Genomic DNA, 70,689 nt, shown 5'->3' with positions numbered 1-70,689 from the left:
GTTTGTGCCTGGATCCTCTAGTATGATGTGGATGTAGCCATTAAGCTTATCATTTGGAGTGAAAACTGAAGGTTTTAGCATCATTCTTCTTTTAAGAACTGGACTAAGAGTGGATTGTCCCCTCAATAATATTTTTGTTATATTGCAGAGAGACCTTTTATTTCCCTCCAGATAGGAGCAAAATATTGTATACTCAGTGATGAATGGATGCTGAGTCCCAAACTAATGCATGGAGTGAGCTGTTTGTACAATGGAGACATGTCCTCAAAAAAGCCCACAAGTCGTAGCTGGCTCTTGAACAGTTCCCACAGAGCTGTCAGAAGCATCAGAAGCTCTCCCCACTCTACAATCAGCAAGGAATCAATTAAATTGATTTTAGGCCATTATGATGTGAAAGTGAGTGTTCTGGGTCTTGCTTTTAAACTTTATAGCTACATCTCCAAAGATACTGCTATATGATGATTTCAAGAAGAAGTAGGAGGTTTGGCCGTCTCAGTCTCAGTTTCTTTCAAGTACAATAGAAACAAGGGTACTTTCACTACCTTCCATAGCTACTGAAATGCTAAATATGTGATAATGAAGAATTCAAATGCCATACTTCTGCAAACATAAGCAATTTACAACATATAAGCACTGCTTGGTTTTGAAACCACCAACTTTCAAAGTTTTTTTTTTGTTGTTGTTGTTGTTGTTGTTTTGCCTTTTTTTTTTTTTTTCTGGAGGTAGACAATATTTTTTCTCAAATGAGGCAAGAATGAGTATTTTCTGTTCACATACAATCTTCTAAAACCTTTTTGCTGCTTATCTTGTCCATTGCATGTTCTGCTTCCTGTACATGTTTAATATTCATGTTGTGATTGCAGTCTTTCAACTTCACCAGGCTTTTTCAACTTCACCGGATCTTTAGCTGGTAGTCAACCCTTTGTACGTCCTTTATTTAATAAGAAAACAAATGATCTCCTGGTATTTCTTAAAACATAATAATACAAATGCATTAGCAAACATTTTCAAAAAGACAAACTTCACACAGACAACTGCAGAGAGATGAAAATTACATTTACTCACTCTGTATGCCAGATCAGCCAAAACAGATTTGATTCAGATGCTGTTGCTTAAGCTCAGCAGGTTTTCTAAGTGTTGGCATGAACCCCTGATAGTAAGGTTACCAAAATCTTCAGCTGTGTCTGGCTAGTACTTATAGCTGAGCGGAAAATATGAGCCACAATCACTACTTGTTCTGTAACTCTTTCTTATTACTTCTGTCACTGAGTCACTGCTGATGAGGCAATAGAACCATCCATGTTTTGAAATTTTAACTGATAATTCCGTGACCATTCAGAATGAGCAAGCAAATCTCCGAGTACTTGCAACTGTTATTTTTGTTTGTTTGTTTGTTTTTCAGGGAAGTCCGGGAAATGTTCCTGATTTTTTATGATTCCTGCAATTCATTAAAGTTCTGGGCAGAAGAAAGCAATATGGTCATTTACACTTTCCAATTAAGGGTAGTTGAAAGCATAAGTCTCAAAGGTGGTACAAAGGTCCTGTAGTTTTCAATTAATTTATCCTAATTAGGAATCTAAAAGTTAGTGGTGTGATTTGGCTCTGTGATTAAGACTTCTAATTTTAGATGTCCGCATGTGAGATAAATGCCCAGGTTCCCATTACAGAGAGTAGAGGTCTAGTCAATACAATTAGTGGTTTAGAAAGAGATGAGGCAAATGTCTATATCTGGTCAACCAATTGCTCTCCAAGCTTGGACACCTAGATCATATGTAAACACCTAAATTTAGATGTGTACTGGCTTGAGTCAGTTCCCTGAAAATAGAAGTCTGACAACATTTTAACTGTCCTTGCATTTTGGTGACATTCATACAGAGCTGGCCTGTACAGTGCAGAATTTCAGGGAAGTGCCTTCCTTTCTGCATAGCCACTGGAAGTCCAAAGCCATGCCCTACTAAATGTTACTAATTGCCTCTCTGTGTTCTACTGAAGTCCCACAGATGTTAAGCTTAACTTAGTTAAGCCCTAGGACTCTCAGCTGCAAGTACACAAGTGTCTAGTGCCATTTGAGAAGTTCTAGACTACCTTGGACAGCTAAAAGGACTGGCAGATATGACACAGGATCAAAGGGATGTTGCACCCAGAAGCTAGAGGTCAGCCAGAATAGCCCAGGGCCTATATGTTTAAGCAATTGAATTGAGCTCTAACTGTTGAGCTAATCGCCTGAGGTTTGTTTTTATAGCCAGTGGAGGGAAATGCAGAGAGCAGTTTATCCCATTCTCAGATAAAGGTCAAAGGCAGGTCAGATGAATTGCCCTCTGGGTTTTTCTCCACTGACAATAAGAGAGCCCAGTATGGCTAGTCCCTGATATTTTCAGTTTGGGAGACAGAGATGGTAAAAATGCAGGTTGCATGGGAGCTCTTGTTGCATTCTAAGCAGCCAGGACCCATCAGCCTTGTAACAAAATACTCAGATATACCATATGCATTTTTACTGTCACTATATGCCTTTCAAACTCTATTACCGACGGCTGACTGAAGAGACTGACACACAATGTGTATTATGAACATCCATACTGGGATGGAATCCCTGGCAACAGTGCCCATTAGTATAGAACAAACCACCACATCTTGCTGTCCTGAATAAGATCCACTGCATAGATTGCATAAGACAAATTGCAGACAGCTTGTTTATGGCCATTTTTTTTTTTTTCTTGTGTTTGCTTTACAAGTTAATGTGGTTATACTGCATGAAGGTTTTCTTCCATTTTCTTCCAGAATGATCCCAAAGTACTTTATAAATCATAAAGATACTAAATAGGGAATAGTAGGAGAAGTTTCAACTTTGCTGAGAAAATGAACCTTTTCTTCAGGGTTAGGTGTCTGGCAGTTGTAATTGGTAAAAGACATTGGTAATAGATAACATCTGTGAACAACACCACAGAGCTTAGCTCTTCTCTAAAACAATGTGGATTTTTAGTAATATGATGTGGCACACACTTGAAGGGTAGGGCCAGAGGCACTTTCTGGGTTTGAGTTTGATCCCCCTTAAGAACAGGGATGGATTCTCACTGCATCTTTGAGACATTTGGGCCAGTGGAGGAAAAGGGAAGAAATGTCCAGCAAACCTTTTCTCACATGCTGCAAAAGCTGTCTGCAGAGGGAACCATACACTGTATGCAGTTGGCCAGAGATAGGAGTGTGTTATCATTTTTATTCAGTGTGTAATGCAATGTCATTTATCTTTCCCTAAACTGATTTCTATATTTGGTATGTAAATTCCTATGTAAATCCATCTCCACAATCCTGTCAAAGACAGCTAAACACATCAGTTCATGTCATATATGGTTCCCTAAATTTTACTTGCCTTGTTCCTGCTTCTTACAGGTAGCAAGTCTAAGAAATGCTTAGAATCAGAATATTCCCTCTTTCTCTGAGGTTTAACCGGTCTGTACATTGGTAGTACTATATCACAGGCTCTTATAGCTGCTCTTAGATCAGAGATAATCACTGAGTTCATTAAGGCCAGGCACTGTGTCAGACATGGTCTTTCAAATGAAGCAAGAAGATCTCTTTTTTTGCAATAAAAGTAACATAGGATTAGATATCTGAAGTCCCAAGAGGCAGCTGCATCACAAGAAAAAAGGGGAAGCAGACAGGTCCAGGGGTATCCTCTGCTGTAAACCCAGTACAGAAGGGTTTGCAGCCACTATGGGTAGAATCTGAGAAAAATGAAACTGGATACTGAGCAAAACCAAACCCACAGCTTTCTTGGTTAGAGAGCTCACAGGCAGGGCTTTTAGGTAACATAATGCTGCAGTTATGCTCACTGCCTGCAGGATAAAAAGGTTTCCTGCTCCTCCTTTATTTATTTATTTATTTATTTTTCTCCTGTATGTGTGCAAGATTTCCTGTACAGTGTACTTGGTTTCTGCCACTGTGTTCTCATGCTAGCATGCAAAACCATCTGAGACCACCTAAACCAGAAGACAGAGGGATGATAAGTTCTTGCAAGTCCACTCTCTTTTGATTGACAGTACTGAGGTAACTGCTGCAGAAACATAACTCATCTGGGGAAAACAAACAAACAAACAAACAAACAAAAAACCCTCCACTGCTTCCAGAGAAGCATGTGCATGGCCTAAATTAAAATAAATAGCTCCTAAAAGGGGTGTTGATGTCAAAGCAGCACAATAGCCTTATTTCAGAAGTCAAGCCCAGGGGCTGCAGTTCTGCTAACTGGAAGTCTGCCTCCTCCAGAGGTAGCTCTGGTCATCCCCCTGGCAGCTTCTGCTTTGCCCAGATGACAGACAGTTCTGTCTGCTTACAACTTCCCACCAAGCACACCCTTTACAAAGATACCAGCTCTTCTTTCTGCTCTGCTGCTGCTCGGTGCCCTGTGCTGCAGCAGGAAATGTTATTGCACTGGTGACATTTCCATGTGCAGCTTGACATTTCCCTTTGGAAGAAGCTACTCACTTTACAGTCCTTTTTATTTATTGTTACTTTGGCTTGTGGGCCACCATGGAGGTTATTTTAACATAGCTGTAATTAAGGATCTATGATGATAAGGTCCTTTAAGCAGATATCTGCTATTTTTATTCAACTGTAAAAATTATGTACACCCACAGGGACTATGCAAACAATAAATACAAACATGGTCATGATCCAGAGCTCAGCAACAGTGGTGTAAATTGGCACAAAATCACTATATTTAGAAGAGTCTTACTGGAATAAATTAAAGTAACTGAATATAGTATTAAACATGATCCATCTATACATTTTGAAGGATCGTACTGGGAAATTTATGTATTTATTTATTTTTCAAGGATGGATACAGATGCTCTAAGGTCATAGTCCAAGTCAGCCTGGTGAAGAAATTAAACTTTGTGAAATCTAGGTAAAAGCGTAGTATTTTGGATCAATGCAATCAGCAGCTGATTAGTAAAATAGCAAGATTACCAAGAATACCTATTAATCTTTTATTTAATTTCACTTTACCTGAAGGTTTAAATGGAAAAGTACAGAGACGGAAAGCAGGAAAAAATGTCAGGATGAAACTGTTTACATTATTTTTATTTATTTTCATACACATATACATACAGAAAATGGAAAGAAGATCTTCAAACTGAAGATTGAAGAAAATCAAATAAAAAAGTTGAACTTTTTCTTTCATTTGAAGACACAGCAGGAAGGAGAGGATTATTCTTTTGAGGAAATTACAGAAAATGGTATTCTGGAAATGGAAAGCCATAATGTTTCATTCTCAAATATGTCAAAATGTAGTATCATAATAAAATTGACACTAAAACTTTATTTTTATTCAGACTACAAATTATTTTTTCATAAAAATAAAAGAAAATAAAACAAAGACATGTAAAAAGTTTTTTTCACTGGTCTTAGAAATTCCTTGTAAATCCAGCTTAGTTATTGTTTAGGAAAAAAAAAGAAAAAGCTTTTTATAAAGAAACATAAGAGATGGAAAATTGAGTTGAAAGGGCTTAGGGGCTTTATTTTGGAGTTATGTAACATTTCAGGTCGTCACTTAGTTGACCTTGATTAATAGATTTAGTTTAAAACAAGAAGTGGTGCATTGCATATCACAATTTTTTAGCTAGGTACAGAATTATAAAAACCTTGTTTGGAAGATATCTTTTGAGGTCTGCAGGGCAGCTGCCTATTTGCAGTAGGACAGTTGCCAGCACTGTATCAAGTCAGGCATTTCTTTATCTACCTGGTCTTGAAAACATCCAAGGATGGAGATTCCTCCAGTTTCCTGAGGAATCTATTCCAGGGCTATAAAATCCCTAGGAGAGGACATTTTCCCACTGTCCAGCCAGAACAGCCCAAGATGTATCTTGCAGCTGTTTTGTTTGTTATACCAACTGTTGCTGTTAAGAAAAGTTCAGCTTTGTAAAAGAAACTGACAAGTTATTTTAACTCATTCACTTTGTTAATATCTCCTAATAGTTTTAGAATCAATTTTAAGGTTAGTAGAAATATTTCCACAGCCTCCTGTACAGACTATGCTTGCTGCTCATGTTCTATACATTCAATATTGTATTAAAATAAAAATTAAAAAATGAAAATAATAATAATAATACTGTCATAAATAACATTTTCTCCTAGTTGATTGGAAAGAATGATCAATTGAGTATTCAAGGCAAATTTTCACTGTTATGTGAATGCTTTCAACACTTTCTTTTTAAGGCAATTCAAAGGGTTTTACATCAGATTAGTGTAAAGCAGTTAGGAAGAAGTTCTCAGACTTAAGCCTGTTGTGCATTTTGGGGGAGTACAGTGACTTAATCATTGGAAAATTTACCACTGAGTACTTGTAAAGTGAAAATGACTAGAAACAAGGAAAAACTGTTTCAATAGCTACTGAAAATCCTTAGACATTATTAATAATAATAATGTTGATAACATTTATCACCTTTTTAATTATTATTATTATTATTATTAATTCTCTTCAGTCTAAACTTTAGTTCTTTGAAAATATGTTCTTGGGGTTCTATGTGACACAAAGATTTTATTTTCAAACGAGCAAAGCCTGTAACTGAAAATTCTTATTGAAATCTTGATCCAAACCCTTTTACATCAAAGATTTGCTCTGTAGAATTTGTCAGCCTTTGGATAAGGTCTAACTTTTCAGTGCCACCATTGCATTATGTGTATGGTCTTGGTATAGGAGTCTGAGGCCAAACTGGGGACTCCAGATGTAATCATATTCCCATCATGATCTGATGTTTACCATTTCTGTTATAATCTTGACATTGATTGTTTCAAATGGCTTACCATGAATACCAGGAATAAAAAGGGGAAAATGTATTGTTTCTGTTAGAAAAGCCATTGTGCAAAACCGATTCCTTCTAATACAGTGAAAAGGGAAAAAAGAGTTCAGATTAATTTACACTTTGCTTGTCTGCAAAACTGAAATGCAATAAATACTATAATTCATTAAAATGGCAACCATAAACAAAAAACATTTTTAAAAAATTAAATAAACAGATGGACTAGATCACAAATACACTAAATGAATGTATAAGCAACATTTGGAGTGCATTTCTTCTTCAAATATGCACAAAGAAAAGCATGTAAACTTGAAATAAATATTTGTTAATTTCTACCTCTTCGTATTCTCCTTATAAATATATTTATATAGAGAGATCTGCCTGAAAATGCAGTATAATGATCTATTCTGAAAACACCAACTCCAGATAGTGAGAGGGGCTGTGCTTAAAAAATCCCTACATACTACCAGTAAATACATTTTGAAATTGCAGAAATAAAAGCCAAGCACATCTTCCCACCTTTGATTACATTAATCAAAACAATCCTGGTGGTTCCTTTTGCTCATTTCACTCTTTTGCTGCCACAAACTATTATTTTCTACTATCAGTTACAGGATCTCCACAAAAAGGGAGTTTTCCAAAAAAAAAAAAAAAAAAAAAAAAAGTGCTGTGCTTCATATAAGTGGACTGTGGTTCTTGTTTGGCATGACATATATCATCATATCCATCACTGTTTAAAGAAAAAATAACAACTGCCTGGAAATGTGGGAAGGAAGAAACACTATATGGCAACTGGAAAAACCTCAGAAGATAGAGTCCATCTAGACCACTAGTTTTAAAGCACTTGGAAAGAACTGCAGCTTCAATTTTTTTATTGACAAAGAACAGCTACAACTGGTAAGTTCATTATGTCCTCTATGTTGAACTGAAGTTCTCCTCAACCCTTAGTGAACACTGCATGTGGCAAAGTCTTTGAGGATTTTTCATTTCTGATGGCTTCCTGTCTTGTATCTAAGTACATGTCTCATCTTCTATGAAAGGTCTGCTTTTAAGGAAAAATATACATACCTAGTACCATATAAAAAACTATTGCATGTTGTCCATGAGATTACATGGGGTTCTTACAAAATAACTGGTTGAGAAAATGGCCAGACTTGTTTTATTCAGGACATCTAAATGGTGCCGTGTTTCACATATCCAAAATTCTAGCAACATAGCTAACATTTTTGTTCATCTGGTCAAGGTCAGATTTTCATAAAGGACATAGTTTTGTCTTGTATGGTCTTTGATGCATTTTACAAAACATTTATCTCAAACACCTTCATTTTGTAATTTTTCATTTGTGTTTTGTTATCCATTTACCTCTGAATTTCATTAAAAAAATATGAAAAAATGAACCTACATATCAATTACCTAATATTACATAAGTGAATGTATGTAAATTATATCATGCATATAAGATGATATTTTCCTTAGAATTGGCAGGCTGAGGTCTGTGATCCGTAAACCCTGAAACATAATTCTTGACACTGGATCAGAAAACAGTTATGCTAATGTTGTGTCTCTTTAGAGGTATAAAACATCTCATTTACAAGAAAGGGTATTTCTATAGGGTGCTTCACAGAAAGAGACAAGCTGCATTTCCTTGTGCCCACTGGAAAGCACAAAAACAAGACTATTGAGACTGAAACAGTAATAAAGGGGCTGGATTCATTAGCTGAGAGTCATCATTGTACCAACTGTGTTCAAGTGAACACAGTTCACCTGTGTCACCTCAGAGGGAACTCCCATCCACTTGGACCACCTCTACCATACATGAACTGAACCTGTGATGAATGGCTTTTCTTTAGAAAATAAAACTTTCCCCAAAACACATCTGAAAAGTATTTTCTGAAGTTGAAGATATCAAGTGATTGAGAATAGACTGTTTCCCTCAGTAGTTTGTGCTGCTGGTTAATCATCTCCTCCATTGTGCCTAATTTCTAATTCGAATTTGTCTGGCTTCAGCTCCCAGCCATTAGTTCTTGATGTGCCTTTCCCCGCTAGATTAAAGAGCCCATTAATACCCAGCATTTTTCCCCTGTGAAGGTACTGATACGCCGTACTGCAGTCACCTCTCAGTCTTCATTTTAATAGGCTAAACAGATTGAGCTCTTTAAGTCTCTCTCTGTGAAGCATTTTCTCTGGACCAGAAATCATTTCCACGGCTCTTTTCTGCACCTCGCTCATTTTTTTAATAAACTCCTTATTTTTATTCATGCAGATGCCACAATTATATTCTGCTATCAGTCCTGTGAATGCTGAATGCTGAAATAAAACATTTTCTTCACTCCTTCTCACTTTTTCCTTACTTAAGCAGTCCAGGTTTGCATGAGCTTCTCTTGTAACTGTGCCACTCTTAAAGCCAACTTTAAGCTTATTTCCACAATGTTACCTAAATCCTTTTCAAAGTATTCAGTTTCCAGCATCCTGTGCTTCGTTTTTTAGGGGGGGTGCATGCTTTTTTTTTTTTTTTTTTTTTCTTTTTTTTTTTTTTTCCCTGTTTTGTTTTGTTTTGTTTTTCCCATATGTATAATTGCATTTAGAGAACCAAACACAGCAAAACAAAATATCATGGGGGCAGAGACCAGTTTACCAAGCAATCTAGATGCTTTTCTATGACTTTTTGAATAGCATCAATATTTATCCCTCCTCCAGCTAATGGAAAGATAAATATTGTGTCATCTGCAAATTTTATCAGTAATGATTTTATATTTCCTTCCAGGTCCCTGTTTAAAATGTTGATGAGCGATAAGCCTTTCTCTAAACCCCTCATATTCACTGGTGATTCCCTATTGATAACATTTTTATTTTATTTTATTTTCACAGCTGTCAGTTAACTAGCTCTCAGGCTAGTAGAGAGAACTGTGTGTGCTTTATTGGTACTGTGAAGTGCACATTTTTAATCAAAAATGGTGTGCTGAAGTAAAGAATACTATAACAGATAGCATAGTAGTAGAATTACTTTTACCAAACAACTTGTAAGCACCTCTAAAAATGAAACTGGGTTTGCTTTATGGACCGATTTTCCACAAGATCTTTTTTATTATTATTTTATGTATTTATTTATTATTGGTTTTGATTATATTCTCACACTTTAATTTTCAACTTGAAGAGTGTCCTGTCAAACCGTCAAACTTTCCATCATTGTCTTACCCACCACTAACACCCACCAACAGTTTTTTTTTTTTTTTGATTTATTTATTATTTTTATTTTTTTGGTAATAGAACAACAGTGCTGTCTTTCTAGATTTTTTTTTTTTTTTCTTCCCAAAACAATTACAAATTCATATCAACAGAAAGATGGTTGCTTAAGGCCCACCCTCAGGATCTTTAGATGAAAATTTCAGACCCTATTGATTTGTAAACAGCTATGCCTGGAAATAATATTTCTCTATCTTCCTTAGTTACTACTAGACTGAAAAATACCTCATCTGATACAAGTGTTTTATAATGCCTCTTTCAAATATGAAAGCTAATTTTTCATAGAAAGTGTCTCTTTTTGTGCAAACTTATTATTATTTTGTCTGTTACCATTTAGTAATAGGATTATTCCTCTCTTACTACACTTGAGAAATTCTCTTTTTTACTGTTCTGAGTGCTGCAAACTATGGAATTTTTCCTTCAGACCGTTATGAATTTTCTGTGCTTTTTTCCTTTTATTCCAGATAAACCAGTATACTGATAATTGGGATACTCAGTTAATATGGTTTTAGTGTCTTCTGTACCTGATTCTGTTGAAGTTTAGTGTCCTGCAAGCACGAGGGATGTCCCTAGGATTGATACATTCTGGATGTACTGCTTTCAAGCTTTTCACTGGCTAATTATTTACTTTGAATAAATATTGTAACATGTAGGAGTAGGAGTTTTGACTGTGATCCTTCTATAATGCAAAACATGATCTAAAATGAATTACAATTAAAAATGTCTGGATTATTTATAGCTAGCGATCCTCTTTTTATTTCTATTTTTGACCAAAATTTAATCTCACACCTAAAAAATTTTTCCTACTCAAAATGATAAAGACAAAAGATTTGTGAATTAATATTTTTTGATGGGGCACAGTGAGTGTGTGTTACTGGAAACAGCCATCTGTAAGGCTCTCTGGAAACCTAAAACTGACATTTTGACATTTTGCAAAAAACAGCGTCAGTCTCCGGCTCAGATGTCAACTTGGTTTGGTAAACAGGAAACATCTCCGGATCCCTACATGACTCTCATTCCTTATCATCCTTTCTTCCCCTAAGGATTACATATAAATAGTAATAATAATTAAAAAATACTAAAAATATTGGCATTAGTTGGCAGTCCAAAAGCAGAAACAGTTCTGTATGGTATAACGAACATAGTATTGATAAACATGTTGAAAATATGGCAATTTACACAATAATTTGACCCCTCGTATTATTATTATCACAATATATTTCCCTAATATCGCAGTTCAGCAAATCAAAGCCTGTCCTGCAATATCAGTTCTTGGGCCTGGGTATTTAGGATGTTTGGGATGCCTTTAATTTGCTGTGGTAATTTCTTACACTTTTGTCTTTGCCTCAACAAAACAATCATCTTTTTGACAAAGGTGGGAGGAGGTAAAATAATTTTTTTTTTTTTAAAGTGCTGAGAAATCCTATCTGTAATTCTCAAACATGCACAAAAACACATAAATAGTAGTCTGAGTAGGCATTAATTAAAGCTATTTAAAATGCTTTCATGGCACTTATTTCCCTATGTGCATACATGTGCATATTTATTTGTATCTGGATGCATTTGTATACATATACACAAAAATATGTACATGAATAGAAATACAGATGAAATAGAAATACAGGTGTGCATCGATCTGATCACTCTCTCTCCTTATCTCTCTCTTTCTGTACCTGCATACACTATTGGGAATTCTATATTTTATCTTTTCTTGCTTAAAGTGACCCATATATATATTTATTACTTAAATGTATATTCAGATATAAGTAGTTTTACATCTGTTTACCAGCTTTTTTTTTTTTTTTTTAATCAATTATGCTTTTTATATTTCCTAGTGAAGATTATAAAACCTAGCTGTCTTCCATACTGTCCTGATCCATATGAAGGCCTGTCTGAAGGACTGCAAGAATGTGGTTCACATTGGTAAAATATCAAGTGAAAGGATTTGAAATGGTCAGTGGGGGAACAGGGGAAGGAGGTATCTGTCATTTTACCTCTCAGAATCTCTCCTAATATTTTTCCTCTTTACGCTCTCAACCTTAACATGGCTTGAACTTTTGTGGAAAACCTATGCAAAGGGGGATCTTGCAGCGCAAATCATGTGATAAATGGTATGCCTCTCAGGAACATAAATCTGTGCTGGTGCATCTTGATGTAGAATTGGTGCTGATGCTAACGTGTCATTTTCCCAAATGCTTCAGAGTCCTTTGGGCTTGCCATGAAGGTAAGGATTTATCTTCTAATCTCAGAACCACTTTCCTCTGTCTGGATTAGCCATGAGCAGGCAAGTCATTAACATTTATGAACTGGGGATTAATAACACTCCAGAGCATATTATGTGGTCTGTTTATCCTGTGCCCAGCCCCTTAACCTATGCCTGAGATAGAAAATAAATTGGTAGCATAAACCCCTACTCACTTGGAAGCTTCACAGAATCACAGCATTTCTGAGGTTGGGAGGGAGCTCTGGCGACTGCCAAGTCCAACCCACCTGCTCATATTAGGGTCACCCACAGATAATTTCTCAGAGCTGTGTCCAGTCATGGATTATGTCCGTGGATGGAAACGCCATGATATCGCTGGGCTACTTGTTGCAGGTTACCATTAAACATTCTTCTCTCTCTCTCTCTATCTCTCTCTTTTTTTTTTTTTTTTTTTTTTTTTTTTTTTTTTTTTTTTTAATGGAGTTTCCTGTATTTCCCCTAAGATATTGATACACATTATTTAGATCCCCTTAAGCCTTCTCTTCTCCAGGCTGACCGAATCCAGTTCTCTCAGCATCTCTTGGTATAACAGATGCTTCAGTCCCTTCATCTCTGTGGCTATTTGCAGGACTTGGTCTGCAAAAACATATCTTTCTTGTTCAGGGGAGCCCAGAACTGGACCCATCACCCTAGAAGATCAGTTTTGAGTAGATAGGATCATATCCCCCAGCCTGCTTGTGATATTTTTCCTAATGCAGTCCTGCATGCTTTTGGTGTTTGTTGAAAGGCACATTCAACAAACTCAATATATATTCAACAAACTCAATATATATTCAACTCAATATTCAACTCAAATTCAATTCAACTGGTCAACTCAATATATACTAGGACCCCCAAATCCTTCTCTGAAAAGCTGCTTTGCAACCAACTGACCCTCAGCCTGTAGCGAGTGAGGGTTCCTCCCCAGGTGCAGGAATTTGGTCTTCACCTTTCTGAACTTCATAAGGTTGCTGTCAGCCTATTTCTCCAGCCAGTTAAAGTCCTGCTGAATGGCATGACACCTATCTGTTGTATCAGCCACTCCTCCCAGTTTTCTATCATGGTTAAACTTGCTGAAGCTGCACTGTCCCATCATTCAATTAAATGAGATTTTAAGCAGTATTGACCCCATTATTGATGGGTATAGTGGTACAGTCCACTACCAACTGGCCTCCATGGACTTCACTGATCACAAATACTTTATGAGCAGTAATTTAGCCAGTTTTCAGAAACTTTATCGTCTCTTTAAGCAGCTTAAACTTCTTCAGTTTATCAATTAGGATATTATGTGAGACAGTGTGAAAAGTATTGCTAAAGTCAAGATAAACAACATCCACAGCTCTGCCCTCATCCATGAAGCTATCTATCTATCTATCTATCTATCTATCTATCTATCTATCTATCTATTTATTTATTTATTTATTTTAAATCACAGAATTTTATCCTGCTTTTTGGGTGTGATTTCTCCTTTGTAAAACCATGCTGATTACTTCCAGTGATCTTCTTGTCTTTCACGTGACTGGTTTTCAGGATAATTTGCTTCACCGCCTCCACAATAACAGACGTGAGGCTGACCAGCCTGCAGCTCCCTGAATCCTCCTGGTAACTCTCCCTGAAGATAGGAGTGATGTTTGCTTCCTCAGGAACCACCCCCAGACACCTTGACCCTTCAGATAATCAGAGTGGTTTCACACTGACACATACTCTTCATACTCCTCACAGGCTGCCTGACCATGCATGCACAAGTTGTACACCTGCTTTCCATATCTGAGTTTTGTCAGAAGCCTCTGATATCCATGCAGGTGTCCTTCCTTTGTTTGATTTCTTGCTAGCTTGGATGGACCATGCTAGATCTTGGAAGGGGTGACCCTTGAAAATCAACCAGGTCTCCTGGACCCACCTTCAGTCCAGTGCTGTACCCTAAGAGATTCTTCCTAGTAGGTCCTTGAACAGATCAAAGTTTGCCTACCTCAAGCCTAAGCTTGTGATCCTTCTGTTTGTTCCTTGTTACTTCCTCTCAGGGTCCTAAACTCCACCGTCCCATGGTCACTACAGATGATATACTCCCAGTTTTCACTGGTTTATGCATGGTGCTATTCCTCTGCTAGTGTCTGCCTGTCTGAGCCGTCAATCTTACAAACAACAAATGGTAAGTACTGAATTCTCTCCTAAATCTGAGATACTGTTGAGGAACTAGAATGAATCTGATCCAAAGGATATGGAGGTAAACACAATTTCCAGACTTCATGCTCTACAGTGTTGTGGCTTAACCCTGGCATACAACTGAGCACCACATGGCTGCTTTCTCACTCTCCCCAGGTGGGATGGGGGAGACAATCAGAAAGGTAAAGAACTTTCTGGCTAAATCTAAAGACATTTTAATAGATAAAGTGAAAGCTGTGCATGCAAGCAAAGCAAAACAAGGAATTTGTTTGCTTTTTTTTGCATTGGAAGGCAGATGTTCATCCACTACCAGGAGAGCAGGGCTCACCATGCCTAACAGTATTTGGAAGACATACAGTATTACTCTGAATGCCCCCTCCTTCCTCCTCGTTTACCTCACCTTTTATTGCTGAGCATGACTTCATGTGGTATGGAATATCCCTTGATCATCAAAAATCATATGAACACAGCATCATATGAGTCTTAATGAATAAAATGAACACCAGTCCAGCAAAGCCCTGACAAGTTTTATGCTCATCTGATGAAGTGTTTTGAAACAAAAAGTAGAAAACATCAAATTAAACCAGTATAGACAAATTAAAGTCTAATAAATGAAGGGTATTTTGACTGTAAGCACTAAAAACCGCTGAGCTGTGGAACTCCATGCTGCAGAATCATTTGGAGTTGAAATGTCTGTACAGGTTCAGAAAAGGCCCTTCATGAAAGAATAAGCCATCAAAGCTAATAGACAAAAAGACAACCCCTTATATTATAAATCTCTGCACTGCAAGTTGCAGTTAGTATGGGAAACTAGAGGAGTGTACTGACAAAATGCCACTATATGTTTACCTTGTCACCCACAAATTGTCAGTATTAGAGAGAGGATACTGGACTCCAGCATGCCAAAATATTGTCATGCAAAGCTATGAAGTAAGCTTTGAAGGCGTTTCGAGCAAAACATCTGAAATGACCTGAAGAGGTTTTGACAGAATAGGTATACACCTCTCACTAATTCTTTTTAAGAAATCTCTCATACTTTGATGTTATGAGTAAAAGACCAGGCTGCCCAGGGAAGTGGTGCAATTGCCATCCCTGAAGGTATTTAAGAGATGCGTGGATGTGGCACATAGCAACATGATTTAGTGGTGGTTTCGTAGTGTTAGGTTGATGCTTGGACTTGATGATCTTAAGGGTCTTTTCTAACCAAACTGATTTGATGATTGTGTGATCTTGTAGACAGATCAATTTATTATGGCACTGCACACCAAATTTAAAAAGTGCTTCATATTTGTTAGAAGTATCAGACTTCTTAAAAAGTCTTTTCTTCAGGTGTTTTTAGGACACCTCACCCATCATTACAATCTGTTCTCAGCAGAATGGAAAAGTAAAAATTGCTACTACCTACAACAAATGTCAAGGGTAAATATGATGGGAGAAATTTAATCTTGGCATTTATGTAGGTGTAAAAGAAAGAAACTATTGCATCCTGAAGTGGCTTGTTGGTTTTCCTGTTAGTGTTTCTTTTATGTAATTTTGTAGGTCCAGATTAATTTCTGGTGCAGGGCTATGAAAAGCTCTGCATCAACAGAAGGGATAGATTTGTTGGGTAATCTTTTTTTTCATTCCAGTCAATGATAAGCCCAGCACTTTACTCACTGTTTCTCTTTGTGAGTTAATACACAGTATTGGATTTCCTCTTTGTATTTTCATTCTTCTATTGTGTAGGCATTTGTTTTCTTTTTTTTTTTTTTTTTTTTTTTTTTTTTTTTTTTTGGTGGTGGTGGTGGTGGTGGTTTTGTTGGTTTCCTCAGGGGATGAGGCAAAAGTCTCATTACTAAGATAGCCTTCTAAAAACAACTTTTCAAAAAATCCTTAAAAGAATGTGTATTCCCCATTGTGTTGAGTAACATTTTGTGACTAATAATTTTTGTTGTATTGTTACACAGGTTACTGGAATGATTAGTTGCTGTGAGACAACATGTAATTGCCATGATGTAAATCAGAACTAGACTGAGAAAGAAGAAGAGAAGAGAGAAAGTACAGAAAAGAGAAGCAGAAAAGGACAGTGGCAACAATAGCAATGGAGAATATTTTCCATTGTTGTGAATCACACATATTCTTCTATTAACAAATATGCTTTTATGTGCTATTATGTAAATCCAAAATTATCACAGGACAGATCTGAATTATTATAACTGAGTTCAGAATCAGGATCATGCTACAGGAGGAGGGAAGAACACGTCGTCTTCTACACAGAGACTTGTTCTGCTTGCTCTGTTGGCTGAGGATAAGAGTGACATTTTCATTTTTGTTTAATATGTACTAACTGGTAAAACTAAATCTGGCTGAGGCTTCTGAAACTGACACTGTTGCCTGGCAATTCATGCAGTTATCTGGTATTGTAACCTTTAAGCGACAGGGTAACAACAGTCTGATTTCTGTTATAAGGTACCAAGAAGAGTGTGGGTTTTGGTCCAGTGCTACAGCACTGGGTATTCAGGAATAAAGCAATGTAAAGACTATTAAGTTATGAGAAGTATAATGAAAAAAAGAACCAAAGTAAAATATCCAGAACCTTTCCTGTCTTACATGCTGAATAAAACTAAATCTTTCCGAATTTTATTCTTTCTTTGTAAGAAAGTGAATGTTAGTAGACTGTCTAACACTAAATCTGATATTCCTCTCACCAGAACATCATTGTAGTCTAAGACACATGAGCTGAATCTTCTGGTGGCACCTATTTTCTCCACTGATCACAGATCTCAATATTTTCTCAGAGATAAACATGCAAATTTGAATTCTAAAAGTAGATGATATGTACCCTACTCCAAGTACCTACAAAATTGTCCACTCACATTTTGACCAATCTAGCCTTAAAAGTAGAGCATGGCTGGAAATGGGCTTTCTGTTTCACAGAAAATTACATTCTCTCAATAGTTTTCACTCTTTTTAACTGAATAATAATAATAGAACAAATGTGAAATTTGCTTGGGAATGAGAGTCCAAAATAAAATAATAATGATTTTATTTGAAACTTACTCTTTCAAAGACAATGAAATGATTCATTGCAATGTTCGTGTTTGATTTTTTACATTATAAGCAGTTTTAGAATGATACAAAAAAAGGTTATACTGAAATGTACATCTCAACATTCTGTTCCATTACAAGCTCATCAGAACAATCTTCTGAGATTTCTTTATAATGAAATTTTATTAGAATTGATAGATTTTCACACAAGCATGCAGTTTTGACAAGCATTTTATGAAAAATATATAAATAAATAAAAATACTGGTAGAGGACATCCTGGTAGATTTATTTAAACATCTCTATACCAGAGTAAAATTAAAACAGCAACTGCACCAAAAAAATACTTAATCGGTTCACATGAGGTCTCTTTATGGACTTATCTACCCTGATTATTCCACAGAACAATATAATTTCTTTGTACCTAAAGATATATTCTCAAAACAGTTCCAAATGATAGTGTAACATAGCTGTTCTTATTTCCCATTCATACACTAAGTTATAAAAATTTTAAATAATTTGCTACAATGAATCTTGAGTTTTATGCAGAATCCTGATTCAGGCATTCTCACATTAAACACCATTAGGCATTTATCCTTCTCTTTAAATAAATTAAATTAAATTAATCTTTTGTGAATAAGTGCTACAGCTCAGCCCTGTGCATAAGAAGGGAGACGTTTTATCATGTTAGAGCCTCAAAGAAATACTATAAGGGGGAAAAAAATAGTGGAACACCCCACTTTTGCTTCTCCTGCATAAATAATGGAACTCAAGAACAATTAGCACTTGGAGAGTAGTTTCATGTCATATCAGGCACCACTTCAGAAGCCAAATGATATCGACAAGTCCTATTATAGTGGAAAACACAGTGGGACAAAGGAAAATATTTCGATTCAGTAGGTAAAATCATTTATTTAAAGGCCAGCTACAAAAGAGACAATGATCTTTGCTCTTGGACACCTACTAGCCATTAATGGGAAAGTTCCTCTGAAAACATACACATGCACTTACAACTTGGGCTCTAATGAGGGCTTTGCTGTTTGATGACGACACATCTGGCATGCTTTCAGAACTCTGCAGTCCCAATTATAAAGCTGTCCAGCAGGAAAACCCATTACAGATCTGAGCTGCCAGACCTTCGAAATGAGGTTGAAGAAAAAAAAAAAAAAATAAAGAGGCAAAGGAAAGGCATTAAAGTTAATATATATATATATATATAAAGATAAAGAGAAACGAAAAGAAAGCTTGATTTGGAAAAAAAAAAAAAAAAGGTAAAACATAAAATGCCTTTAAAGAAAAGTTGTTCCTACAGCCCCTAAAAAGTGACAGAGCTAATTTGTACCTTCAAAGATCTAAAGAGCTTGCTAGCTGCAGGTGGCAAAGAGGTTACTTCTGGCATGGACTGTGGACATCAGATAACCTAACACAGAAAACTTCTGTCCCCCATGGAAAAGTTAATGAGATCAACTCTTTTAGGATCCACTAAAAGAGTTCCTTCAACCCTTCAGCCTCACCCCATCCACATCTCATTCTGTCAGCCAAACAAAAAGTGTCTGGTTAAGTTTAATTGGCCAACAAATGCTTGACAGTTTTTTTTTTTTTTTTTTTTTTTTTTTTTTTTTTAACTTTGCCCTTGGAGTTACTCAGTGTAGCAGAATTAGGTCAACTTGTTGAGAAATGAAGAGTAATTTTTACCATGTTATTTTGTATGTATATATGTGTGTGCATGTGCATTCTGGTTGCTATTGAAGATCTAAGTTTACTACCAAACTCTAAAAGCTCTCACCTTGCTTGTTATGAATTTCCACCATTCCTAGTGTCGTCTGGAGAACGTTCAACACAGCTCTAAGCCAACCGGATGTGGTATGAGAAATGGCACGCCTACATCATGATGTAGTATGATCTAATGAAATATAAGAGACAGCTTAACCATGTGGGACTCACCTATTATGTCCACAATGTACTGAACATGCAATCTATGGAATCAAAATAAGAGAATGACAAGATTTAATGTATGGAGGTATGCCAAGATCCTCTTTTCTGCAGCGCATTCACTAAACAACAGTTGCTGCACACACACACACAATTTACAAAGAAACTATTAAGCAACTTTATTCCATATTGCAGAGGTTACAATACTCTATTTCAGAATGAAAAGAGATCAGATGCATAAAGCTATAGGGAGCCTACATAACATTAAATAATTGGTCTTTTGTTGAACCACTGTTTTGAGGATGGCTTTTAACACACTGGTCAGTGGGACACATGGTCTTCCCACTACTGATTTGTCTGTAGATTGAGCTCAGGCATAAAGAATTCTTGGATGCAGCCTGACATGGGAACTGCAGAGCCTGGCCTCAGTCCATGCCTCCATGGAGACCATATGGAAATGGGAAGTCTGTGCTAGAACCCAGACTTTCCTAACAGAGGATGATAGGTATGTTTGAGTGAGTCTTGAGATCAGAAGCAAGCTCTCTAATGTCCCGGTATCATGATGATAAGACAGACTTTCTTGCTCAAGTAACCGTTTCAGGTGAAATACTCAGCTGACTAGATTCACGATATCTCCTTGCAAAAGCCATGCTTTTTCCTGGCCTCCATGAGTCATTCCTCTTGCTGTTCTGCACTTCCTGCAGACAGGGGATTATTTGACGCCTTTACACACCTCTCTTGTCATTTACCCAAGCCATTCACCCGTTTATAAAGGGTGCTAAAGGAAATCACCCCTCAGTGTGGGAGGCCTGGGAGTTTAATCTCTCCCCTTTTTCACCTCTTAGGATAATGTGAAAACATTTTCCTTCAGAAAACATGTTTATGCAGCATCAGCATCAAAAAGCCATTTTCTTGTTTTCCCTAATGACTTTATCAGACACACAGCAACACAATGAAAGATGTTGTTGTTATTCCTTTTTCTTTCCTTGATCTTTATGTTTTCATGGAGACATCATTAGTGAGGATAATAGTGGTGCCAGAATATATTCAACACATGGGTCTGACACTCTCATTTTAATGTATCACCAAGATGATCTTTTTTTTATTATTATTATTATTTTCTTTTATTCTTTTTTCCTTTTTTTTATATATTTTTTTATTTTTTTTTTCTTTTTAAGCTCCCTGGCATTCATCAAAAGCCCTTTCCAAAGCAGAAACCCTGAGTTACCCTTCTTCCACCTTTTAGAAGGGAGGAAGCAAGAAAATTCTTTAGCTGAGAGCCTTCTACTTCTCCTTTTCATTCAGTGAGATAGATATTTGCATAAGCTGTTAGCATCTGAAATATCAGAGGTTTGAATTCAGTTTCTTGCTCCTTCTCCAAGCTGGTTTGTGAATACCTATCTCCCTGGAGAAGGAGGGAATGCAGACTATGCCAGCTGCACTGAGTGCCAGTATTGTAAAATATGACCTCACTCCTAGTGCTGGCAGAAACTCCTCCTATAATTAACAATGGTGCAAACAAATGGACAAACAAACAAGCAAACATGAATTCACTATTTGTCTTTCTAGCTATCTGTCCTGGTTCACCTGGCCCTGCTATTAGCAAAGGTGTGGTAGCTACAGTACAGAAATCTATGTCCCAGTGATCTGAAAGTAACTACAGCCATAACCAGGAACACTTTGCTGAGAGGTGCCACTGCCTTTCCTATGATATTTAACAGCTTCTGCAGAAAGCATGACTTCAGTCTTATTGAATAGGCTTTTTTTTTTTTTTTTTTTTTTAAGGGAATTATATACTAATGTTGGCCTTCTGCAGCTCCATTGCTCCATTTCTCTGTGAGGTGTTAGCAGGGAAAGCCTGCAGTAAAATCAATACCTGAAGAAGACAACCAAGCTCAGCTATGCAGAGACACTACATGTCCTCAAGAGTTTAGAGACCCTTTAGACAGAGAAGACAGAGAGCATAAATAGGGATGTAATATTACACACCAAGCAGGCCGAGGAAGAAGAACTTGCTCATCTCCCTGTGCCACACTCCTTTGGTATATAGCACTTAGAGAGTACTCTAAGTACTTTTACTCACTTAGTCTTAAGAGAGTAAACTCCCATTAGGCTGTGTTTACAAGCTGTGCAACTTAGAGGTTTTGTGAAGAGCCCCCCCAAATGAGTTACTTTTTATTGCTTGCAAGCTTGTACTCCATGTTGGGGTGAGGCTCAGCAGAGTGGCTTTCTGCCTTTCTGGGCTTTCTCATAGGAAGGAGGCAGATCCAAGCCTCTGCCATCAAAGCCCATATCATTGCCCCAGCAGCAGGCTTTCGCCCACATTTCTGAGGGCACCTACCTTGTCTCAGCAAGGCTCCTTGGTTATTCATTGCTGAGTACATGCGTATGGAAGGGACATGGCTAACTGTCATTTCAGCCTTCTTCAGTAGGTATTTGTTTCCTTAACTTTAGAGGCTGGTTTGCAGAGAATTATGTATATTTGGGGGGGCAGGGGGGTGGGGGGAGGGAGTGTGCTATTTACTCAAAGGAAAAGGCTGGAAATACACAGTATTTTTTGAACACTTTCTCAGCTGGTCTCTTGAGAAGGGACTCCTGAAAGCCTTTCCCCTCAGCAGTGAGCCTTTCTCTCTGTATATCACTGGAGAACCCTGTTCATAGTTCATCTAGAAGAGAGTGAACTGCTCAGCCTCACTTCATAGCTCACAAGTCCCAGCTGACATCTATTCATGAGATGCTCTACGGTACAAATCAAGGGACCCTTAGGGCGCAGTATAAATTCATAACAAGGAATAATCCATTCTCAGTGTTGCATGCAACTGCACTTGAAAAAAATAATGAAAACTGTAGAAAACACTGGGAGAAGGCAGAAACACAGGGGGATTGTGGAATGGTGGTAGAGAAACACCAAACTCTCCTACACACAGCACTGTCAAGGTGTCTTGCGCTATGCAGCATGGACAGGTGTCAGGTAGTACTCTTATCTACCCTCAGCAGAACGGGAATGTGCATGGTAAAGGGTGAGATTCAACCACTTTTCTGAGGATGAGCTCATGTGAGGAGTGGGATTGTCCTAGGCTTTCTTGATTAGATTTGAGAGTCCATCCTAGATCTAGACCACGTTCCAGATGTTTCTCTTTCTCTCTCTGTTGGATATTGGGGGAAATAGAATGGCTAACCATCTAAAGAATTGTTAATGTTTAAAATTCAATGGGTTGAGGTAGGCCTAAGGGTGTTACCCCAAATAAAAAGGAAATATATGATAACCTCAAGTTTCATAGTCCACAATTCACAATTCCACAGTCCACCAGTCTCAGGATTAGATCCTAACTTGGTCTTCTCCTAGAACTACTTGCTTCCCCCTGCTTTCTCCTTTCCTGTGCCATAACAGAGAAAGAATGAAGTCCAATAATGTAATGGGATCTTGAGACATAGTAAGGTGACTGGAGAGCCTCCTTGTGTAAAGAAACTGTGAAGCAGTTTTAAGACATGTAGAGATAGATTTAAGCCTCAGACAGGAACCTGTCTTAGATATTGGAAGCAATTAATTTTCAGTGAGGATGGCTAAAAAATGCTGATCCTTTCACTGCATGTAGCTCATTAAACAGTCCCTATGCACTAAATTTGTCTGGACTAAACAGGTCTAGCACAGAGATTCTTCTAGCATGCCCTTGCAGCCAAAAGACTTGTGATCACCCAAACACCAGTGAATCAGAGACAGAAAAGCTCCAATTCCTTGCTCCTTCACTAAAGGACCCAGCACTTTCTATGTGATGATTTTTAATGTCTTACATCTCATCAACAGCTAAAAAAGCTGGTCACAGACTAAGTGAGAGTCAGTATTTCAAAATGTGGAAGTGTGTGTGCTTAAAATGTCTTACAAGTAGAAAGTGAATAGCTTGGGCTTATTAAGCACTGTATATCCAAACTTGCTTGAACATCTTTACCTGGACTTCACTTTGGGAATTTAATCATAGCACTGTTTCATGAGATTTCCAAGAGTTTTGAAATTTATCTAGGAATGTAAGCTCTAAGAATGATTTTACTTGTTTGTCACCATTATTTGTTGTTTCATCTTTGAAAAATGTTTGAAAAAAGTTGACCTAACATATTTGAAACATCCAAAACTCTCAGAACTAATTGGGTACATAAGAGAAAAAAGCACAAGGAGGCATTGATATTGGAATGCCAGGCAGTAATCTTCAAACTATTTTGAGACTGATTTAAATACAATAAACTGTGTTCATTTCTTATTTCAAAAAGAGAAATTACATTTTTTTTTTACTTTTTTTGCTCAATCATCAGCAGTCAAGTTAATACTAAAAACATAAGCTGATGTCCCCACTGTTAGAGAATATAGGGATTCCAAGCAATAATTTCAGAAAGAAATCAAATGAGGTTTAATAAGAGCAAGTGTAGAGTCCTGCACCTGGGAAGGAACAATCGGAAGTATCAGTACAGGCTGGGGGATGACCTGCTGGAGAGGAGTTCTGAAGAGAAGGACCTGGGATTCCTGGTGGATGACAGGTTGACCATGAGCCAGCAGTGTGCCTTCGTGGCCAAGAGGGCTAATGGGATCCTGGCGTGCATTAAAAGGAACGTGGCCAGCAGGTCAAGGGAAGTGATCCTCCCCCTCTATTCTGCCCTGGTCAGGCCTCACCTGCAGTACTGTGTCCAGTTCTGGGCTCCCTGGTACAAAAAAGACAGGGATCCCCTGGAAAGAGTTCAGCGGAGGGCCACAAAGATGATACGGGGCCTGGAGCATCTTCCCTATGAAGAAAGGCTGAGAGACCTGGGTCTGTTCAGCCTGGAGAAGAGAAGACTGAAAGGGAATCTCATCAATGTGTATGAATACCTGAGGTGTGGGAGACAGAAGGATGTAGCCAAATTCTTCTCAGTGGTTCTTGGGGATAGGACATGGGGCAAAGGCCGCAAGATAGAGCACAGGAAGTTCTGTACCGACATGAGAAAGAACTTCTTCACGGTGAGGGTGATGGAGCACTGGAACGGGCTACCTAGAGAGGTTGTGGAGTCTCCTTCTCTGGAGATATTCAGGCCTGTCTCGACATCTACCTGGGCAGCCTGCTCTGAGGAACCTGTTTCAGCAGGGGGGTTGGACCCGATAATCTTTCGAGGTCCCTTCCAACCCCTACAATTCTGTGATTCTGTGATAATAAAACAAGTATAATTTAGGACAGGTCAGGTCAGACAGAAGCTTTATTAACTATAATCATTGTGATAACATTTGGATAGCATATTCTCCTCTGCATCTGTTTTTTCCCTGTCCAGTGATTGCAGAGACCTGACCTACGTATATATGCTGTTTCAGAAAAAAAAATGCGAAGAGAGGAAAAACAATGATTCCAATGTTAGCAAAGCCAGATATCCATCTTCAGGAATTATGGACTTCAGGCAGTTTTTTATATATTTAACATAACCAAGCACCCATCCCTGGGAGGGGCTCCTCAAGTAGCTTGTTAACTGCCACAGTTCTGAGAAGGAATCAGAGAGTAAATATGTGACAATAAGGAGAGATGACTCTTGGTGGAGCCCGTGGTACACCTGGCACACCCCATTTTATTTTAGCTGAGAAGTGGGGAGTTGGAAACAATCACAGACTGCTAGCTTTTAGTTAAAAGGAATCTGGAACATGCTGCCCAGGGAAGCTGTGGATGCCCCATCCCCGGCAGTGCTCAAGGCCAGGCTGGATGGGGCTTTGAGCTACCTGTTCTGGTGGGAGGTGTCCCTGCCATGGCAGGGGGTTGGAATTAGGTGGTCCCTTATGGTCCCTTCCAATCCAAATTACTCTATGTTTCTATGATTCTGTGTTTCTTTTAGTCAGAATAACTTCTTAGCCAGACCTCTTCAATATTAAATATTAATAGTTTTACTATTAAACCCATATTCCAGGAGTTTGGGATTCATCATGAACTAACAAAAGTCAGAAATGGAAACAGAAATGTGGGACAAACTTCACTACCTCTGTAAGAGCTGTTGTAGCTCCAAGTAATAAAGCAAGTTTAGATATAAGCAAACAGGCTTTAGGGGTGCTGGCAAATTTGTTGGGGGAATCAGCTCTGGAGACCTCATCAAAAGCCTACTGAAGTCAATGGGAAAACTGCCCTTAACTTCAACAGGCGTTGATTTAGTCTTAGAGTTCAAGAGCTCTGACGGGGCTGCAGGGAAAGGGTGAAAACCAGCAGAATAATAAAGTAGTGCTAGAGTGAATGACATACACTCCAATAGCAAAAAATAGTAAGGACTAGTAGCAGGCATCAGGGCTGTGAGGTGGCTGCTCGGTGTGTGAATTCAGAGAACATCCATTCACAACATTCCTCAGATGGTCACTTTTTCAAGCAGTAAATTTTCTTTTTTCTTTTTTCTTTTTTTTTTCTTTTATATATATTAATTTATTTTTAGGAAAAGGAAAGCATGCTGTTGAATATTGGTGGCTCCAGGATGCTGAGTGGGAAGATAATGATTTATAATACATTACAGGAGAGGGCATGATAAAAGTCTGCAAAAAGATTCAAGATTCTATTGCTCTGCAGCCTCTGGTCTCTGCATAACTTAAGCAACAAGGTGCCTCTTGCAGACTGCATGGTTTTAACCTGAAGCTATTACCAGCATTTGAGATAACATATTGTTTAATCCTTCTAACTTCAACATGAATCATTCAAAGGAATAGGGAAAGGTTGGGAGGAGGGGGGGACAAGCAAGGAGAGAGACTGAAGAGAGGGAAAGAGAAGGACTCTCAGAAGAATTATTAGAAGTGTGAGCTGCAGGATGCGATGATAAGGCAGAAAGCGCTGCTGAGCCATTGTGTTGGAAAAGTAGGATACTATGTGACAGCTCTCAGGGATCTGTGGGCACACCTAACAGTCTGAGAGATGAGGAGCATACTGTGGCTTTGCTCTCTATCAAGGGATATTTGAACTCCTGTCCAGTGATGTCTCTTTTGAAGCCATTTATTTTCCTTTAGCAATGACCACTGCTGATGTCATTGGAGCACTGGAGTCTTTTCCCCACAGTGAGTCCATCTCCATGGTGAATCTCTCATTCCTGGCAGCCAGGGCCACATCAAAGTAGACCATGCATCTCACCTCTCATAACCTGCCACTGGGATTAAATGACTTTCAGGGCCTTGCAGAGCCATGCAGGATTGAGCTAAGATCTCAAGGACCCAAGCCAGGTAAACTCTTGGAGCAGAGTATTTACATGCAGTACCCACAGGCGTTCCTAAAGCACTATAGGGCCAAAAATAAGCCAGTCACCTTAACCAAAATGGTGCACCTGACATTTGGGGAAGCTCTCTGTGCCAGAAGGACTGTCCCTCTGTCTTTTCTTGGGCTCACTTTTGGAGCTTCTTGGTGTATTTCTTTTGGTTTTAGGGACACTATACCTGTTGGTATTCTTTTTACCTACAGGGAAGCCTCCATTTTATATATTCCTAACCTTTTGAGTACTCTAGTTGTAAGGCTTTGACATAATCCAGCTGCTTTATTGCAAAGAACAGCTTGTTTCCTCTTTTTGCTGATCCTGAAGGATATTTTTTGGCCAAAACATTAACTTTAATACATCAATACTTTTAATGAGATTTATATCTGCATCCAAAATTCATCTGTGGTGGCCTTTCAGCCTTTCAGTCAGGTGTTGGCAGCCTTGTGCTCTTGACTACTTGTTTGAAGTTCAAGCTCATAAAGTGTGTTGCTATCCATTAAGGTGACATGAATTAAATATTCTCTTGGAATTAACTCGTGTATAACCAAGAAAAAGCTTTTTTTTTTTTTTTTTTTTTTTTTTCTTTTTTTTTTCTTTTTTCCTGAAGGCAAGGGAAACAAGCAGCAGCAAGTAGTTGGGTATCAGACATACTATCTCTCTGATTTTGATTCAGTCTGTAGACTCAGAATAGAAAAAGATCAGCACATTTCTTTCATCCTGAATCAAGGTGATTTTACGCAGTTGACCCATTGATCTTAAACTGCAGCAGAGAAATCCTTGAAATCAAGAGATCTCCATTTTCTAAGTGACCTATGCATAAGATAACATATGCATGTAAGATGTTTGTGTTCTAGGCAACTTAGCACCTTCTCTTCATGGGGCTAGCATGGTTGCATGTACTTAGGCAGCTGAGAATTGGGACTGAGCATTTATAAATACTGTGGCCGTAGCTTATGATTGCAGGTAGCTGCCCCGATAAAACTGTGTGATAGCTGGACTACGGTCTGACAGGGCACTGGAACTTGGCTCCCAACCAAAACATCTAGATACAGATTTGGCCGATGTGTCTGGCTACATGTGGCCAAGGGTTCAGTTCAGCAGCTTAAGTGTGCACAGTTAGGGGTACTCGGGCATCTTTAAAGTGTCTGTGAGTTGTGTTTGGAGCTGGACATTGCAACACAATACCTACTGGAAATCCATACAATTTTGGAATTGGTTACTGGATCCAGGTTCCTGCCTATCTTAGCAGGATACCCTAGAGCGTGCAACTCAAATGATAGCAGGTGTCTACATTTGGGAAACTGAACTGACTCCAGGATTCTGCACTCTTGTGTGCAGTGGAATTCTTGTGAATACAGGACTTTGCCTGACCAAATTAAGATGTTTTTAGTTTGAGCTGAATCATTCTCTAGGCTCCATTAACTGTATGGACTGTAACAGACTCATGCTCATCTAGCTCAGATATAGATCCCATCTTGTAATATCTAAATCTAAGAGGTCTAAATGCCACCTATACTCTCTTGAACTGAAAAAAATAGTACTTTGGGTAGACAGTGTCAGGGAGATTTATTTTTCTGGTTTATGAGAAGGAAATCTGAAATTCCATGTGGGTTTCCCATCTTCCTTTATTTCTTTATTTCCCTTTCCATTTGTATAATGCTATTTTTAAAGCATCAATGTTTGGAACACTGTCTTATCTTAGCTCTATTATGATTGTTATTATTAGTACCAGTAGCACTTTTTTTTTTTTTTTTACATATAGATATTTTCTCGTGTATTTATTGAATGATTTTCCATCTGAATATAAGGAAAAACTTCTTTACTGTGAGGGTGACAGAATGCTGAAACAGGTTGCCCAGAGAGGTTGTGGAATCTCTTTCTCTGGACATATTCAGAGCCCACCTGGATGTGATCTAGTGTGCTTTGGGTGACACCACTTGAGCAGGGGGGTTGGACCAGGTGACCTTCAGATGTTCCTTCTAACCTTGACCATTCTTTGATTTTCTGTGATTCTGTGAACTTTTAAAAAACGGGAATATTCTTACCCTGGCTTTCTTAAGGCGTTGGAAAACACACACACACACACACAAAATGAAATAATTTTCCAATAAATAAAATGGAAGTTCGTGGCATGGCTGGAAATGAGCCATAGGTTAGATGAAGAATGTTCAGTTGTGTACATGATAGAACAACAGCTTACAGAGTAAGGTTATTACATGCCTGGAGGACTGCATCATTGTACATTGAGAATTCTTCTTTAAGTCAGAAATCTCCATTTCAGATGTGAAGAAGGAATGCGGGGCAAAGGTTGAACTGAAGTGTCCTCACGTGTCTCCCCATGTCCCCACGTGCCCAAAGACGAGGCTGCGTGCAAGAAGACTGGCCTGGCTGAACAGAGAGTTGTGGCTCAAGCTTAGGAGAAAAAAGAGGGTTTATAATCTTTGGAAAAGAGGGAGGGCCACTCAGGGGGACTACACGGATGTTGCGAGGTGGTGCAGGGACAAAATCAGAAAGGCCAAAGCTCATCTGGAACTCAATCTGGCCACTGCTGTTAAAGACAAAAATAAATGTTTTTGTAAATACATCAGTACAAAAAGGAGGACTAAGGAGAATCTCTACCCTTTACTGGATGCGGGGGGAAACTTAGTTACCAGAGATGAGGAAAAAACTGAGGTGCTTAACGCCTTCTTTGCCTCAGTCTTTAACAGCAAAACCAGTTGTTCTCTGGATGCTCAGAATCCTGCACTGGTGGAAGGGGATGGGGAGCAGAATGTGGCCCCCACAATCCATGAGGAAATGGTTGGTGACCTGCTACAGCATTTGGATGTACGCAAGTCAATGGGGCCAGATGGGATCCACGCGAGGGTATTGAGAGAACTGGCGGAAGAGTTGGCCAAGCCGCTTTCCATCATTTATCGGCAGTCCTGGCTATCGGGGGAGGTCCCACTTGACTGGCGGCTAGCAAACGTGACGCCCACCTACAAAAAGGGCAGGAGGGTAGATTCGGGAAACTATAGGCCTGTTAGTTTAACATCAGTGCCAGGAAAGGTCAAGAGCAGATTATCTTGAGCGTCATCATGCAGCACTTGCAGGGCAAGCAGGCGATCAGGCCCAGTCAGCATGGGTTTATGAAGGGCAGGTCCTGCTTGACGAACCTGATCTTCTTCTATGACAAGGTGACACGCTTAGTGGATGAGGGAAAGGCTGTGGACATGGTCTACCTTGACTTCAGTAAAGCTTTTGACACCATTCCCCACAGCATTCTCCTCAGGAAACTGGCTGCTCATGGCTTGGACTGGCGCACACTTCGTTGGGTTAAGAGCTCGCTGGATGGCCGGGCCCAGAGAGTTGTGGTGAATGGAGTCAAATTCAGTTGGAGGCCGGTCACTAGTGGAGTTCCCCAGGGCTCGGTACTGGGGCCAGTCCTCTTTAACATCTTCATCGATGATCTGGATGAGGGGATCGAGTGCACCCTCAGCAAGTTTGCAGACGACACCAAGTTAGGTGCGTGTGTCGATCTGCTCGAGGGTAGGAAGGCTCTGCAGGAGGATCTGGATAGGCTGGACCGATGGGCCGAGGCCAACGGTATGAAGTTCAACAAGGCCAAGTACCGGGTCCTGCACCTGGGGCACAACAACCCCAAGCAGAGCTACAGGCTGGGAGATGTGTGGTTAGAAAGCTGCCTGGCAGAGAAGGACCTGGAGGTACTGGTTGACAGTCGGCTGAATATGAGCCAGCAGTGTGCTCAGGCGGCCAAGAAGGCCAGCAGCATCCTGGCTTGCATAAGAAACAGCGTGGCCAGCAGGTCCAGGGAAGTGATTGTCCCCCTGTAATCGGCTCTAGTGAGGCTGCACCTCGAGTACTGCGTTCAGTTTTGGGCCCCTCGCTACAAGAAGGACATGGAGGTGCTTGAGCGAGTCCAGAGAAGGGCTACGAAGCTGGTGAAGGGTCTGGAGAACAAGTCTTACGAGGAGAGGCTGAGTGAGCTGGGACTGTTTAGCCTGGAGAAGAGGAGGCTCAGGGGTGACCTTATTGCACTCTACAGGTACCTGAAGGGAGGCTGTAGCGAGGTGGCGGTTGGTCTATTCTCCCACGTGCCTGGTGACAGGATGAGGGGGAATGGGCTAAAGTTGTGCCAGGGGAGGTTTAAGTTGGATATTAGGAAAACCTTCTTTACTGAAAGGGTTGTTAGGCATTGGAACGGGCTGCCCAGGGAAGTGTTTGAGTCACCATCCCTGGAGGTCTTTAAAAGACGTTTAGATGTAGAGCTTAGTGATATTGTTTAGTGGAGGACTATTTATCATTAGGTCAGAGGTTGGACTTGGTGATCTTGGAGGTCTCTTCCAACCCAGACTATTCTGTGACTCCATGATTCTGTCATTCTATGAAGTGTCACTTTAAGGCGTAGAAAGATAAAAAATCTTGAGCTAAAAAAAAGACAAAAGTGGTTGGAGAAGCTGTGGCAGGTATCAACAAGAACAATAACAAAAGCCCTGAGAAGCACCATTCTAGTTGATGCTACCTCTTATTAGACAGGGGAATTCAGTCACATTTATTGAAGGATGGGGAAAAACATTGGCACATGACTCCTAAGCACTTGTACAGACTTAGAGATACCCTTTTTAATTAGTCTGAAACCAGGATTTTCTCTTAACATATTTAAATCCTCGACTGTCGGGTTTCTTTTTCAATTATAGATACATTTAACAAAAAAAAAAAAAAAAAAAATAGGGGGGGGAAAAGAAAAGAAAAAGCCTGTACACACTGCCAACTCCATTGGTATCAGTCACAAATGCTTACAAGGATTACAGCGCTTTAATGAGCTTTTGTGCTAATGGTACATATTTTAATAACTACTATCTGCACTTCCATTTGTAAGTGATAAGTGAGGCTATCTTGTTAATGACCAAATGCCTCACCTTTCCCCTCCTCATACCCTGTTACTTCATCTCATTCTGAACGCCTCAGATGAAGGTTTCAGAGGAATCAGAGTTAATTCCGAATCTGTTGTCTGAGACCCAATGTGGCTGGCATCTCCCAGCTGATGATGTGACTGAGATCCTACTCTTCTTGGGTTCCTTTGGGCTATGGCATTGGCCACTCATGCCTGAACATGGTAAGGATGCCCAAATGGAAACCAGTGAAACCTTTCATGGCAGAAACTGATAACAGCAGGGCATAAGAAAATGTAACAATAATAGTCTTGTTTCTGAGGAAGACAGTTATGAAGGGATGGAAGGATTAGAGGGTGGGACTTAAGCAAAATGGGTTCAGCTTTTTGCTCTGACTTGCTGTGTGATGTTGACCAAGACATATATTTTCTCAGTGCCCCTCGAAAGCATTTCCCCATCTCAACATTTCCCCATCTCACATGAAGGACCAGAAGGGAAAGGGAAGAGGGATACAATCATTCAGTGAATGTCAGGTCATTACTTATTGTGATGGAGACTTAATGTTGTGAAACTTCATTGCACTAGAGCTTTTTAAGAAGAGATTAGACAGTGTCAGGGCTAGACTGTATTGCTCATCCTCCCTTGGGTGCAGATAGGTCTGTGTCCTGTGATTATGTAGCTGCAGCTTCATCTTTGTTTAAGCTTTAATTTCCCGGAGACACAGCTTCACAGAGGAGCATAGATGGAGCCAGCTCAAATCACAGTCTTGCTTAAACTCTGTTCATCTTCAGGCATCTGTTTCTGACAGCACAGTCAGTATTGAGCCAGGCTCTCTGGGGTCTCAGACTCTGACTGTATTCCCTCTTCTAGAACAATCTGTAGCTATACAATCTGTACTGCCCTAGTGTTTGTAGCTTAAGAACCTCAGGGAACAGTCTTCTCACCTGAGGCTCGTGTGGCTCACCACAGCTCCACAGCCACAGCAATCTGCCATGGCAGATTGCTTGACTGGCAAGGGTGGAATGTTTTTGCTCAGTAAGAATGAGAACAAAAATACAAATAAGAAGAGATTTGGCTTCTCCACAAAGTTTATAATGATAAGGAAATGAATGAAACTGTCTGGGCATATTTTCATATAGGTGTCAGCTGGAGTTGCCACGTTTGTATTAGTTGACCGGTTCGTCTTGTCACCATAGTTCATAATCAAAGAAAAATAAAGTGTTAATAATTCTCTTTATTGTTGATGTGATATAACTGTCCAGAATATAATTTTTTCAGAAAGATCCCAAACCATTTTTTTTTAAAAGTTCTAATTTAGAACAAAATGTAGTCTGGAATTTCATGCAAAAGAGAGTATTTGCAGTGGGAAATGTCAGAAGTGCAGTAAACACAGCTATCACTACCACCTGGAACTGTTTAGAAAAATTTCCGTGGAGAATTTTATCAAAATTAGCACATTGCAGAAACATTTTGGTTTTGCTTAAATGGCAATTTAAAATGGAAAAAAGTTATATAAAAATACTTTGAGCAGTTGTACGGCTTACTTTATTTTATTATTTTTTTCAGTAAACCCATTTGCTTGGATTTTTAAAACTAGAGAGAGAGAAGAAAATCACTAGGCAATGTAATTGTGGATAATAATCCTTCCCTGGGAGAGAAATGGAACATTTTAATATTGTGAAATCCTTATGATCTCTGCCTGCTAAGATTGTATGGTAATTTATTTTATTTTATTTTATTTTATTTTATTTTATTTTATTTTATTTTTTGATGCAGAAACAAATGAAATGTCTTTACTGTACAAAATGTCATGGAGAACAAAAATTGCTATGTGATGTCAATATGGGACCTGAAAAAAACATTTAGAAATGCCCCCAACAAATATCCACAAGCACACTCTTTCAAGTCTACCAGTTTATTAGAGTATACATATATCATTTGGTCAGTATGTGTGCTTTTACATGTGTCATATAAAACAGTTCTGTTCTTAGTGTAAATACGTTTTAAAATGTCAAATTTAAATATTCCATTAAGATGTTTAAATAAAACATATAATGTTTGAATTTTTTCCTAATTTATTTCAAACTGATACTTTTAACAGTATTTCAAACACATGCATATGCACACGAATGTATGCGTGCACACACACAGAGAGCATTTCAATTGAAATAATGTTTCTGATGGAAATTAGTTTATTATTATTATTATTATTTATTTATTTATTTATTTATTTTCTGGACAGTTCTGTTGAAGACCTGGAGGGCAAGAAATGTTGCATGAGAAGGGGGTAAGCATGTAGTGGCAGCATCTCTGGGCATAATAACTCTCATATTATTTCATTCTATCTCTTTGTAAACCCATAGAAAATTTAGCATACACAAAATGCAGTGGCAGAGAGTTCCAAGAAGTATGTCTCTTTGTTCATTTATAAATTCCCATCTACCAGTTTCATTTTATGCCTTAGTTCATGTTTTGAAAGTCCAGTGAACAATAATTTCATAGACCCTTATCATATCTTCTCTCTGTCATCTCTTTTTTAGGCTTAGGATTTTCATGCATGGATGCTATTTAATACCTGTGATCTTTCATGTTTTTTTTTTTTTTCTTCTTTTCTTTTTTTCTTTTTTTTTCTTTTTTCTTTCCTTCTATATCTTTTCCAGTTTTCTTACTAGCTTTAAATAGAACTGCACACAGCATTATGTGTGGGGTACTGCAGGTTTACAGTGCTTTTCTCTTTCTCTCACCTTCCTAAATTCAACTACATTTGAGCTGATATTTTAATATTATCTTTTATCATCCCAAGACCTCATCTCTAAATAGTTCCAAGTCCATCATGGCATAAATAAAGTGAAGCTTTCTGTTCCCACATTCATCAGAGTGAGTTCTGTATGTGAGGCAAAAGGAAATAAGGGACAAGAAGTTCTAGGACAGAGTAATACGTCCAGATAATTATCTTATGGCAAGAGGTTCAGGGTGAAGACCCTCATAGAAATCTATCATCTACAAGAAAGGCTGAGTGAGCTGAAGGATGATAAAGAGGCTGATACCATGGGTATAAATTGTCAAAGAAAGGATGGGGAAAGGTTAAAAAAATAATTAAGAAAATATTAACATTGTTTGCAATCCTGTCTAGAAAGCAGCCTGCTAAAGTAGAGCACTATGGTACTATGGTGAAAATACATTCAGCATAAAGTGTGCATAGTCAGGGAAACAGAGAAACTGAGGAAAAAAAAAAAAAAAAAAAAAAAAAAAAAATGCCTAGGGCTAGACACTGTCATCTCTGTTGCAGAACTGGCAGTTCATTTAATAACTTTCAAGCCTATGTCTTGGTATTACAAGCTTTAAAAGCTCCAGCTGAAAACAATCGCTATTAATAACCCCCCCTGCTTTGCAATATGAAAGCATCAGGTACAACAGTGAGACACCTATAATCCTCCCATGTTAGATAGCAGCAGAACAGCACTCAGCCAACCATGGAGGAGAATCCTATAAAAATACCCAAATCCATCTCTCCATGATGGATGGTCTTTGTACAAGCACTAAAGTGTATTCCCTTTAGTACTACTCTCTATTGATGCTGAGCTACTAAGTAATCTGAGGGAAACTAGGAAGCGATCGCCATGATAAAAATAAAATGAATTGGGGATAAAGCTGGAATTTCGTCAAAACCATCATGATCAGAACAATATTGCCTGAGAAATAGAGAGCTTTATATCTGTCAACATGTCAGTGTTTGGACAGGAAACCAAAGCCGTGGAGATTGGTGTCAGAAGAGGCATCTTTTTCTTCCATAAGCACCATGCATGTACCAACATGAAATACAAATGCAATCTTGCTGACTAGAATTCATGACAAGTAGCTCCTCTGAGAACAGTCTGAAACCAGTAAGACTGCTCAGATATTCCTAGAAGACTTCTCATATATTTGCCAACCGTTTACTCAGCCTTTACTCATGAAATACATTCTGCTAATTCATAGGACTCTGTCCTGAACATTTCAGGATTTATATGTGAGTTTTGAATTGAGCCCAATCCTGCATGCCTTATGTGAACTAACAAGAAGGAATCATTAATGCTGAGAGAATGACTCACAGGATTAAAGGCAAGAGATAGGATCAAGCCCTACACAAGTATTAAGACTCAAATCCTGGTAGCATTAGTGGGATCTAAAGCTGATTGAAAGAAGAATTTAAAACAAAACAAAAAAGAAATTCAGGAAAGATATGTTGACACAGTGATTCTGAGGAAGAAAAACTATCACAAAGTCACAGAGGAAAAAGCCGACTAGTTGGGATCTGAAAGCTGGGGGCCACCAAATTTCTGAACTGTATGGACACAAAGATGCCAGAGCCCAGAGATGGACACAACAATTCTGGCAGAATAATAGCACAATGCAAGAAAATCATAGAATCATAGGATCATAGAATATCCCGAGTTGGAAGGGACCTATAAGGATCATCAATCCAACTCCTCGCACCCCACAGGTCTACCCAAAAGTTCAGACCATGTGACTAAGTGCACAGTCCAATTGCTTCTTAAAATCAGACAGGCTTGGTGCAGTGACTACTTCACTGAGGAGCCTGTTCCAGTGTACAACCACCCTCTTGGTGAAGAACCTCTTCCTGATGTCCAGCCTAACCAAGTGGGCTGAAACCTGTTTTCTTTCTGCATGTGTGCTAGCGATTCAAAGCAGGGAAGAATTCTAAAGTCACAGAATAAGTGAGATACATCTCAGTAGACCCTCTAGTCCCACCCACTGCTTGGAGCAGGGTGAACTTGCTCAGGTTGCTCAGGACTATGTCCAGCTGGAATTCAAGCATCCTCAAAGATGGAGACTTTACACCCTCTCTGGGCAACTTGTTGACAACACCCACAACTTAAATAATTATTCCTATGTTTAAATGGAATTCCCTGTATTTCCATTTGTGCCCATGTCCTCTTGTCCTGTCACTAGACTTCACCATCCTCCCCAAGGTATCTACATACATGGATAAGATCTCCCCGAGCCTTCCATGGTACTGGTTGATCATTCTCAGCTCTCACAGCCTCTATTCACCCTTTTTGTAGCCTAATATCTCTGTGTCTCCTTTTATGGGGAAGTCCAGCACTGGACCCAGCATTACAGTGAGATGTGAATCTATTTCCTTTTTCTGCGCTACAACCACATTAAGTTTCTGAACAGGAAAAAAAAAGGAAAAAAAAAAAAGAAAGCAAGATTTGATAGACTCCTAGTTTTTTATCAAGATGATTTCAAATAAGTCCATAAAACCACTGGGAGGAGATTGACAGAGAAAAAGAAAGTGAAATCCATGTGAGCAATTCTTACATCAACAAGTGGAAATAATGTCCAATTCCTGTTAAGATATTTTTAGAAATACATTGATTGAAATCACAGGATTTCCGATGCTCCAAGTTTTATTAAAGTCTCCAGAGGGATGTTCACAAAAGAGCAGTAAGCCTAGAGTTCATCTCCTCTGAACTTGATAATGTGCTGCATAGAGCTCCAGTGTTTTTCATGAGAGTATTTTCTGGCTAAATTCTGAATAAGACCCTCACAGGGTAGCCTCAGCACCTTTAGACTTTAACAAAAACTTTGGGGAATAGGGGAAATTTCTCTGGGCTGAAATGCATCTCTCTCTCAGAGCAGAATATTTTATTTTATTTTATTTTATTTTATTTCATTTATTTTATTTTATTTATTTTATTTTTTTCACAAAATGATTTAAAATATCTAGGTTTGAGTTATCTGTGGCTGGCGAATCATAAGTACTTTTCATGCCTGAAGACCATTTCAGACTCTTTGACTGTGCACAAATCAGTGTTTGGGAAAGCAAGACCTTGGCATGGAGATCATCTGTAGTGAGGAACAAGAGACCAGCTTCTTATGGAAAGGAATAATAAGACTAGAAATAACAAAAAATGAAATATTTCTTAAGGCTAAAGGGCTGGAGCATGTCCAAGCCACAGATTCAAGATGGAGAGTCTCCATCAAGATTCAAAGGATGAGGCACAGACTTGGAGAAGATGAATACCTAGAATTATAAGTACTTTCCAATTGCCATCGTTGAGGGTTTAAGAAAGAATATTTTCTTGGGACAGGTTATTCAGTAATGTATAACATATTTTTCTTCTTTCTTCTCTCTTTTTCTTTTTCTTTTTTTTTTTTTTTTTCCTTCTTTTTCTTTTTCCTTCTCTTCAATTCTTTTTTTCTTTTTTTTTTTTCCTTTTTCTTTTTTTTAAAAAAAAAAATTCTTCTTTTTTTTCTTTTTTTCCTTTCCTTTTTTATTTTTATTTTTTTTTTTTTTCCTTTTCTTCTTCTCTTTCCCTTTTCCTTTTTCTTTTCTTTTTCCATGGATCTTCCAGCTTTGGTGAGAATCAGAAAGAGAAAATATTTTTCTCTTTTAATTTAATATATAAAACCTACTATCTGAGGTAACTACTTCATGAGCAGAAAGTCCCTGTTTTCCTGTGGTACTAATGCTGCAAGCATATCCAGGTAGAAAGGACTCACATACCTTTATACCTTTACTTCAATGTGTGTTTCACACAACCTATGTGTATTAATCCTATTAATCCTTTTTTGTTTGTTTGTTTTGTTTTGTTTTGTTTTGTTTTGTTTTCATTGAGATTTTAAAGAGTTTAAATTAAGTTAGTGAGAACTTTTGCATTCAAAATTAGGAGCCTCAGTGTGCATATGCCATCAGAGCTGCCAAGTCAATTGAAAGCTCTGCTTTTCCTAATAGAGGGATCTGGGCAACCGTCTTACTCTACGACACCTGACCATTGCCCTTGAGGGCCTCAAGGCCTATAGGGGATAGATTTACTGAAAATGAGAAAGTCAGCTTGCAGACTCATTTCTAAAAAGGTTTGGGCTTGTATGGCTCAAAGGATCATGGGTTATGTCTTAATGCCACTCTTGAGAAATAATCTCTGTCAGGAAATCTTTGCATTGAACTGCAAGTTATGGTGGAGATAAGACGGGGTGTTTCACATGCCTGAGATTGGTTAAGGATAAATTTAAGCTTGCTCCTTTATATCAGTATAGAGATCTTACATTATACAATATGAAGAAATGAGATCAGCAAAGTATAACTGAGCAAACAATTTTGCTTTGTGATATGCATGTTAAAATCACTGTGAAAAGCAAAACTCTTAATTCCCTGAATTTTAGGCGTATCAATTTTGTAGCTCTATAGTTGCATTACTTTGGAATTCATTATGTTTTGAAGGTTGATTTTTATGTCTTACACTGCTATTAGTTTTAGACCAGAGTTTGGAAGCTCAGTACACACTCCCTTTGCACTGCAGAAACCATTGCAAGATATGTAACTATCATATACAGGAAATTAGGATAGAGAGTTTTCATAACTCGTGGACTTGAATACAAATCTCCAATTTCTGGAACACAGACAGCACTTCCCTCCCTCAGAACCAAAGATAAAAGCCTGTGAGTGATTCTGAGGTGCTAAAATACAAGGGAGACAAGGATCAGGTAAGAATCTTGGCAGATAGGGTAGACAGATATAAAAACTAGCCCTGGATAAGAATTGAAGCAATAATCTTATCAATATACATATGGGCAAATGAAAATGCAAATGAACCACAGATATATAAATGTTCAGGAAGAAACAAAGATTTCTGTAATACTTACCTGTATTGCATTGACTTCAAGTAGCCCTTAAGTGGAACTGACGGTATTACAAACACAATAAGCACTTCTAGACAAACTGGAATAACAATCACTTCAGGAGCCTGGAAGCATTCACAATTCTGCTGTTGTCAACTCTTTCAGTGGCTTTAATTTTCAATGGTAAGCACAACTCCTATATAGTGTTGTCAAAACTGCAATGAAGTTATGTCATTGAATATTAAAGCGCTGGCCTGTGGAATGCCAAACACACATATTTGAATTTCATGCTCTCTACTAAACATCAAGACAAATATGTCTAATTTCATAAAAACCTCACCAGCCCAGAAAAGTTGACAATCAGGCCCATTTCACTTCACCAGGTGAAATAGGAGTTTATACTGTAAAAGAGGTCTCACAGGAGTGCAGAGGGGAGGATGGGGGGATGGGGTTAGTGGGGTTAGGATTCATAGATGCAGCATGACATCAAAGCACAGTTAGGCTGGGTACTAAGGGTGCAACTCCTTTTTATTTATTTATTTATTTATTTATTTATTTATTTATTTATTTATTTGGCTTTGGAGGTTTCTTGATTCCTGCCTTGTTTTGTGAGCCAGAACAGAAGGAGCACCACACTTCTGCTCCTAACCAAAACCCAAGAAGATTGCTGCCTTCCTCCTCCTTCCTCCCAGTGCTGCCTTACGTTCCAAGACCTATTCTGTCTTCCGTCTCTCCATGTGTTCATGAGACTGAAACCAACTTACAGTAATCATCTGTGGGCCTGTAGACTCTGTTGAATCTACTTAGGCCTGATATGTGCTTTCCTCTTTGGGGCATGTTTTATCCTGTGTGCAGGAATACCAAAGGTAGTGAATGAAGGGCTGTGACCACTGAAAAGACTGGGGAGGCTGCATGAACATGAACTTCATGGAAATTTCCAAATTTATGAAGCAGTTTTTCTTCTAGAATGCTTTATAGAAGAGATTGGTTTGACCTTGAAGGTAAAATTTTGTACCCACTTCTATTGGATGAAATTCAAGGCATAGATGTCCAAAGCTGACCAGTTACACTCAGACACTCAAGATAGTCTGGACAATGATATTCTGGACAGAATGAGTTCCATGCTGAAGAATTTCTGGCAGGCAGCAAAATAAAGAAAATTAATTGCTTGGACTTATTTGGTCTACAGTTTATAGATAGCATGGTAGAAAGAAGTGTTCACTGTGCTGGGTTTGTGCTCTGTGACTTTTCCAGTCTGAAACTGAATGTAATCCACCAAACTTTTTACAAGTAGGCAACCTAAAGATCTGATAATTAAAAATCATTCATTAGCCTGACTAGTTTTAGTACCTAACAAATAATTAACAAATGTGATAATTAGTGGGATTTTTTGTTGTTTGTTTCACAAAGCACCAAAAGCATTTTAGAAACACCACATTTCTCCCAAAGTTACATAGTTACATTGGTTTCAATATATTTCCCTCTGATTATTTTATTTCCTGGGGGGGGGGGGGAGGGCGGGCAGCATTTTTATGCTCACAGAAATCTTTTGGATACTCTGTTTTACCAGTGCTTGTGCCCTCTGAGATCTTGCATTATTAATAATACTAATTATTGCAATTATTTATTATTAGATGAAGGATGAGAGAGTTTCCAGCAATTCACAAAGCACAGAAGAGGATGTAAGACTTATCCTGCAGGGGTTGTGGTTGAACTTTCAGACCTCTGAGAAGCCCCTGACAGAGAGGAACTGTACTTAGCAAGATAAACTGCTAAATGGATGTGAAAAATAAATAAATTAATAAGCAAACAACTCATACATTGCCGGACTTCTTACTCAAAATGTCACACCAGAGGGACTGGAAAAAAAAGCAAGATCACATGTTATAGTAATACAGAATACATATCAGTGTCTGTAAAGAATGATTAACATCTGATAATTTCATGATGTTTGCTTTAATTTTCCATAGTAAATGTCTCTGTCTCTTCCGGAGGACAGCGAAGTGCCTGGTCACAAAGATGCAGGTGCACTGAATGAATAACAGAGCTCATAGTGTGCTCTGTTGTGTAAGTTTTTTGAGCTAGAGCTAAGATAAGAGAGAGATTCTATATCTGCAGATGCAGAATCAGGGCTCATGAGCCAGTAGGAGAGATTGAGTTCAAATACCAAACAGCTTACAGTAATGACCCATGAACATGCAAGGTCATAGCATAGTCTGACCAGCACAAAAAAAAAAAAAAAAAAAAAAAAAAAACAGTCTTAGTCAAAGGGAAAGCTTCACATCTTAGATTTCAAACAAAGCCTTTTGTTGTTGCATAGGATAATGAAAGCTCAGAAATGGAGGACAGGGTTTTGAGAAAAATTATCTTTAATTATCTGTGATATTGAGGAGGGAGAATACTCTCTGTAAGGCTTGCCTACCACATCTTCTATATTTTTTCAAGTAATAGAGAAGCACATTTTTTTTCCTGTAACTTAAAATTGGAGGCCTCTAACCCACCTAAGAGATGAAATAAGAGCTTAGGCAGATCTAGACATACCTGTTATTATTTTATATTTATTTTTCTAATTATTTTTTCTACTTGTTTGCAGATACCTCTTCATCACTACATAGCTCTGATTAGACAATTTAAAAGAAAATGTACTGATCTTCACACAAAATTTGAAAGCAGCAGATAGATGATGCAGATCAAATATTGTGTCTTTAGCTTGGTCTAGAGCTGGGGAAACAAAATGCCACCTAGAAACTACAGAATGCATGCAAAACACATGCTTTACCCAAAGCAAAGCATGTGAGGAGACTATAAAGGGAACACAGACAAAATTGTCTCTGTAACTATGACAGTGACATTAGTGACTTACAGAATCTTTTAGTTATTATTACTGTCTTCAAAAGACAAGTGTGCTTTCCCTGTGCTTTTCTTTCTGACACATGCCTTCCTACCCAAAGTCACAGCAAGTGATTTTTATATCTGAAACATATTCTATGGAATAAAGAACAACAGATGTACAACTGGAAATGGATTCAGTCCAAAAGGCTGCTTCTGAACAACATCTGACTCAGGAGTCTTTTTTTTTTTTTTTTTTTTTTTTTTTTTTTTTTAAACAATCTAGAAATAAAGGTGTTTCTTTTTTCTTTTTTCTTTTTTTCCTTTTTTTCTTTTTTTTCCTTTTTCTTGTGGACCTACCCCCACACCCTTGTACAGGGAAGGAGTCCTACTTTAGATTCCAAATGGCTTAATGCCAGCTGATTATGTATTAGATAGAGTCACTGAAAAAATAGGATTGCAAAGGGTCTTAAGAGGGTGTGTAATCCATGTAGTTCTTTCCTCAAGGCAGGATCAACTACTTAAGCCATTTGTAAGAGAAGATTGTCTTTCTCTTGTTCTCAGTAATGACCAGTGACGTATTGCAAAGCATGTACTTATATATATTACAACAGAATTTGGAGAATACAGGTCAGATTAAAGTCTCACTTGCTGACACTGTGCAAATTCCTAATAAGAAGCAATTGCAGTTCCAAACAGCTTTCAGTCTCAGTAGACAAAGCAGGCAGGGGAAAGAGAAATAATATGTCATGATGCTTACTTTATATGAAATTTCAAACTTTTTATCATTAGCCTAATCCATCTTCTCTTAAGGCTGATAGTAAATCTCCATCTAACCACAACTGGAGTTAGCAAGATACACTACAGATTGCACAAATAATATGCAGAACATACAAACAGTCCATATGGGATTCCTGTATAATCCAGATGTCTCACATATCAAAACGGTGACAAAGACTTCATTATCTTCATTATCACTGCACATTTATAAAAGCAAATGATTTGTTTAAAAATAATAATATTTAAGAAAAAAACAAACAGTCAAACTAACAAAAAAAAAGCACATGATGGAGTTTTCTCAACACGGCATGCAGCTCTGGACCCAAACAAGTTTATCCACATTCCCTGAGTGATGGTTTATGTTTTGACATTGACTAACTCATCCATGCTCAGGGCACAAGCACTCAGACAATCTCCATCACCAGTTTCCCATTAGAAATCTTGATCTCTGCTGAAACAAGCTCAGTTCCCTTCATTATTTCCCAGCCGACAGACGGCTTGAGAGGGAGGATATTACAAGTGTCAGTCTCTTTGCCTCCAGACAGGCCATGGATAACACAAGAAGTAGGAAAACAAACAAATAAAAAATGTCTTTGTTTATGTGGCAACTTTTTAATGTGTTTATTGTACAACTATGTTTCATTTGTTCTCCCCAATCTAGTTTACAAGCACGATATTCTTTGAAATCCTCCAGCAAGTGTTCTCTCTCCCCTTTTTTCTCTGATTTTTTGTTAAAGTCCTATTATTCTGCTGAAAGAAAGAAATGGCAATCCATCTTGAAGAGCTACTTTGTTATTAAAAGGAGTTATAGAGCTCTTCAAATTAGTCATTGAGCAAAATCTAACAAATATATATATATATTTTTGAGAAGGGTGGTGTTTTCTTGCTAAACAAGGTGAAGAACAATAAGATGAATTCTACTGCAAACTTCTCCATAAGTACCTTCAGAAGGATCACTTTATTTGCATCAAAAACTCTATTATTTTGGCAACGAGAGGTCAAGATCAAGGTCTTTAAATTAAGTGAATTGTCATAGCTCCGTTAACTTCTGTAGAGGTATGTTGCTTTTTATTAAGACTTAGTCATAAACATATTGAAATATAGTCCCTGACCTGAACAACTTACTTTTGAAAGGCAGAAGATAGACAAAATGGAGAAAAAGCATGAAAAGCAAAAAGAAAGCATGTTTTCCAGTCAAAGCAATGTGTTGGTCATTTGAGGATACAAGCTGTTCCTAGCCATACATGCAGGAAAACCTAAGCATTTCCTCAGTTCTCTCTGCTTTAGCTCCTGTGTTTCTGTGCGTGCATCCCATAGCTTTCTATGTGGATGTGCTCCAGAACTCTTATTAGTCAAACACATTTAGAAGACCCTGGGCTATGTCAATACAAGTAAATTAAACATTCAGTCCTTGATGCTGAGTCTGAATGTCATGAAATGAGAGTGGTTGGACACTAGAGCATGGTCCCCATGGCAGTAGTCATGGCACCTAGCTTGCTGGAGTTCAAGAAGTGTTTGAACAACGCTCTCAGACACAGGGTTTGGGTTTTGGGTGGTCCTGTGTGGAACAACAAGTTGGACTTGATGATCCTTTTGGATCCAATCCAGCACAGGATATTTTGTGATTCTGTGATTCTGTGAAATGCCCAAACCATGCCATGGAATAGCTTTGAAGACTGATGATTGTCATAAAACAAAACCATGTCAGAGACTGTTCTCACTATTTAGTAGTATCAGTAATCATGTTCTAGTGCTTATGAATGTTCCTGGACAGTGTTTTATTCATTAACTTAGCCATCCCCTATCTGTCCCCTGAGGGGAATTGTATGATGTCCAGTGAAAGAGTGAAAGAGCAGTGAAAGAGTTTTATTAAATGCTTATGAGTAAGACCATCTGAGAAGAAAGATAATAAAAGATTGGTAGTGTGTGCATGTGACTAAGGTAGTTATCTCCAAAGAGAATCCGTCATCTCAGGAACATGAAAACATTAGTACGGACAACATTAAAAATTAAAATGCTTTCCTTAGCTGTTGACATTCACTATTTCGATGAAAGTTTTCATTAACAAAACTTATTTTTTTGAATATATTAAAGAACTGCAGTAGTAGGGAACAGAATCAAAGCACCAACATTTTGGCATTAACAGAAGGAGGAGAAAAAAGAAATACAGAATCATTGATAGGAGAAATGATGCAAAATAAAATAAGTCAAGGAAAACTAAGGGAGGATGGGTGTAATGTCTCAAAAAATCTAGTAATGACCTGCTAGAGGATGGAGGGGAAGGAGGTGTGTTTTGCTTTATTGTGCATTTCTGCAGAGTGCAGTAAAAGAATATTCTACCATCTGTCATCTTCAAGAAATTGGCATACTCTGACATTGGACAGGTTTGTTCATACTTCCAATCTGCTGCTCACTCATTTTTGCTGAACATTTTTGTTCTCCACTTCTCCCACGTAATTTTTATTTTTATCATTATTATTATTATTATTTGGAGTCAGATCATGTTCAATCATTTTTTTCTATAGCTTGAATTTGTCAGGCTAAATAAAAAATAAAAATAATAAAAAAAAAGGAAACAAAAAGAACAATGCACTAGAAAAATCCTAGACTGTCTCCACTACCTGGTTTGATTTTTCTTTTTGATTTTTCCAGATGTCATTGAGGTATGATTTTTCACGTGGTTAGATTTCCCTAACCACATATTTCAGACACAATATTAAACAGAATGTTACATAATAAATCAACACATGTTGAACATAAATGTAACATTAAATTTTACTTAAAAAAAAAAATCAATAAGGCAATATATATGAAATTTATGTAAGTAGCTTCTGTCTCCCATTAGACCAGATATATGTCTTCAGGATATCAAGGATATATGTTGGTCAGAAGTTAAGATTGCAAAACCAAAAGACAGAATTCTCTTACTATATACATCACTGAAAGCTCTACCTATGTAGTATGGGATATACTTAACCAAATTGGCCCAGATGGGTAATACATGAATATCAGTTCTAAGCTGGTCACTCAGACACTGTGGCAAACCTTGGGAGGCTATTGACCCTAATGAATGGCCCAAAGGGAGGACATTAAAACGGAAGAGCTTATTATTCATCACTGACAACCAAGACAAATTAGACAACTACCTCATGGTGGAGGTGCACCTTTTGGACTGCAGAGTTTAAAGTAGACAAATCTCTTCCTAAGTCACATCAGGAGTACTGGTTTATTTCAGGGGTCAAAGCTTGAATAACATCTATTCCACTCAGTGGCCTCATACTGAAAGATAGAGATTCAATTGAGTTGAAGCTGGCCATGTTTGTAGGAGACAACAAAAAAGTTTAAGATATGTGAACAGAAGAAGGAGAACCAAAGAAAACATAGGTTGATGGGGAAGGTCTCCTCAGAGACAATGACGTAGGCAAAGCAGAGACATTTAATGCCTTCTTCGCCTCTGTCTTCAACGCTGATGATGGGCTTCAGGACCCAGAGTGCCCTGAGCTGGATGACCGTGATGGTGGGAATGACAAACTCCCAACCAACCCTGAATGTGTGTGGGATTTGCTGCTCCACCTGAATCCATACAAGTCCATAGGTCCGGATGGGATTCATCCCAGGGTGCTTAAAGAGCTGGCTGATGCCATTGCGGGACCTCTCTCTATTTTTCAACAATCTTGGGAATCTGGAGAGGTCCCAGTAGACTGGAAGCTGGCAAATACTGTGCCAATTTTCAAGAAGGGTAAGAAAGAAGACCCTAGCAATTACAGGCCTGTCACTTCAGTGCCTGGTAAAATTACAGAGAAGATGATTCTTGAAGTTATTGAAGTGCACCTGGGGGACAATGCAGTCATTGGTCCCAGTCAACATGCGTTCATGAGGGGTAGGTCCTGCCTAACAAATCTGACTTCCTTTTATGATAAGATCACCGGTCTAGTCGATCAAGGTAAACCAGCTGATGTGATCTTTTTGGATTTCAGCAAGGCTTTTGACACGATTTCCCATAGGGTCCTACTGGACAAAATGTTCAGCATACAACTTAACAAAAACATCATACAATGGGTGAGCAATTTGCTGACGGGCAGGGCTCAAAGGGTTGTGGTAAATGGGGCCACATCAGGCTGGCAGATAGTCACTAGTGGGGTCCCTCAAGACTCCATTCTAGGGCCAGTCCTCTTCAATGCTTTTATAAAGGATTTGGATGTAGGACTAGAAGGTGTTTTGAACAAATTTGCCGATGACACCAAACTTGGAGGAGTTGTAGACTCGGATGAGGGTGCAAAGGCCTTGCAGAGAGATCTGGACAGATTGGAGAACTGGGCAATCACCAACCACATGAAGATAAACAAAAGCAAGTGCTGGGTCCTGCACCTGTGATGGGGCAACTTTGGCTACAGTACAGACTGGGTGACGAGACGCTGGAGAGCAGCCCCACAGAGAGGGATCTAGGAGTCGTGGTTGACAGCAAGTTGAATATGAGCCAGCAGAGTGCCCTGGCAGCCACAAGGGCCAACCATACCCTGGGGTGCATTGCTAGTCGGTCGAGGGAAGTGATTGTCCCTCTCTACTCTGCGCAAGTGTGGCCTCACCTCGAGTACTGCGTGCAGTTCTGGGCACCACAGTACAAAAAGGACATTCAACTGTTGGAGAGTGTCCAGAGGAGGGCAATGAAGATGGTGAAGGGCCTGGAGAGGAAAACATATGAGAAGCGGCTGAGGTCACTGGGCCTGTTCAGCCTGGAGAAGAGGAGGCTGAAAGGAGACCTCATTGTGGTCTACAACTTCCTCGCGAGGGGGAGTGGAGAGGCGGGTGACCTATTCTCCATAAACACCAGTGACAGGACCTATGGGAACGGGGTTAAGCTGAGGCAGGGGAAGTTTAAACTAGACATCAGGAGGAGGTTCTTCACTGAGAGGGTGGCTGCGCACTGGAACAGGCTCCCCAGTGAAGTAGTCACTGCATCAAGCTTGTCTGAATTTAAGAAGCGATTGGACTGTGCACTTAGTCACATGGTCTAAACTTTTGGGTAGACCTGTGCAGTGCAAGGAGTTGGATTTGATGATCCGTATGGGTCCCTTCCAACTCAGGATATTCTATGATTCTATGAATTTCCTTGATTTACTTCAAACACCACAACAAGATGTGTGTAGAAAAAGTGGTAATGAAGAGGAAAAAAAAAGAAAAAAAGAAAAAAATAAAAGCCACTACAAACACACAAACAAACCTTTTAATTTCTGCAGCTACAAAAGTTATTCTTAGAATTTACTCCTACTTCATATTCCTGATTTGAAATGATTGGTATGCACTCATATTTGAATTCCAGCTTAACTAAAAAGGAGAGACTTTAAGGATGGCCACATAGCTTTCAGCACAAATTGTAGAACAGCAATGTATCTTAAACTACAAGGTGAACGAAGTTGTTTTGCAAAAGAACAGTATAGGAGTAGAAAAAGATGCAAATTCTGAAATACTGAATTAAGCAGGCCCATATGATACATAAACATATTGGTAGCAGATTCCTAAAAGAGAATTCCTTTGGTGTTTCAGTAAAATAGGTTTTCAGTGTTACTACATTTATTTATGGGTCAGATTTCTTACTGGTTAAAATTGTGTTACATTGATTTCAGTGAAACTAAATTATTATAACCATGTATGAGGATCTATTTATTTATTTATTTATTTACTTATTTATTTTTGATTGACACTTGTTCAAATTAGGGAATATATTATGTTTTTGTGTATGTTTGTTTGTTTTTGGGTTGGTTTTTAACCTGAAGGGAAAGGAAGAGAATTTGGGATTACTGAGAAAGGAAAAAAAAAAAAAAAATAGGATTAATTAGTCTGAAGTAGAAGATAGACCTGTGGGGAAAAATGCAAGACTCAAAACATTGAGAGTGTTGATGACTCAGGGGACTTAGAGCAGTGAATCTCATAGCACAATTTGGCCCACGGCCTGGAATAGAGTTCTCTTGCTGTCTGTCAATGTTCAAATGAATATTCTTCAAACTTAGCGCTCTTTTTATAGCATCTTCCATCTGGGGATCTCTAATGTCAAGGTGTAAGAGATTAAAATTTCACCAGGTAGTTTATAATTCAGGGGAAAGTGCTTCTAGGCTGGTGACACATGCTCTGTAATCAATAAATAACATTTTTTTTGTTTGTTTGTTTGTTTGTTTGTTTTGGTAACAGTAAGAAAGTGGCATTTGTGGAATTTTCAGAAGTAACTGAATTTAAGAAATTCCATCAAGTGAAAATTAATGCAAGCAAAAAATATAAATTAACACAAACCACAGGCTACAAAAACAGGATGAAAAAGCTTTTGATTCACCATCATCTCCCTTTGGAAGAATCTGTCTCCAGATCCTTTCAACAGCATGGTCCAATATTTGACCAGCCAATGAATGTACATTAGTTCTGCCCACTGTCTCTGGAAATCTTTGACTGTCTCAGATGACCTGACTGCCAAGTCACTGTGAGCTTTAACTGATATTCTCCCTCAGTTTTCAGTGACAGAAAAAAACGAGAGAAGCCAACTCCTCTCCAAAGATTTCTAAACATCACCCTTGGTGTCATCGCCTTCCTCTAATTAAGCAAACAAAACAGAGATCAGAAACAGAAAAGAAAAAAATAACTGAATTTCTCTGGCCCTGGCAACCTTCCTAGGGGAAAGTTCAGGCTCCAAATCTGGTGCTGAGGTTGACACCCAGCCCATGAGAATGGTAGACCGAACACGAGGTACTTCAGCACCATCCACAGTCTTCATATGTGCTCTTCCACTCATTGTAGCTGATGTTCAGAGAAGATTAATAAAACAAAACATTCAGCAAGGCAGGGATGGAGACAAAGGCAAAGGAAAAAATCCATCCTTGCCCATTCAGGTAGTGAGAAGAAGCCAAGAATCGTAAGATTAATGTACATCAGGAGACAGCTGCTATATCTTCCGCTAGTGTCATTTTTTGTCTTCAAAAAAAACTTATTGGTCTGACTGTAACAATATGTTTTTGGGCTTTTGTTACATTCTCATCTGCTTCTGGTTATCCAGTCATTAGCCATCAAACTCTGCTGTCATGAACCACTATCATGCGATTTTTTGGTTCATTGTGGGTCAAGGATAACAAATATTTTTGATTGCATCTTATTTTCCTAGTATCTTCTGGGGGGAAAAACAAACAGTTAATCTATTTCATTTTACTGATCACCATCAGGAGTTCTGGATGGGTAATTTTGTGTTGTTACTCTGTCCCCATCTCATAAAGTTTCATTTACTGCCTTTTTAAACAAATGATGACTCCAAATCTATTTGTCACACAATAGCTCTCAAACATGCCAAACAATAACTATTACTATTCTTGGCTTGTTTGATCCAAATGGCATTTGCAGACATTATTCCTCCCCTCTCCTTGATATGACTTGAATAGAAACCTTTAAATAAATAAAACAAAACCCAGAGCAAACCTCGAAAACAATAAACCAACATCCAAGCTCTGGAAAATAATCACAAAAACAGTGGCTGTTACTGTTGTAAGTGGGGAAATCCAATTATGAGATGTCAATATTGTTCTCCTTTCAATTGCTTCAAAGATTCATATGTGTATAATTTTTAGGTTGATTTCATTGGCTTTGTCAAAAAGAAAGAGAAATTATGTAGCTGAAAGAGGACTTAACCCCCCAAATCCTTCTTGCACACAAACAGCCAAATGCACACACACATACAAAGACACACACACACTCGCAGACATGCACACACGCACACACAGTGTGATCGATATCAATTTTCAAATGTACTATTGATTTCAGTAGTCCTTAATTTCAAGACAAACAATAGTTTCTTTTGTAATTTCCATGCTGCTGATATAACTGCCATCATTGCTGACCCATATGTTGTCAAATAATATTGATTGGGTATGAAATGAAACAAGAAGGGCTAACAGAAAGGGATGTGATGGGAGGGAAGAAGAATATGGGTGCCTTTTCATTAACTGAGGAAATAAATAAAAGGCATATGCCAACCTTATAGGCCAAGTAGCTGAGAAAGCTGGGTCATCAGGTGGGGCTTTGATCTCTTTGATAAACTTAATTCCCCCACACAAATTGTTCTCCTTCCCAATGCCTCTGTCCTCCCCTCTCCCATGGTGGTTTCACCTGTCTATTCAGACTACAAACTTGTAAGAGGGAATTTGCAGCTTACATCCATCCAAAGCACATCTCAAGCCAGTGAAGAAGGTTGATTTTATGACAACCACAGGGGCTGATGAGATTTGGGTTTTCTCTCTGCTCTGCCATTGTGTGATGAATACAGAAGCACATTTCCAGAACACTGGTAATGTTGCATGGTCCCTTCACACAGTCTTCTTTCTACAACTTGGGGCTACAGATTCTGTGTCCATCTTGTTTATTAAGCTTTGTGGTGGTTTCACACTTATGGACAGCTAAGATTCACCACAACCACTCTCTTACTCCCCCTCCTTAAAGGAAAAAGGGGAAAAAATACAACAGAAAAGAACTAAAGAATTCAGCTAAGGCAGGGAGATCATTCAGCAATTACTGTCACAGACAAAACAGACTCAACATTGAGAGATTAATATAACTTATTGCCTATTGCTAACAGATTGGAAGAGTAAGAAACTAAAAGCAAACAACAACAACAACAACAACAACAAACTTCCCCCATCTCCCCTCTTCTACATCCTCCCCTGACCAGTGCAGGGAAACAGGGAATAGAGGCTGCAGTTAGTCTGTAATGCTTCATCACCACTTCTTCACAGTCACTCTCTGCCGCTGCTCCATGTGGCGTCCCTCCCACTGGATACCGTCCTTCCCGAAATGATCCTGTGGGGGTTACCAAAAAGGAAGCAGCTCTTCAAGAACTGCTCCCACATGGCTCCGTGCCACAGGGTCCATCTGTCAGGAACAAACTACTCCAGCACAGGTCCCACACTTGTGGCAGCTCCCCCCAGACCCAGAGCTCCTCCATGGGCTCCTCTCCAGGGCCTGCATCTCCGCCCCGGGGCCTGCTCCTGCGAGGGCTCTCTGTGGGCCTCAGCCTCCTCCAGGCCACATCCACCTGCTCCCCCGGGGGCTCCTCCATGGGCTGCAGCGTGGAGATCTGCTCCATGTGGGACCCATGGCTGCAGGGGGACAGCCTGCTCCACCAGGGGCCTCTCCACAGGCCTCAGGGGAACTGCTGCTGCCTGCCTGGAGCACCTCCTGCCCTCCTGCTGCACTGACCTGGGGCCCTGCCGGGCTGATTGTCACTCTTCTCTCTCCCAGCTGCTGCAGTGCAGCAGTTTTTTTTTTTTTTCCTTTTTTTTTTTTTTTTCATTTTATTATTATTATTATTATTATTTTTTTTCCCTCCTTTCTTAAATCTACTCTCCAAGAGGCAGAACCAGTGTAGCTCACTGGCTCTGCTCTGGCCACAGATAGGTCCCTTTTGGAGCTGGATGATGGAGCTGGCTCTGCTCCAGCATGGAGCTGGACCCTGATCACAGAGACCACCTCTACAGCAGCTCCCCTGCTACCAAACCCTTGCTACATAAACCTTGTGCTTTTTTTTATGAGAAGGGATAGCAATCAAGACACTTTGTGCAACTCATCTTGGGCCCTGTACTTGAGCCTCTGGAGGCTGCTGGGCTACAAATATTTCAACTGGAAGTGCTGTAACTGTGGCAAGTCCCATAGCTGCAGGTGCACATCTAAGAGTACAGCTCCAGGAATAGATTTAAGAACTCCTTCGGGTAACTGGAACATTCACCAAAATTATCTGATTCCCTATATTTATTTTACAGGCCTCTATCAAATATCTTGTGTTCTCTGAATCAATATTAAATCCAAACTATTCTCATAATCATATCTAAACTTGGACTTATTGTTAATTTAAGAAGCCTCTAGTACTCTTACAGCTCTCTCATTCACTTGTCTGGACCGCATACTGACTGGTGTAATTATATTCTTCCAGATCAGATTTCTCTTAGAGGATCTGCTAGTTTTGATAGCATGCTTAACTTCCTTTCCTGAGGTGCTTTGCATTATCGCTATGTTTTATCTCATTGGATTCAGCCATGTGTCTGCATTGACGGTACTACTGCTGACTCATACCTTAGTGTAGGTACCTCAGATCAATTAATCTTCCCATTAGGAAACTACATAAATGAGGTCTTACGACTGTATGTAATCTAAAAAATGTCTTGCTGGGCTATATATGGCCATACATGTAAAAAAAAAAAAAAAAAAAAAAAAAAAAAGGAAATCATATATATATATATTTACATACGTATATATATATACTTATATATGTACACACAGTGAGAGGGAAAAGAAAGGCTAGTCATACAGTGTTTCAATCCAAATTTGGGTCACAGATATAAAAGATCCAGCTTCAAGACATACTGATACTCTGTGGACTTATTTACACTCACAGTTCACTTAACTGACTTCATTAGGATTCAGAAGAATTTATATGCAATATACCAGATTAATCTATAGCATAGATATGAGCCTATGGGTAAAATCTGGACTCCTTTGGAATCAATGCAGAAATTCCCAAAGGACTAAAAACTTTTTTCTGCCTAGGAAGCATTCCCTTTGGCATGACACTGCACCCCTCACTGGAGTGGGAAGCAGCTGCAAAGATTTAATGAATGAAAAATAATATAATATCCAGCTAAAACTAGAGTGGGAATTATAAGTAGGCAAATCAACCAGCAGTTACTCAAATTTAAATCTATTGAGGATGCTGGGGTTAATGACTAGTTTATGCACTACATTTCCTTCCTTTAATATTATTTTAATATTGTTGTATTTTATTTTAATTACATTCAATCTTAGTTTTTCTGTTACTTTATAGAGGAAGAACATTTGCGCTTGCTAGCTTGGAAAAAAAGCAAGAAGCAAATGTCAAACTTATACAATCACATGGGATCTAAAGCTTGGTTTAATTCTGGTTAAGACAGATCTAAATTAAAACTACTTTCCTTTCCCTGTGGACCCCTTATTCAAAGATGACAGGCCCCTGAGTGTGTGTGTGTTTGGGACACAATATGTATTATTGAAAGTTTATGAACAAAGCCTAAGAGAGAAGTAGAGACAAAGAGATGAAAAATGTAATGGATGATTTTTGGTATTAAGATTTCTCACTCTCTTAAAATGCATCTGTCCCCCATGTTCTATGTGAGGATGTTTTTTATATGCTGCTTCAAAGAAGAGCAAAATAATTTTAGAATCATATATGATATAGAGAATGATGGTATACGTAGAAGGAAATCTATTGTAGAGGGAACAGTTCAGAAGAAATCTCTTCATGATATATTTTGGAAAAAGAAAGCTAGCATAGTTTCCACAAGATTGCTAGTATATTTCCCAAGGATTTACTTATTTAGTGATAGGGAAAGTGCTAAATATTCTTGAGACCCACCGAGATAAAATTATCAATTATTAGATCTTGGGATGCTAATTGCTAAATAATAATAATAATAAAAAAAAGATTTCAAATTTTGTTAGATTTATATAAATGCATGGCAGCAGGAACAAAATGGTAAACAACTAAAGGGAAAATACAATATATGAAAACACAACTGTAAGCATGAGGTTGTTCAAGTCCCTAGAAACATCTGACAGCTCAGGAAAGAAAATTCTATGGACAAATTCATTTTCTTCTACCCCTTAACTTCATGTGGTCGATGAATGGCATTCCTTCAGAGTTTTATCAATAGAAGGTAATTCTGGCCAGATCAGTCTGTCAACAAGGAGCAACATCAAATCATTTTGTCCACACAAATAAATCACTTGCTGCTTATTATTTCTTCTCTTTGTTCGTGGATGAAATGGGGCCATCAAAATGCTTTCTGTAAGCCAACATAAGAATGAAGAATCTACTTCATTGTAGATAAAGCATGCAGTGCAGAAAAAAAAAATAAAAAAAATAATAATAATAATCATAGAAGCAATTATAGAATGCAAAAAATGTAATAAAGTGACTGCAAAAGTACCTTTGATTGACCTTTGCCTTATATATAAATTGAATTTTAAGCAAAAGTAATGTTTTGAGGTTATTGGCCCAAGGTACATAAGGAAGAACCCTATCCGGGAGCTCTTTTGTACAATCATAGTAAACACATAAAACCATAATGACTGAATTATTGAAGAACTTACACTGAGAAGTAGTTATGATTAATGATTGATATGTATGTGCTGTTTAGTGGACATTCTTAGGTGGATGGTATCTGATTTTCATAGATTTTTTTCCCAATTTCTTCCCCAAGATATTTTCACTCTTCTTTAATAAAACCCTTGTGTGTGTTGGAAGCAATGGGAGATCATCCACCTTTTCCTAAAATATGCTTTCTCAAGTTCATCATGACAGATTGACACTTCTTTATCCCACTTCTTCATCCCACTCCAATCCTCACCCACACCTGCAGGCTGCTAATTCCTCACCCTTTTTCCATCTATTTCTCAACCACATGTGGCTCCATCCTGTTAGCACTGCTCAACTCCTTAATAGTATGAGCTCTTTATTACTGTAGGGAAAGATTTTTTAAAAATGGGATTTTTCCAGCTAACGTTGTTTCCAGACCAAACGTCACACATTTTGGAGGATCTGGATTTATACATTTTCATCCAGTAATGAGAACATCTTTGTCATGACTTGTTATGCCACAGGAAGAGATGGGTGACTGTGACTACCTTTATCTCCTTGTAAATCCTCAGAACTGGGTAGGAAAACATAGTACAAGCTGTGTCTCATATAAAGTAGGTACAAGAAAACTGGGACCCTCTTTGCTGCATAAGGTATATGCAATCACAAAAACAAACAACAAAAACCAACCAACCAAACAAAACCACAGTAGATTCATAAGGATAATGACTTTCATGCCAACAGATAATTCATGACCAGGACTCACAAAGATGATTGATACATCACAGCAGAAAAGTGAATGCTTGTAACTCAGGGTTCTCTCTAGTTTTTGGATGATCTTTTACCTCATTCCAGGAGATCTCAGGCTCTGGAACCCTTGAAAACTAATTCCAGCTTTCTGCAGGGCTGTAGATATTCAAAGAATACAGTCACTGGAGCAATGAGGACAGCAGGCCACAGCTTTTTCTGGAAGCTGCAGCAAACATTTGAGGATGTAGGATTTAATAAGTTAAATTTAATATTTGGAGAAAGATTAGTATTTGAGCTAATATTCTCAGAGCAATAGGAATGTAAACTAATAGGTAGACTTAAAGTTGCCCTTCTCAGGAAGACAGGCATCTAATTCTGGGTTGGCAAGATAATTGCCACTGTCTGTCTGAGATTCATAGCTGCAAATGATCTCTCAAGTCTAGCCTACTTGGTAACTGTAAGTTTACTGAACACCTCAGTAGCCGGATCACAGTTTAGCTTCCCTCTGTGTTTATAGTGATTTAAATTCATATCTCCTAAGTTGTGGATGACTGCACTAGCTCCAAGACAATGCACCCTTTCATGCATGGAAATGTTATATTTGTGCCCAGAATTTCTCAGAGGTGTCCATGAATGAGCCAAGAAAGTCCAATGCTCTGAGAAAGCTTCAGGCCTGACTTTATTTTTTATTTTTTCCTAGGTTGGGAAAGAAGAGAGATTAAAGAAATTTCCTGGATAAACAGAAAACCGTAGTCCAACTGCCCTTTTTGGTACTTCTTAGTCCCTTGAATATTTAAAATAATCTGTACAAATTGAAACAGTTTCTAGTAGTTAAGATCAAGCCCATTTAGAGTGCTCAAAGCCACATAGTTGAGCTATTATCCTAGGAGATAAGCAAGGGAGACATCCTGAACTTACGGAGCTAAGTGCTATATGAAGGTGAATTTGGACTCGAGTAACTTAAATGATAACTGGACAAAGACTAATAACAAACACCTTTCATTAATATAACTCTGCATCAAGCCGGTGACCATTGAGCTCTGAGGAATCTTAGCTTGAACCAGCTGGCCCTTAGGCAAGTGCAAATACATCAGTTGCCAGCAACCTGGCTGCTATTTTGGAAGAGAGCCAGGGTGGGATGGGGAAAGAGGCAAATGCCAAGTCTGGTAGGGCATCTTTCACTCTGGATAGATCAGACTCTGTGCTCCCACAGCAGTGGCCCCCATCCTTGCACCCTGGTCTTCCTGTCTTGAGATTTATTGGTTATATATGTTCACCTCATTTTCCACACTCCCCCACATTTGTTGACAGGTTTAGTCCATGCAAAAAAAAACCAAACTGTAAATGCCGTAGAGTTTGTTCATTTTGGTTGTTGTTGTTCTGTTTTATTTGTGTTGCTTTTCTTCCTCAAGTCCCCAAAGAAACATCAAAGTACAAAGGAAAGAAAGCAATACTGAGAATAAGAGTGAAAGCCAAACAAAAAGACAGAAAAATAAATAAATAAATAAATAAATAAATAATATAAAAGAATCTAGCGATGGCCCTGGGGAACTTTCTTCAAGGGGGTTAGACTTCCTTCAGAGAAAGTTTAGATATATGTTTGTTCATTTGTTTGCATTTCCAAATTGGGGCTGTTTGTGTGCATTCAGAGAAGAAGAACAAAAGCAATGCAAATTTTAGGGGAGGTGTTTAGTGTAGCAGGCTGCTGGCAGGGCCACCTGGCTACTGCAAACAGCCCACTGCCCGCTGTGCTCACCTGCTTAAATATTAACCATGAGGGGAAGGCAGAAGGGTATCAATTAAACATCAGGTGTGTCAGAGCTGGAAGATGGATTGCTTTCAGGGCACAATGCTGGCAGTCACATATCCCTGACTTCTCTTCCAAGCTACTTAACCTCTGAATAGTAATCCATATTAAAGCATCTTCCCTCCCTCTCCACCCTTCCCTGTGAGGACAAGCTTGCAGTACTTAAAGGGAACAGCATTGCCTTTCCAAAAGTGGGGAAAATCTATAAGGAGACTTCAGTTGACTACAGCTCCAGACCAAAATGTGGCATCTTTCTTCAAGTCCTGTTCTGAGTTTTCAAGTGTTTGGGGCAAAGCAGAAATTACAGACACACAAAAAATAAGTCCTAGTAAGTGCAAGTGAAGCAAATGGACAGTTGCTGACAATCCTGCCACACTTGGCAAAGGAAATCTGTGACAAAGCCAGGAAGCAAACTGATAAGTCTTAAGGTTTTTCTCTACCTAACTAGTTATAACAAGAGTAACATACTGTGTCAGAGTGAAGGTCCATCAACTCCAAATTCTGACCACTGACAGTAATGGGTGCCTAGGTGGGTAAGTGTAAGAACAAATAAAGTATATATATATATTGCTTCCATACAATCTCGTAGCCTCCAGTTGCTTAAGTGATTGAGATGTCCTGAATGTAAGGTGTTCTCTATATATTTAGTAACTCTTAGTTGTTTTCTTTTCCAGTAACTTGTCCAGGTTTTCCATGAACACATGTAAACTTTTGACTTCCATGACATCCTGGAATGAGAAACTCCCTCATTTAGCTATTCTAATTGCACTTTAGCTTATCTGTTATGTGCCTGAATGCACAATGAGGTAGGTGTCACACTGCACAGAAGACAGAGCTGTGATCAGCCAACACAAGTACTTAGGCAGTTATCCCCATCCGTCATATTCATATTGCCAGATACACCCAGTTTTGAAAATCTCCTTATAAGAGGTTACTCCAAATAGCAGCACATGCTTTCACATATACAGATTTCACCTGCAAGCTTGGCAGTCATTATGGCAGATGGCCTGGTGGCCTGGTGGTCCTAATTTTCCAAAAATCCTTTCAGCTCTTACCTGGATTTCCTACAGGGCTTTTGTTTGTTTGTTTGTTTGTTTGTTCGAATTTCAAGACACTTAAACTAGAATATTTTTATCTCTTAAGCTGGGCCATTTGAAATACTTGCTGATAGTTCAAATCTGCAGATAATTCACTCTCCCAGTATTTCTAAGAACTAATTACCTGTGTGTATAAAATGATGAAATCTCATTATATTTTCTTTAAAAAATCCACCATGCATTTCATTACATTATCCAATTACTGCTGTGCTTGTACAGTATTATGTTACTGCCCGATCACAGGCTATTTACTATACAGATGTGTTACTTTAATTAAACAAATACAACTAGTCATACAGAGCGATGTTTATTTGGAATAAATTTTCAAGCACTGCCCATTGATTTTGAGCAACCCGATTTTCATTTAACCAGTGAAGGGTGAATTCGGGGCCTAGTTTTGCAGAAAGTTTTGCCTTTCAGTTTCTGTAAATGTTTTAGCAGCGGCAATTACTTCAAGTTTCTTCAAATCAAAGACAACCGTCTACTGTAGGGTGAAAAGCTTTTCACCCCGAGTTAAAACCTAGAAGAATTTTTTGTCTTAGAAATCAGGTGACATAGTTGTGAATGAAAGCATGAACAGCTGACATCTGAACAGAGAGAATGAGAAACACTTAGAAAGGAGAAGGGGAGAAATGAATGACAAAATAAGTTGTCCAAGGGCAGTCAGAGTCCATTATATGGGAAGAGAAGGACCTTGGTTCTTTAGAGGCCCAGCCTAGTGTTGTACCCTCTTGACCAAGCTAAAGGCATCTAATATTCACATAGGATCAGCTCCTCAACTGAGAAAAAAATACCAGTGACTTTCAAGAAGACTACCTATTTTAAAACAACTGAGAAACTGAGCAATAATTTTCAGGAACTTCAGGTTCAGTGAAGTTCTGTGTTCAGATAGAAAAGCTAAGAGAGAAAGAAATCTCCCACAAAGGAGCTGCAGCAAAGACCTAAGGATGATGCAGCATTTCTAAAAAGAGAAACTTGCCACTACTCCAGTGGTGTTGGGAACTCCTGAGGCTGTGTGTGAGTGCCATCTGCTGACCCCTGCCATGGGAAAACAAAGCAAAAGCCACTGGTCTCCTCCCTGGGAGCATGCTGTTTCTCTGAGTTTGCAAATGTTCCCCACCACACTGAGAACAAACCCGTTAACCTTCCACATAATGTAATACATTCTCTAAGGCAGCTGCTTTCTCCAGTTGTTCCACTTAGAGTCTTCCCCTAAGAGCTCACAATTGTACACCCATGATTCCACCCTGTGCTACAATTGCTTTATAACCTAAAAGCCTGTTTCAGCACCCAACTCCTACTTACTGACTTGACATGATCCTGAAGTTCTCTTTAGCTCCTAAAAAGACCTTTTCTGCCAGAGCTTCCTGCAGCTATGGCATAACTTCTTGCACCATCTCTTCTTCTTAAATGGTATGGACAAAGTTTAGCACATTTGGGCACCCAAATCTATGCATCCTTTACATCTGCTTGTATAACATATAAACAATGTTATAGTAATAAACATCAACCTGCTCAGTATGTCCTCCCTTTCCCAAAGGTTGTATGCATGACTTTAGGCTTGACACTGAAATCATTCAATGACAGAGGTCTTGGTCTGTAAAAGGGGGATAAGAACACTTCCTCTACCTGCCTTCTGTGGATGGATTGTGAGCTCGTTACTGCAGGCACTATCTCTTTTTATGCATTTCTTACAGAATCTGCCACAGCATGTTCCCTCCGGCATTGTGAGGACTGCACAGCTGCAGTACATATGAAAATATGGTAACATTAATTTAAAACTCTTTTGAGGACTCACATTGTGCTGTTTTTGGATTTTCTCTTTCTTTAGGGGAAGTATTCTGCACAGGGGAAATTTCACTCAGAAAGAACAATAGAGACTAAATTAAACTGCAAGACCACTGGGAGAGATTCAACCATTTCAGGTAACTGTATTGATATCTATATGCATGATCTAGCTACAGTGGTACAGGAGTGGCAAATCAGGAGAACAGAAAAATTGTCTTAATTTACAGGAGCAGTAGCATCCCACTGTGCTCACAGTCTTTCCAAGTTAAAGAATATATTCCTTGTCCTGATTACCTTAACTTTTGGACCATTAAGTCACTTCCCCAGAAAAGTAAGTGTGTAAGCTGACCTAAGAGATTTGCTAGCCTCGCTCCACAAACAGGACGAGAACTGAAAGCACCTGCCCAGGGTTGCAAATACAGCCATGCAGCCAAGAGTGGGAATTGAATCCAGACCTTCCCCCAGTTGCAAAGACACCCAGGTGCTCTACATCAGTGGTATTTACATCTGTTGGTCCTCTAATACCCTGTGATTGCATTTGCACAGAGCCAAGTCCAGGTGAATAGGCTGTGCCTCTGGACTGGCCATGCTGACACATAAAGTTTATTTACACAGGTTTTAGCCAGAATATAGGCAGCCTTTGCCTCAGCCCTCAGCATCAGCAAAAGTCTCAAACCTGGGGCACAAGAACAGCTTTTAAGAATTTGCTTCCTTAAAGTAAACCAAAGTCAAATAATACATTTCTTTCTAAAAGCCACAGAACAAACAAAATTAGAAAGGAAAAATATACATAAACAAATACATAAACAGAAACCCCAAACTCTCTGTCCCTCCCTCCCCAACCTCCAAAGAGTCACAAATTCCCACTTCTGAAGGCACACATTTCCAGCCTTTAAATAAATAACAACAGCAAGGCCAACCTTTCTATCTCCCCTATGTAAGAGGAGAAACATTCTGGCTTTGCCACATGTCCTGTAATTATGGGTCGAACCCCTGTTCACAGGGGTATCGATCTGCTGCTAGCTGTGTCTAACTCATTATGTATTCCTTCATTGTTTCCTATGCAAATTAAGTTAATGAGAATTAGGAACATAATGGAGCCCATTCACCGTTCTAGTTGGTGGAAAATGGGTTTGACTACCAATTTTCCATTACAGCTGTTTTGTAATTACTCTGGAGCACTCTGCATTCTAATGGAGATCCTGAGCTGATCTGACAGTCGCTTAGCTTTTTTTTTTTTCTTTCTTTCTTTTTTTTTCTTTTTTTTTCTTTTTCTTTTTTTTTTTTTCTTTTTTTAATTCTCCTCCTGGTTTCTCCCAAATTTTCCTTCATCTTCTCTTTTTCCCTTAAATGTATGCTTCTTTTTTCCCTTAAAGCCCAGGAGCTTGATTTCTACTGCAGTGAAAATGAGACTAGAACAAAATTCCTTTTTTTTTTTTTTTTTTTTTTTTTTTTTTTTCTTCCCCTAAAACACCCTGCTCCTTTCTTTCTCCCCTTGTCTGACTTGACGGTTGCTTTGGTTTTGATGCTGGGGTTACTTTGCCATAGGAGAGAAAAGAAAAAAAAAAAAAAAAGAAACAAAAACATCACAGCTTTTACTTCTTTCTACCCTGGTAGGGGTCATGGTCAAAGAGCATGTGTACCTCTGCTTATCTGTCTGTCTGTCTCACTTTGTAGACTGATTAGCTCATTTCAATCAAATTTAGCTGAAGGTTGGAGGTGTCAAGGATATTAAATTACTATAAGATTCAGAGAAGAGGCATCTGAGAAGCAGAGAAACACTCTATGAGCATGGCCATTAAAGGCAAACTGCAGACTCTTACCAAACATGAAAGAACTCACACAGGAGAAAATGGTTTTGAACATCTCAGCCAGAGGATCAGCGTTTGCAACTTCCGTGACACAGCACAGTCTAGCCACCAGACACAAAGCCAGAGAAAACCGGGCTTCATAAGTTCTGTTGATCACAGAATGAGTTGTTTTAAGCCACTGAGTCTAAAGGTACATTTAAAGCTGCAAAAGAAGTTCAAGGCTTCAAGCATTGGAAACTACTCTAAGCTATTTCTCTACAGAACACATATTATTAGTCATGTTAATTACACCAGTGCCTATGGGCCAATCAGGTATGGTGCAACTAGGCACTGAAGAAACGCTGACCAGTAGCTGGCCCAGGGCCTGCAAAACTTCTTGGTATTACCAAAGTCACATACAAATCTGGGGAAGGGCTGGAACACGTGGTGTCAGATGTCATGGGTTATGGTGTCCCCATCAAAGTTGTATTTGATCTGTGTTGAGGACAGGGGTAGCTACCTTCTGCTGCCCTACCTCCTTTGATCATTCAGGGCATTTTTATGTTGGAAACACTCTGCATTTGGGACTGTGAAGTTCTTTTTGCTTTCCACACACTGCTTCAGAAGAGAAGTGCTAAGATGTGATCCTGAAATACAAGAAATATGCTTCTAAAGGATGATAAAGTAAGATGCCTTCCCATAGTTCTTCCATGAAGAAGTGAAAGCTTCTAAAACCACAACTGGTTTTGATATTAATAATAAACATAATTTATATGGCCAGAGATAGTAAGAGACCTGGGCATGGTCTGGCATGTTGCTCTGCTCAGAGCAACTGAGATGGTTGCTCTTCCACAGTTCTTATGAATTGCCTTGTTGATTTCACCTCTACTCTAGGGCTCTCCTGGTGTTCAATAAGATAATTCAAAGGATTAACAACTACTGATTTAGGGTCCATAGGCCACTTTGCAAAGAAGCAGCAGACCAGAGTTTTTGGTGTGTTTACCCTTTTTTTTTCTTTTTTTTTTTTTTTTTTTTTTTTTTTTTTTCCAGTTCAGAACACTAAGCTCTTTTTCAGAAAAAGTTGAATGCATTCAGCATCATACAATCCCATCTGATTTCATTTCTGAGTCCATGTGGTACAAGATGCTTAGTAGACTTGTTTGTAGTAAACAGAAAAAAAATTCCAACCTTCTTTAATAAGAGTAGGATGAGACTGAGGGTCAAGAAAGGCCAACAGCTAGATGGAAAGAGGCAGTAGGAATGCAGCTGGATAACTCCATACAAGGCCAAATGCACACATGGTATGTTATACAATTTGGATTACGAGGGAAATTTAATTGAAATGCACAAACCAAAAGGTCAAATTCATGTAAAATGTAAAGGCGATTTTTATTATTTGACATGGAACAAATTGTAACTTTATATTGCCTTTAGATGCAATTTTGTTCAATGAAATTAGATTAAGCTAAAATAAAACACGCCCTTTAAAGTGTTAAGATGAAATATTGGAACTTATTATGGGTGGAAAGAGATTTTGATTTCTCTAATAAATACCGAGGAAAATATTTGGTGGAAAGTACAGCCACCTAATTTGCATTAATACAAATGAGAACTATTAAGTTTAGCTGATTAGCATATTCATATGTACTGTAGACACCACATATTCAAAATAGACTCTGATTAGTACCTGAAGTATTACATTTAAAAGCAGAACCTCTGAAACTCTAAATGCACCATTCGTTATATTTGGAACCTGATGTAAAGGGAAGTATTTTATCAAAAAAAAAAAAAAAAAAAGTGAAATAAATCAACTTATTATTATTATTATTCACACAAAGGATAGAGTTTAAATAACTTTAAAAGTGTCGAAAAAGATGAAGTAATGCTCACTGTTTTAGAAATGTTTCATTTTAATGAAGAAACAAAGTGAAAGAAAACTTTGCCAAGCTAAAAGAAAATCAGAAATACAATAGAGATGTGGTCTCTTATTGGCATGGTATCTGCACATTAATAGATTTTATCTTGATAATGTTTTAAGATTATGGGAAAACTATTATGCATTTCACATGAGAGGTGGGGTAAATGAGAAGACTGCCTAAAACTACAGAGGAACATTTTGGTTGAAATGAAATTCAAATATATATATATATACTATCTACATCTGCAATTTATGTCCTATTTGATATCTTCCTCAGACCAGACATTTTCTTCCATTTATCATAACATGCCCCACTCGTTTTAGCAAACCTCTGTAGCACTTATTTAAAACTGTCTGACCTAGCAGGACTATCTGAATAGTTTTGTTGAATCCATTCAAACTAGTTTTGTTTAATGATCTCACATATCCTAAATAGTTTGACAGATCTTGGTGTAAAGTACTGGCAATTTCAATCCATCATTTACTGTTCTAATTTTATCTTTGGTAAGCACAATATCAAAGAAATATACTTTTCACTCAGTGGATATTTTAACTTAGGTGCCTTCTATTGGTCTTTTTGTTATTGTTTGACTTTCTTCTTTTCTTCCTGGACTTGGAGGACTTTAAAAGCCCTCCGTCCTTGCTTTATAAGAGGAACTAGAGGGACAAAACCACTGCTGTGGTCCTTGCAGACCCACAGGGGAAGGGGCAGAGGGAAAAATTACATATATTTTCTCTTCTTCTAATCACACTTAATGCTGGTGTTGAACCAACCTGATTATTTAAGAACAGCCATGCAAATTCCGTGAAAAGCATGAGATGCTGACACTCTATTTTCTGCCTTAAGTTTCCTTGAAAAGAAGTGAGTAACCCCACTTGACTTTAAGGAGTGAAAATATTCTGCAAATGAACAAGATGCTTTATGTGCCATGATGGACCTGAAGCACTTAAGAACAGGAAGGTCCATTCAATAGGGAGCTTGTCATACTGGCTTACCAGTCACAAACTGTAATTTCAGGTATGATTGTACTGATGAAATCCTAGCATTGTTTTAAACCTGTGATTTTAATAGGAGCTTGGGAGCTTTTTTCTTTACTTGTTTTAGTCTTTTTCATAAGGCAACCATTTCAGCATTCAGTCCCCTGTCATCACTGTTTTTTGTTTGTTTGTTTTTTGATTAACAAAGGAAGCGATACAATTTTCACAAGGCTACTATGGATGCATTCAGCCACTGAAATCAGATACACCATCAGAGATTTAACCCTCAGATTTGTAGTTTTTCCTCCCTCTTTACAGTAGTTATATTCAAATCTGGCAGTTTCTAACTGAAAGATTAGACCTCCAGCTGTCATAGCAAATTTAACTCTAATAGGATCTTAGGCAAAAATAACAACAGCAACAGGAACAAATTGTCCACTAGTGATTTTTCATAGTTCCACTTCTCTGCCCCAAATTTCTGGAAACTGGATCAACTGCTGATATAGACTGTGAGGTGAATCACTGAAATGTGCTTCAGAGAAGATCTTCCTGGGCAAATCCTATCCCAGGTAAGAATAAGAATTTACACTGAGAATTTACACAAGCTAGACAAAATGAAAGGGATCTTAGCATACATCAATCCCATTCCCATATCATTTGTACAGCTCAATTCACAACATCTCATGTGTATTATCATCCTTATTTTGAATACGTGGAGGCACAGAAAAACATATTGTATTCAGGCTTCCCAGCCTCAAACACTGTGTCATCCTTAAACACTGTGTCATCCTTTTGTTCGGTAGAATTAAAGTTCTCATTACCAGCAAAGATTGCTCTAAAATACAAGCAAAGGTCCCTGGAAACTAAACCCTGGAAACTAGAGGAAGCTAAGCATTCAGTAGGATACCTTTCTGCTGTGGAGATCCCAATGAAGTTTTGCTGCTTAGCATCTTTGAGATTTTTTTTTCTAAATCATTTTTAAAGCAGGCAACATAAAGCTTACTTTCTTCTGTCCTCGTTCACACAGTCTGTCCTTTGTTAAGAAGCCTATATTCAGAGTAAAAGATTATTTTGTTTGTCACACTCAAAAGGTGTAACTTGAATTCATGAACTAATTGAAGCAGGTAAATGGCTTTCCCCGCGCACTTTAGGGGTATCTAAACCTCTCACTTTTCATTTGCATTACTGAAATACCATGTGTATACAATGGAAACAATTCCTGACAGAATGAAAGTGAAAACTAGAGGAAATACCCAGACTGTCTGTTTTAAACCTAAACTCTGTTAGGGAACTTTTGTTCACCTACGTTACTACTGAAGATTTTCATCTTCCTTTCTCTAAATAATCCACCATTCATCAGAGAATGAAAAGTCCAGATAAAAAAATACAGATCTATTAAGGCATCCTTTCGGAATGCACCTAAACTTCATGTTTTCCAATTCTTTCTTGTACAGAATAAGAAGACTTAGGTGTGACCGTATTTAAAAAATGACCTAGAATCCCTCATTAATTTTCAGCACTTTTTGAGCACAGCAGAAATCTTCCCAGGAGAAACTAAAGAGGCCTGAAGCTTCAGATCAAAGCAAATAAATAAATAAATAAATAAATGTTTTTGACAGAAAAAGAAAAGAAAAAAAAAGAAAAGAAAAGAAAAGAAAAGAAAAGAAAAGAAAAGAAAAAAATAAGGAAAAGTGCATGTGGAAATAAAACTTCAGTGGAACCCCTGGGAAATAGAAAATAGTTGTTGTTTGGAATTTTGGAATTTTCTTCTGGTTTTAGGGTATTTTTAAAGGGAAAATGAGTCATAGGAGAGGATCTGGGGAAATTATTTGGGACATAATGCAAAGACCTGCTGAATGGACAGTATGAGTGTAAGAAATAAACTGACACTTTGAACAAAATTGGCACTGGACCAAGAAGCTAGGTGTTTTAGTTGTTTAGGTGGTGATTGCACAACACCCATTGAGCAAAGACAATGTTTAGGCTGTCAACAGAAATGAGTACCCACCTCCTCCTTTTTTTTTTTTTTTTTGTTAAGATATTTGAGACAAAGTAAGAATAGAACTGTAAAGTCAAAGTCTGTAACTACAGTCCAGGTTAGTGCCCCTCTTTTAAACTCAGGCCTGTTCCATTGCACATCCAAGCCTATACATATACTAAACAAAACCATTAAAAAGGAGTCTAAATTTGTAGATTCTGTGATCGTCAATGTGTAGAAATCAGGATCCAAACACTCTGTCTCTGGATCCATGAGATTCATGACTTTGAGAAATAGTATGTATATCATATAATTTCCTCCAGGGAAATATCTAAATGGCCAAATCTATTCTCTGCCTAGGACTGCATGGAAGCATTAAATAACAGTCCTTCTGTTTTGGTGGCTTTAAAGATCTTTTTTTATTATTATTATTTACTATTTATTTATTTAATTATTTATTTTTATATTTCCCCTCCATCTCCTTTTTTTTTCTTTCATTTTTTAACATCTAAAACATGGCAAAAATTTGTTTCATAATGGTATCCAACTCTTGGTTCTTTGGCAAGAATATTTCTTCTTTCATCTCAAAATAATATTAACTACAATATCTCCTATCCAGAAATTGTACTGCTTATACTCAGTCATCTCCCCAATACATGTGAGAGTCAGTTTTACTGTAGTTAATCTGAATTTATTTTTGAGTCACGCAGGCATGAGAACACTTGGGCAAAACAGAAAGAAAAATGATCTAATTCACCAGGAGATTGCCACTTAGTTTTGAATCTTGTCAGCAATTATAAGTGGAGGTGCATCAGCATAACTCCAGAAATATTGATTCACTTTATATGTCTATGGTACTTAAAAAAAGAAGATATACAGTATAACTAGGCCTGATCTTCTGTTAGGAGAAACTGACATATATATATGGAAGAAAATAGAACTATTCTTGTTTACATCAGCTAACATTTTGAATCATGATACTTACAGAGGAAAAGGTGAACAAAAAATTCAAGTATTTGCATACACATGTACACTTAGACACTTACTGAGTTTCTAAAGTCAAGAAATCAGGCATTAGCAAACATCAGAAATAAGGTTGCCTGTGCTATTTGCCTTTTCTTCGGGTGTGGATGCTGATTATGAAGACACTTTTAATTACATGAAGACATGTTGTTCGCTCCATGGGTGTCCTGCTTCATTCAATACTCAGGTTGAATAGCACTCATTTTGTACATAATGATCCTGTATGTGCTTTTCCACAGTTGATTACCAACCATGGGATTCACCTCACCTCCTTACAGAGATCCCACATGTAGATGTTTATATTTAAGTTAGCTGCTCCAGGCTACCCTTATAAACATGGGGAAGAAAAAAGCATCTTAAGAGCTGACCCATTTTAAATGTGTCCTTTAGAATGAAATGAATCACCCCCTAAGGGGAAACACTTCTCTCTCTTTCCTCTAAAGAGACTTTGACTAGTTCAGATAAAGCCCTTACACTGTCCACAAATCCCAATGCATGTGACCCAAGCCATGATCTAGCACATAGTTTTTAAACCTTGTTTCAAACAAGGACTTATTATCAGCCCTATGGGTAGTCTGGTGGTCCTTGTGACATCACCTGAATGCTTCCTGGAACACATTCACACAGTAGACAAGAGGGTTCAGATTACCCAGCTTCCAGCACTTGTGTTAGCTAGCAGAGTTATTGAGCCCATCTAATCTTATACTATCAATAATCAATGGAAGGACAGAGGTCTCCCCAGAGAACAATTCTCCATCAGCTCTAGAGAGGGGGTATGGGGATGTATTCTGTGCTTAAAGTTAAGTGAACTGAATAACTCTTTCACCCAGGACTTCCTTTTTTTTTTGTTTTTAGAGTACTTCATGTAGCATTTTACATGCTGAGTGCACAATCCCTCTTTTCTTTCATTATTGCTGTGACCCAGCACACACCTTCACAAATCAGACGCCAAGGCCTGAAGTCAGGCACCAGAAAATGAGGAATAAGCTATTAGTGACCACACCTGAGAAGTTCAGAACTTCATTTGCATTACATGTAGGATATAATCCTGATCTCCAAAACAACAGTGAATGTCCATCTTCTCACATCCATTCTGGTCACAGTTTTGTCTTTTAATTCCATAAAAAATGTTGCAACAACGAGTACAGGCTTTTATATACAGATGTATGTGCATATATATATATATATATATATGTATATTTCACAATCCTGTCTAACCACCAGGATATAGCCTTTCTTTTGAACAAAAAGAAGCAGAAATCCTTAAGGCCTCAAGCCAAAGAGAAATTAAGAAATTGACATCATTTTGACATCCATGTGAGTTTCTTACCCTAAAAATAAATAAATAAATAAATAAAATAAATAAATAAATAATATGAAAATGCAAACTTCCCTTAATCTATCAGGTATGGCTTAAGCATAGCTGTGACCCTTGCAATTCTGTTGACCTGTTGCTTTTCTCTCTTGCATGCAGACTCATTCTCTCTAAATAGAACTGAATACACTTAGTAGTAAAATACATGGGACAACTGTAGTGTTAGTTATTGGAACCAAATATGCTCAAAATAATATCACAGAAATAACTTTCCTAAAACTCTAGCCAAAAGTGAGAAGGATATAACCTCTCAGAAGACCACTTTCCAAAGCAAGTTAAAACTTTTCCTTGACTCCAGCATGTGTTGGAGAAGGTCTAGAGGAGTTTAGGTAATGTTTTGTGAATTCTCACACAGTCCAAAAATAATAAAGCTTCTGGTTACAGACATCACTATTGAGGAGGTCTTGTTATCTTGGGACAAAATGGTACAAACCACTAAACAATGGCACAAACCACTGAAGCTGGAGTAATGTAGAAATTCAAAGAGATTATTCATTTGCCAGTGCTTATTCACAGGAATGTGAAAGAGGAGAACTTGATATGTACCATAGAATCATTGAATCATAGAATATCCTGAGTTGGAAGGGACCCACAGGGACCATCGAGTCAAACTTATTTTGGACCACCCAAAAATCAGACCATGTGTCTGAGAGTGTTGTACAAATACTTCTTGAATTCTGAGAAGGCTCGGTGCCATGACCACTGCTCTGGGGAGCCTGTGCCAGCGACGGACCACCCTCTGGGGCAGAACCTTTCCTTAACACCCAGTCTGACCCTCCCCTGTCCCAGCTCCATGATATTCCCTCGGGTCCTGTTGCTGTCCCCAGAGATCAGAGCTCAGCGCCTGCCCTTCAGCTCCCCTTATGAGGAAGCTGCAGGCTGCCATGAGGCCTCCCCTCAGCCTGCTCTGCTATAGGCTGAACAAACCAAATGACTTCAGGCACTCCTCATACATCTTCCCCACTCACCATCTTCATAGCCCTCCTTTGGACACTCTGATAGTTTGGAAACTCTCTAATAATTAGAGAGTTGGTGACTCTCTAATATATGTAGGTTGTTTCTTTAAAAACGAATATAAAGTGATACTATTTTTGTTTCTCTGTGGTGGTTTTACCGTGCTAGGCAGCTGAACACAATTGCTCTCTCACTCCCCCTCCTCAGATGAGGAGGGGAAGAAGTAAAGGAAAGAACAACTCACGGGTTGAGATAAGGATAATTTAATTAAAGAGGAAATATATATATATTATTAAGGAAATATTATTATTAATGAAACAATTCAACTAAAGGGAAAAAAGGGAAAGGGGA

At 38.4% G+C, this 70,689-nt stretch overlaps 1 long non-coding RNA gene across 1 annotated transcript; it reads left to right on the top strand.

The window, feature by feature from the left end:
- The first annotated feature begins 30,776 nt into the window (after positions 1-30,776).
- LOC118155666 lies at positions 30,777-44,904 on the top strand. Its single transcript, XR_004745945.1, has 3 exons — positions 30,777-31,009; positions 32,462-32,465; positions 44,894-44,904. It is a non-coding gene; the product is annotated as an uncharacterized LOC118155666 (long non-coding RNA).
- The last annotated feature ends 25,785 nt before the right edge of the window (positions 44,905-70,689 follow it).

The sequence above is a fragment of the Oxyura jamaicensis genome, chromosome Z, assembly GCF_011077185.1.
Source record: "Oxyura jamaicensis isolate SHBP4307 breed ruddy duck chromosome Z, BPBGC_Ojam_1.0, whole genome shotgun sequence".
NCBI lineage: Eukaryota > Metazoa > Chordata > Aves > Anseriformes > Anatidae > Oxyura > Oxyura jamaicensis.
The sequence above is the reverse complement of the archived record's forward strand: the minus strand, read 5'-3'. Positions and strand labels throughout refer to the sequence as shown.